At 37.1% G+C, this 60,948-nt stretch overlaps 5 protein-coding genes and 1 long non-coding RNA gene across 9 annotated transcripts; 3 read left to right on the top strand and 3 right to left on the bottom strand.

Annotated features, from left to right (window-relative positions):
- The first annotated feature begins 2,017 nt into the window (after window positions 1-2,017).
- On the top strand, window positions 2,018-12,503 carry LOC104424370 (MADS-box protein AGL42). Its single transcript, XM_039305592.1, is given in 8 exon segments — window positions 2,018-2,510; window positions 2,513-2,666; window positions 4,775-4,856; window positions 7,486-7,547; window positions 7,650-7,749; window positions 9,265-9,306; window positions 9,401-9,442; window positions 12,066-12,503. Coding segments are annotated over 8 exon segments (627 nt in total). The 5' UTR covers window positions 2,018-2,482; the 3' UTR covers window positions 12,183-12,503.
- A 2,496-nt stretch (window positions 12,504-14,999) lies between these two features.
- LOC120289372 lies at window positions 15,000-16,795 on the bottom strand. Its single transcript, XR_005547316.1, has 2 exons — window positions 16,735-16,795; window positions 15,000-15,200 (listed from the first exon to the last, which is right to left on the bottom strand). It is a non-coding gene; the product is annotated as an uncharacterized LOC120289372 (long non-coding RNA).
- A 3,877-nt stretch (window positions 16,796-20,672) lies between these two features.
- Window positions 20,673-30,748, top strand: LOC104424369 (MADS-box protein AGL42). 2 transcript variants are annotated; one of them, XM_039304453.1, is made up of 9 exons: window positions 20,673-21,043; window positions 21,154-21,268; window positions 21,366-21,562; window positions 23,631-23,712; window positions 26,331-26,392; window positions 26,495-26,594; window positions 27,966-28,067; window positions 28,165-28,206; window positions 30,292-30,748. In XM_039304453.1, the coding sequence occupies exons 3-9, from the start codon at window positions 21,378-21,380 to the stop codon at window positions 30,406-30,408; spliced, it is 690 nt and encodes a 229-aa protein (XP_039160387.1). In that variant the 5' UTR covers window positions 20,673-21,043; window positions 21,154-21,268; window positions 21,366-21,377; the 3' UTR covers window positions 30,409-30,748. The 2 variants fall into 2 exon arrangements, with proteins under 2 accessions (XP_039160387.1, XP_039160388.1); XM_039304454.1 differs by having other exon boundaries at window positions 20,677-21,043; window positions 21,152-21,268; window positions 28,026-28,067.
- A 4,497-nt stretch (window positions 30,749-35,245) lies between these two features.
- On the top strand, window positions 35,246-47,774 carry LOC104424368 (MADS-box protein AGL42). The gene is made up of 7 exons (XM_039304065.1): window positions 35,246-35,430; window positions 37,517-37,598; window positions 41,959-42,020; window positions 42,137-42,236; window positions 44,738-44,779; window positions 44,877-44,918; window positions 47,655-47,774. The coding sequence occupies exons 1-7, from the start codon at window positions 35,246-35,248 to the stop codon at window positions 47,772-47,774; spliced, it is 633 nt and encodes a 210-aa protein (XP_039159999.1).
- A 2,501-nt stretch (window positions 47,775-50,275) lies between these two features.
- Window positions 50,276-53,097, bottom strand: LOC104424367 (autophagy-related protein 23). The gene is made up of 7 exons (XM_010036761.3): window positions 52,815-53,097; window positions 52,642-52,673; window positions 52,197-52,294; window positions 51,985-52,067; window positions 51,495-51,572; window positions 51,319-51,417; window positions 50,276-50,713 (listed from the first exon to the last, which is right to left on the bottom strand). Exons 1-7 carry the CDS (start codon window positions 52,896-52,898, stop codon window positions 50,447-50,449), a joined length of 741 nt encoding a protein of 246 aa, XP_010035063.1. The 5' UTR covers window positions 52,899-53,097; the 3' UTR covers window positions 50,276-50,446.
- A 2,129-nt stretch (window positions 53,098-55,226) lies between these two features.
- LOC104424366 (probable fructokinase-7) lies at window positions 55,227-58,487 on the bottom strand. 3 transcript variants are annotated; one of them, XM_010036760.3, is made up of 8 exons: window positions 58,359-58,487; window positions 58,114-58,244; window positions 57,258-57,475; window positions 56,835-57,047; window positions 56,564-56,761; window positions 56,261-56,401; window positions 55,779-55,895; window positions 55,227-55,584 (listed from the first exon to the last, which is right to left on the bottom strand). In XM_010036760.3, the coding sequence occupies exons 1-8, from the start codon at window positions 58,466-58,468 to the stop codon at window positions 55,447-55,449; spliced, it is 1,266 nt and encodes a 421-aa protein (XP_010035062.2). In that variant the 5' UTR covers window positions 58,469-58,487; the 3' UTR covers window positions 55,227-55,446. The 3 variants fall into 3 exon arrangements, with proteins under 3 accessions (XP_010035062.2, XP_039160563.1, XP_039160564.1); XM_039304629.1 differs by lacking the exon at window positions 56,261-56,401; XM_039304630.1 differs by having other exon boundaries at window positions 58,114-58,481.
- Between the last annotated feature and the right edge of the window lie 2,461 nt (window positions 58,488-60,948).

The raw sequence follows: 60,948 nt of genomic DNA, 5'->3' as shown, positions 1-60,948 counted from the left end.
CACAATTTAAAACAAAAGCTCTTCCTACACTTGATCCAATAAGTGTTTCTAACATTTTTCTTTTTCTATGTAGCACCCAAATTTTTCACCTTAAACTCAACACTCAATTGCCTCTTCAACGCATCAATTTTAGACATAATCTCAATTTCTATCAACACGTTATCAACAAATAATAATAGATAAATAAACAATCCATCATTCACTCTCCTAAATTAAACATGATTGTTCAACCCATTTTTCGAATAGTCTTGACTAGCTAAAAAAGCATCAAAACGATTATACCACTGCTTGGGAGATTCTTGCAACCCATACAAAGATTTCTTTAATAAACAAATATGGTCTTCCTTACTCGAAATAATTGATCCCTTTGGCTGCCTCATGCACATCTACTCCGATAGAAATCTCTCTCATGTCTTAAATAGTAAAGAAAGATTTTCCAATCCTCTTAGGAATCAATTGAGGAACAACATTTATTGTTGTATTACTCCACGAGCTTTCTCTCTTTCTACGGCAAATGGTGCATCTCTTCCTTGCCCTTCTAACTCATTGTGAAAAACTATTATTTTCACATCCAACTGTTCCAGCTCAAGATCCTATGTAGCAATTAAGGCAAGAAATATTCAAATATAAGTATGTCTTACAATAGAAGAAGATACCTTGTTGTAACAAATGCCCTCTCGTTGTGTATATCCTTTTGCAACAAGTCTCACATTATACCTCGATGTCCTACTTCTATTTGTAGACCCACTTCTTTCCAATGATGTTATGGCTCTTGGATATTTTAACAAGCTCTCACGGTTAGTTTTAATGGAGTGATTTCATTTATTCACTCGTAGCCTTTGGTCATTGTAATGATTCAGCACTTACTACCGCCTTAGAGAAAGACGAAGGCTCATATAATTCTACCTTATCACTTTACAATCATTGCATAAGTAATATATATATATATGCATTCTCTATTTATCCATGACTATAAAGTGCTACTATTTTGTTGGTTGTTTGATATCACTGATTTCTGGAACTACGTTATCATCTACAATCTCAACCTCTGTCACTTCTAAGATTTCTAGAGTCTCAAAGCTCTACCTATACCATTATATGTTTACATTGCTAGTCTTCTATCAAATCATAGCAGTCTCGTCAAAAATTACACTTATACTAATTAGAAAATCAAGTGATTTGAGATTAGTACACCATGGTCAGTAGCTTTTGATCTCTTGTGTGCAAAACAAAACAAAAAAAACTGATATCTCAATCCAACTGTCAAACTTCCCAAATTCTTTTTCGGTTCAGGTATTTTTTATACCCCTAAGTAATGATAAATTATAAGATGAACATAAAGAAAAAGATAAGCTAAAGGAAACATCTGTATTTATTTTATCCATGAATTTCTCATGGTAATAATTTCGAGTTCCTCCGAATGCTCATAAACCCATTAAGAGAGGAACCGATTGAAGAAGAGCCCCGAGGCCGTTCCTATTTGGCCCAAGAAAAGGACAGAGTCTCCCTCTGAGTTTAGGTGAGAGGCAATTTTTCCCACTCGTCAACGTCCCAGTAGTTAGCTGTTCACGTCACGGTACGATGATGTCGACAATTCTCATATTTATCGAACCACCTTTTCTCCTCCTTTTCACCCGTTTCGTTTCTTACTGCTCTCTCTTTCGAGTGTCCCACAGGCCGCAACAGCTGAAGCTGAAACCCACTGGCAAAATATGCGTTTTTTTTCGAAGAAAACAAAAAAATTTCCCCCTCTCTATCTACTCTCTTTTTCTTAATTTTAGCAAAACAAGATAATCCATCTGCCTCTTGAATCTTCACCAAATTAGCCATGCCGTTTCGGTTGAACTTGAATGCTTTGCTTTGCTCCTTATTCCTTTCCTTTTTTGTTTGTTTTTCCTTTTATGGGTACATCACACCGTATTTGGCCCGGGTAGACGATCCTTGAGTTTGGAATAAGAGGCTTTTTCATGTCTTTTTTTACGTTTGTGGCCACAAAAAAAGAGGGATCCATCAACTGCCAAATATCCCTTGCGTTCATATTCCACTTTTTCTGTTTTTGTCTTCGCCCTCTCATCCCTCTTTAGGGTTTCTGAATTTATTGTGGTTCATTTTTCTTAGAGATGAGTATAGACGCTTCCCCTTTAATATGGTGGGTAAATCTATAATTCTCCGACCATTGATTGTGAAATCTTTATCCCATGGTTTTTTATCGTGTTCAAATGATGATATAGTTCATGTCTGTTTGGGAAAAAAAAGAGTGTGATTTGTCTTGCGGTGTTTTTAGCTTCTCAAGAACTTCAGCCTAAAGTCTAGACAATAAGAGGTGGAGAAAAAGATAAATCTTCAGCTGGTTGAAGCTGCACAAAGTCTCCGGTGAGTCGTTGTGTTTGATCGTTGTGGTATATTTGTTCTGTTCAACGCTATGTTTGAGTACTTGTCATTCTAGGGTTGATAACCATCATATATGTAGGGAAATTTAATCATGGTAAGAGGCAAAGTTCAGATGAGGCGAATGAGAACGCGACCAGCCGGCAAGTCACCTTCTCAAAGCGCCGGACTGGACTACTGAAGAAAGCTTATGAGCTCTCGGTCCTCTGCGATGCGGAAGTTGCCGTGATCATCTTTTCACAGAAAGGAAGGCTTTACAAGTTCTCGAGCAATTCTGAGTATGTTCGCATACTGAATTTATAATTTTTCGAGTAGCTTTTAGATGGGGAACATGATTGAGTCATGTTAACATTCTTATATCCAAAATGAGCGCATATGCACATATATATGCTGTGTGTCTGTAAAGTGTAAATAAGGGACAGCATCATGGCATGGGTTTTTTGTTATTCTCCTTTTCATTTCTGTCGTTTTTGGTTTTGGTCAAACGTTTAGTGCTTTTCTCCTTCGATCACGGACGGAACCCATTATGATGACTAATCTAGTTCTCATTTTCAGATAATTTTAAAAACAATATGACTTCTGTTCAGATATCCTAATCGATAGTAGCTGAGATAAAATCTAATGTTTTCACCTTTTTTTATAATTTTATAGTCAATGTACTGAGATGTACCCTAGTCAAATGGCTAGATACTGGGGATTTGATGAAGCATTCATTGTGTACGCTGTTGCATTGGAGTTGGACTCTCTCTCTTTTAGTCCTTCTGAGAAAACTAATTGTTGAATATCTTGCAAGTACTGATCTCCTCCAGCTACTTCACGAGTTAGGATAATTGGTACTTTGTCTTGGGTAATGAAAACATTATTTGATGTTAGTGAGACTAGGGACTGATATTGTTTGATCCTTCTGGTTTTGACAAGTAACAATTTGGCGTTCACCCTAATTCCACATTGATGAAATGAACATGCCGCTTAGTGCTACCTTTTGAAGTGTTATAGGTTTTAAGGCTGCTTCCAGGGATTGATCTCCATTAACTAGCTCGAGGCATGATGATAGTAAGCATACTCGTGGTTAGGTATTAATCTCTTCGAAGTAGACCTTTTTCCAAACAAATTTGATTGGTTGGAAAAATGTTGAAGAAAACCAAACTTAAATTGAAAAGAGCCTTCGAACCATACCTTGTTTGATTCAGCTTGTTAGAATTATACCACTTAGACAATAATTGGGACTATTTTTTGTGCCCTATCTGATAATGGTTATCTTGCAAATCATACAAATCCGTGTTTCAAGTTTATGACCATACCACGAGGCCAAAACTAGAAATTTCATATGGAACACATTATATTAGTTGGGAAATCGAATAACATGTTATCTATCTACTGCCATAGTCAAGAAGCATTTCAAATCGTGGTTCATTGAATCAAAACTTAAAGTATAGTTAATCTCTTTTTCTGAATCAAACAACTTGCAAAAGACTTTCAAATTGATTTTTTAATGGTACTTTAACCCTAAACTTGCCTGTGAAACAAGTCTTGACATCTTCAACTTTAGGAACTTTTAATTATATAGTGCTTTGAAGGGTGGATAAGATTATGGGCTTGACTAGATTTATGTAGTGGTGATTTTATGGGATCGAATACATTCACTAGTATAATAGATTAAGGCTGACATGAGACAACATACTGATCTCTTGGATTTCTTACTCATAGAGTATACATGTCAAAATGTGACTGCAATTGTACATGTTTGCCATTTTAGTTGCTCCACCGTGTAAGTACTCCCTGTTCTTCATTTACTGGGAAAAGAAGTACTTGAAGTCACAAGTTAGATGTAGGTGCAACTGCTTGCTCTTTTAATTTCTTCAAGAAGTGATAAGTCCTTGTACTGCTTCACAATGCAACTGATGATTTTATAAGCATCGTGTGCTGTTCTTCTTACTGACATGGAGTGGCATGTGGAATATTGAAGACTTTGGGCTTGGGCAAGATACATTGCAATAATTCACTCTTTGCTTGCATTTAAATTTATTGTGTGCACGTAATATACTCTTATAATGTAAACTTGAAGTTTTCATGCTAAAATTTGAAGAAAAACATTGCTGGCATGATTATTTACAAAGTATAAGGTGGCCATCCCAGACTTTTCTGAGCACTCCATATCGTTGCAAATAAGTTGCTTAGAGGCTAAAAGTTCTTGCAGAGGCTTATGCCTCATGCATGTTCTGTTTGTGAGTAATAGTGATACATATTCACTGGAAGTCATGTGATTCACAAAAATGATCATCAATTTGTTTAATGTTCGATTACTTTGGTTTTGACGATACCTGATTAATTTGGAGAAAGCATTCCCAGTGGCTGAGCTCATATGCCGTCTTTACAAATTTTTCAGAATCCGAAAGACAATTGATCGATATCGCAGATATACAAATGATGTGGATATGTACCAGGCTAAGATGGAACAATGTATTCTGGTCAGTGCTCTAACCTTTCCAAGATAATACATTAGGTGCATTCATAAGGAGTTCATGGATACATCTTTTGACTAAAGTTCAAATATCAACTTAGTAAATCCTTTTGTCTGCATCAACAGTATATCTCTATTGATGGGAACACTAACGCGGAAGGCACATTCATAGAAAAACACATTGCAATTTGGAAATTGAATTTTCTCAATGTTAGAATACATATACATGATGCATGTTCTTTGGCACATGAGAACTGCTTCATGGTTCTTAAGCATGAGAAATGCTCAGGATACTCTCTCAGCTGGTTTACTAAATGATGCAGCACTCTATAAGTGATTTCATTGCAAGAGATGAAAAGAAATTACCTCACTCGATGTCTTATTTTAACCTTCTGAATCAGTTTCTGCTTGAGATTGTTGTGATGAGTTCTATTATATTGAGGATAAATCATTAACTGTAGCCACTAATGAAGGCAACAAGATCAAACAAGCCTATGTTTTTACAAAGCTTTGATGAGGATGGTCGTTACTGGCTTGTGACACCTAGGATTTGGATTATTCTTTTAGTTGAATTTTATGGTAGTCTTCTCAATTAGGATTTGAGTACCATCGGGATTTTATTTAATTTTCCACTTATGTCACAAATGGGACATTGAGTTTCTTGTGTGGATGAATTCTATTTCAATTATATTTCTTGTATGGAGTCTTCTATCTGAATTAGGAGTATGATTAATCCTAGAAGGGTTTATAAGGATGATTGTAACTCTTTCTTGTGTGATGGAATGGTTCTCTGAAATGTGAAACTTTTAAAACCCTAGGTGAGATTCTTAGAAAGTGTAGATGTGATGCCAAAAGAAATTTACTCGTTTTGAATGGTTTATTCTCTTCAAGTTCTCTTTGAAGCTCACTATTCAGGACATATCGTCTCTGCATGACCCAAAATTGATATATAGGATGACATCTCCCAAAGCGGTGAGCTCAACTTAATAAGAACTTGAAGAGAACTTTCAATGGACGACAACTTAGAATGGGTAATTTTTTAAGGCAACAGACATAAAACCGCCTAAGCATCACAAATGGGTTTCTTAGGTATTACACGTAAGAGTATTATTGCATTGCGAATTCAAAGAAAAAATTTCTAATTTATTCTAGAAATTCTACTCTTACTTAATATGGGAGACTTCTAAAGAAACATGATTGAAATAGGAAACATCTATACAAGGAACACTATGTCCAACTATTGGAATAATGACCTTAATTAGATCTTAATGGTGCTCAAATCTTAATTGATAAGATCACTATTTCAAGTAGAAGAACAATCCTAATCATTTTCAACTCTTAGCTGAGTTGTCGATTTTCATTACATCCATCGTCACTAAAGCTTGGTAAAAGATCACTATTTCAAATATCAACTTAGTAAATCTTTTTGTCTGCATCAACAGTATATCACCATTAATGGGGACAGCAACTTGGAAGGCACATTCATAAATGCATCTTTTGTCTGAGTCATAGCAATAAACGTTTCACTTTCAAAGAATAAAAAAAGAGAAAATAAAAAATTGAACTTTTACGAGGTTAAATATGTGCGTGCGTGCGTGCGTGCGTGCGTGCGCGCGCACGCACGCACGCACGCACGTGTGCTTTGGTTTATAAAAGATGCTTCATGGTTCTTGAGCATGAGGAATGCTGGGGATACCTTCTACTTTGGTTGCTAAGCGATGTGGCATCGCATAAGTGTTATTTAAGTTTACTCATTTAGTACCTATCAGGAATCTACATCATCACTTAGTAAACAAATAATTCTTTTTGCTCATAAAGTAAACAAATTTAGAAGACAAGTCTTACCATGTCTAGAATTGTTCTTTAAGTATGCATTATTTCTCGTGTACCCAATTCTAAAAAACTCATCCAAATTTTATACTTTACAGCAAAAGTCAAGTATCTCAAAATGTTAGTCTCGTACAGATGGGAATAATTTGAGAGAGCCATCAAAGCTGCGCCATCAAAGTGCTGTTATGGTTTGACAAAGGACTCCTGATATTATTGCAAGCCTTACCACTCTTATTCATGTGGTTTGGCAATGGCTGGGAAGCAGAGAGGGGAAACTGCTGATATATATAGAGAGAGAGAGAGAGACCAATAGGTTTCAAGTTACTTAAAACATTAAAACTGCTATTTTGATCTTTGTACATGTCCTCAGGACACTAACTGGTCCCCTAAAGTGCTTTCAGCTTCTGAAATCCCACTCATCATCCACCACTTGATACCTCGAAAACAAGCCCTCCTTGGGCATTTACATCTTATTGTTTTCTTGGAGGAAGTTTTAAAATTGATTGTTGTTGTGGACCTATATGTTTGTATTTGCAGATTGTAATAATATGGAACCGTGTTCTTGATAAGAACCCTACTTTTGATCTCCAGAATTACTGAGGTGGTAAGCCATAGAATTGACTATGGTTTGTGTCCAGCTACAAATTTTGCAAGAACATTAGGGTTCTTGTAGTAGGAGACTTAGTTTTGTAGGATCCTGTGGTGTTACAGATCTGTTAACTATATCCATTACTAATTTCAAATTTGTTCAGTTTGTATTGTTCCGTTCAATGGATTCATAGATATCCAATCTCCATTATGCGCAGCATCTGAAGCAAGAAACCATGGATATGGAGAGGAAGATCGAGCTTCTTGAAGTTTCTCTACGGTCCACAAATTTTGAGACTTCTCTCTTATTTATTGTAAATTGAAATGGATACTTGATATGTAATTCTCTAAACTATGGTACTCCTTTTCTTTTTTTCATCAGGAAGCTATCTGGACAATGTGTTGAATCTTGCTCGATCGATGAAATTCAACAGATAGGGAATCAGCTCGAGCGAAGTTTGAGCAGCATTAGGGAAAGAAAGGTACATTTGTCTTTGGCATATTTGTCCTTTTCTCTGAGCCTAAAGATGTTTTGAGAACTTTCGTCGAGTAGCCGTTCTGTTTGGAGGCATGGATATGGTGAGAAGGGAAAGAAAACAAAGAGAAACAATTTCCCTCAAACGACTAAAAATAAGACTGACCATATGCATACAGGAGCCGAAACACCAATTTGAAAAGACTGTAATTGTATCGTAAGATTGAAACTGAATAGACTAAAATGGTTAAACTTGGCATCTAAAAGGAGAGAATCAATTTTTCTCCGAGTATACATGATGTTTTCTACCTTATCTGAGAGAATGAAAGCATATTTACAAATCGCCCTTTTTCTGCATTGTTGTTGACCTGTTCTCTTTTTCCAAAAAATAAGGAAAATATTATGGTTATTCTTCTAGAGTTATTTGGACGACTCTATTGTTCCCTTTTCCAAAAAAAGAAAAAAAAGATTTTTTTTTTCAGGCTGATGAACTTTTGAAAGAGTTGTACGTGGCAAAAAAATGCGATAAAAAAAATTCCCAATTACCTGATTTCTGACTTACTTATTAGCAACTGACCAACACTTTTATGAGATCGCAAATTCCTTTTAACAATGTGCAATTAACAATATTTCTCAATTTTTTATCAACTTTTATTTGTTTTGTATTTATATTTATATACATACCGATATTTATTTTAATAACTCTTAGATTTTTCTTCTCTCTTAATTTACTAACTCTTTTTGGGTTATCAACTTTCATGTGACTAACTTACCAAATGCTTATTTGGGGTTTCTTCGTGCATTTTTTCCTACTCTAACCTCCCTATGACTACTCTTGAGATAGAATGGAAACATTGTGTTACGTGTAGAGTGAGGTCTACTATTTCTCGTGTCTTACGTGCCCACAACTTCAGCAGATCTTTTTCTCTTTATTGCTTTCTTTGTCATAAAATAAATTTTGTTGGTAAAAATACTTTCTGACCTTCTCACCCTTCACTTATAAGACTCGTACACACATAAATATTTGCCTTACTTACGATCCCAACTAGAAATTACCAATCTTAATTATAGGAGTTACTAACTCTTCTTTGATTAAGTAACCGACTTATTCTATGTCACCAACTCTTATTTGATTAGTTGACAAGTTTATTTGGTTTGGTTAAATGACTGACTTTTCTTATCTCTAACAAAAAATAATCAGCGATCATTTTTTACCAATGGTTTCTCGACACTTATTGACACAAGTTGATACTTATTAAAAAAAAAAAAACTGTATTCTTTAGCATGAAATAATAGAATACTGTGAGTTTTTCATTATATTAACCTCATCAATTTCCGTGTACAACTTCTTACTTGAACTGTGTTTCTAAACAAGTTGCAAAGCATTGTACTATCATTTCTATCGTCCATCATCAACTTATTTTCTCAACTTTTTTTTTCTGTTGACCTTGTACTAAGAAAGGTATGGGGACGACATGCACGCACACGAAAGTTAAAATATTTCTGTGGATCTCTTTTACAGGCTCAATTATTCAATGATCAGATACAGCAGTTACAAGCAAAGGTAAGTGCACAGATATGATTAATGCATGTCCGATCTCATCCAGCATTAAGTTCCCGGTTATATAAATCTAGCAACTCTGCTTGGCGTAATTCAGGAGAGGTTTTTGAAAGAAGAGAATGCAAAGCTTCTTGCAAAGGTGTCGCCCTCTTTCACATCTGTGCTTTTATTGCCTTCCTATCACTTGTCATGCATGATCACTCTTCTGTGCATATATTGACCACTTTCCACAAACTTGTGAAACCTGCAATAGAATCTCTCAATGAATTTCATGTATGATCTAGCAGTGTAGTTTTATGATCTGCTAAGACCAGAGAGTGGTCTTCAATGATTAAGAATGTTCTTTTCCCTAATATTCTAATAGGCTTGTGTAGTGAAGAAGCTTGCTGCTTTTGTCCATCAAACCAATATTAGTAGATTGTGTGCTGTCCTGTTTATTGTACTGGTTAAATGTGCTGGTCATCAGTTTGTCTTACTCTCTATTAGTTCTGGTGTTAAAACCTTCTGTTAAAAATTTGGATGTGTGCGGAAGCATGATTTTAGATATGGTTGATAGTTTTTGATTAGTAATGTGCGCAAGTATATGATATAATTTGTAGTGGATGGACAAGGGACAAGATAGGATAATTCAAGGATAAAGAACATGAGATATAATTTATCTAATTGATGAAAATGGATGGTACAAGATATTTTGATAATGGAGGAGTATTTCATGACATAGAAATCATCATAACTCTACTTCTCCGCACACGGTGGAACTCTAAACCTCATACACCAAATGAATGAACTACAAGCCTACTTATAGGCAATTACAACCGACTTCAAGCATGACAATTTTGACTTTCATTCAAGTTTCTCTTCTTCACCGCCTCAGCCTCTCTTGGACTTCTTTTTTTCTTCTTCAATAAGTTCTTGACAGCTGGAGTTTGATGAAGAAACTTTGCTTCATGCTTTCCGCTGCTTGCTAATGAAGAAAACGTGTTTTCCATGCACGTAGACTTCTCTAGCTTGTTCTAGGATTTCTTCTTCAACTTGGCTTCTGCTTGCTTGCATTCCCACGTGAATCTTCTAGGTTCAGCTAGCAACCGCCATTCTCAACAATTCTAGACAATCTTCAACGTGGATGCTGCTACCAACGTTCTCGCCTTCATGATTAAGTTAATAGTTTCTAGACAGTTTTAGAGAAAATGGATCATAATTTCCAACACTATCTATTTATTGTAGTACAAAGGAAGGGGAGGAGCTTGCTTTTTGCTCTCTTGATACCACCACCTTTAAAGAGTACTGCAACATGATCAGTTCTTACGAAAAGGACAATGCATAATGAGAGATGCTTAATTTCTGGGTTAAATACCAGTATTTATATTGAACATTTCTATATCTGCGAGAAGTTTTGTTTATGATTGCATAAGTTAGAAGGAGCACTTAAAATGAACATCACCAAAGAATTCTATGATCATGAGACCGTATGATCTGCTTGAAACTTATTACTAGCATTAAGCTACTAATCCAAGTTGAGAAAATTACCACCCCACTGAGAAATTTGCTGTCACGAGATACAATTCTACTTTTCTTTTTTTTACATGGAACTGTAGACAAACTCAAATCTCTGTGTCCTTTTATGGTCCCGCGCTTGATCTGTTAAGAAAGTGATTTGACTCCATAATAGAAGTTAATAATGCAGAGTTACGAACACATGTTGGGAAAACAAATTTTAGGGAAGATCATGAGATACAATTATCTGTAGGAGACTGTAGGATTGTAGATGGACCTAAATCTGTGTGTCTTTCCATGATCCCGTTACCATTACTTGATATGCTTGGAAAGTTACTAACTTGAAAAGAAAAAGGTTACTGGCAGTAAGTTAGCGACCCACATTGTGAATATCAATACTTTGAGAAATTTGTTTCTTGAAAGATTATTTTGTGTTTTCCAACTGGGGACTAGATGGATCCAAAGTTCTTAGTGATCACATTCGGCATCCTCATCACTTTTGGAGCTTTTTTTTCTTTTGTTTTTCTTCATTTTTCTCTTTTTTGAGAATGGTAGAGAACCAATTCCGGAGTTGGTTGTTGGGAAATATTCAACTTTCCTAGTGAAAATATCATAAAGTTAGTAATTGCCGATATGATAATAAAAATTAGTAGCACAATGTTCATGAGTAATCAATGTTGAGACAACTACTACCCAACTTACTATCAGCCAGTACAATTCAATGTTTCTAACATGTGATTGTAGAAGGACTGAAAGTTCCCATGTCTTTTTATAATTTTGTAACCATTAGTTGACCTGTTTAGAAAATACTGACTTGATAACAAAAACTAACGGCCTTCAAATACGACCCATGTCGAAAAAAATCACAACATAGAGTTTATTACTATCATGAGATACTAGTCAATACTTTAGACATGGACTATAGGTGGAACCAAAGTTCGCAATCATGTCTGGTGCAGCTAACCACTTTTAGAATTTTTTTTTTGGGGCAACGTAGGAAAGCATCTTCTAGAGTCAGATGTTGGGAAAAATTGAAATTTCCCAGTGACTATTGCTAGATCTGGGTGCTTAGACATAGATGCTTGCATCACCTAATTTGGATCCAGTGGAAGGCCTGTTCAATGCGATTATATCTCAAGTTGTGCTTCAGCTTTTTGCCATTTTAATTCAGTGAAGGTTTCTAGGTCCCATCATTATTCAATTGCATTTATTGTTTCATATATTTAATAGAGCGTTTTGCGTCCTTTTTTGCTTTCTTCCAATTCCAGCGCTATGCAAATCCTTGGCAGTCAACGGCTCATCCAAGAGCAGCAGCAATACATAGCCGGAGCAGCCGGAGTACAGATGTTGAGACTGGGTTGTTCATTGGATTGCCGGAGAGTTAAAAGCTGGTTCGCCATCACCAGACACAAGTCTAATAATATCTGTTAAATAGAATAGTATACGAATTACAGCAATATCACTCGGTGACATCTTTACTCAGCTGGATTCTCCTTGGCACTATCGCAACAACATGTACATGAGATTCATGGTAGTCTTATTGAAAATGAATAGCGAAGGCAAAGAAAGATCAGATTAGAAATGAGCAATGACAAGGACATATACGAGAAAGATTCAGAAACAATGGACATAACTTGCGTGCAGCTTGGGCATTCACATTTGAATTACACATCAGTCGATTCCAAGAAAGAAACATCTGTTGAGCATATTTTTGGACTGCCTGCGTACATTTCAACATCTTAGGACACCTCTTTGAGGTTTTTAATTTATTTTATTTTTTGGTCGGACCTCTTAAAGGTTGGCTAAGCCAAAAAAATGTTCATCCGTCACCTCTATATTTTTCCTCAGCGTACACATATGCGGACATGAGGATCATGGAAATCTGAAATATTCTAGAATCAAAATTGTCATGTTGCAACGTGAGGCTACTCAGTAGACTTGCAACTCATCCCAAACAACGAGGTCTAACTTTTTTCGTCTGACAGAAGCTAGCTTGTATCTGAGCTCGTGAGCAATGACATGTTCCTACGACGATGCCTTGATTGGAAGGGGAGTGGAGGGACAGACATTTAAGGACACTTAGTGACACATGAGATGACAATGATCTATAGTGTATCGATCTTAGCAATTAATAAGAAGATACACAAATAAATAAGACAAAAGGAAATAAAACCTATGAATAAGCTTTCTATTTTTCCCTTTGTTTTCCTTTTTTGTGATTAAAAAATGGAAAAAGACCACCAAAAATTCAAAACTTTTCCCAAAGTGATTAATTTACCCCAAACTTTTTTGGTAATATGAAAAACCCAAAACTTCACAAATTATGACATATTTACCCCCACTAGGGGCATTTTCGTCTTTTTATGTTTTTTCTTTTTTTTTCTTTTTCTCTCTTCTCTCCATCGGCCATGGCAGAGGGAAGCCAGTATTGGGCGAGGGTAGCCCTCGGCTAGGTTAGGCGAGGACCTCCTTCACCAGGCCCTCACTAGATTCCCTTGCTTGAGTCCAATGAGGGGTAACCTTGCCAAATCTAGTGAGGGAAGCCCTTGCCCGACGCCAACGAGGGCACCCCTTTGCCAGACTCCCTCACCCAAGTTCAGCAAGGGGTGCCCTCGCCCAACACCGACAAGGGCTGCCCTCACTTGCGTCGGGCGAGGACAGCCCTCGCTAAATCTGCAAGGGCACCCCTTGCCCAACGCTGGTGAGGGCCTGGTGAGGGAGGCCTTCGCCCGACCCAACTAAGGGCCGTCCTCGCCTAACACCAACAAGGGCGGCCCTAGCTAGCCCAAGCAAGGGCGACCCTCACTAGCCCACGGCAAGGGCGACCCTTGCGCGACACTGGTGAGGGCAGCCCTCACCAAACGCCGGCTTCCCTCTGCCAACTCTGCCATGGCTGGCGGAGGGAAGAGAGAAGAAGAAGAAAAAAAAACCAAAATGCCATATAGTTTAGGGTAAATGTGTCACAGTTGGCAAAGTTCGGGATTTTTTATATCATAAAAAAAGTTTGGAGCAAATTTGTCACTTTGAGCAAAGTTTGGAGTTTTTAGTAGTCTTTTCCCTTAAAAAATCTATAGAAAAGCTTGAATTAGAAAGACCACGGGCCCTCTCCACGGTCACTTGTTGGGGATGAATTTGGGTTGGTCTACATCAAGACCATGGCCAGCTTTTCAGCTATAATCCAATACTAGTGTGATTTTTCTTTTATAAAACATCTCATTACAATAATTCCTTTCCTTAAAACGAGAACATTGTCTTGGATGAGTCAATCTCATGCCAAAAAAAGTACCTTAGTGTCCTCACAAATAAGAAAAAGGGATTTTGTGCGTTAAATAAGCCCATGAAAGTGACATGGGGAAGCAAATCAATATCGAGTGAGAGTACTTTTAAATGTAAATTTTGTTAGGATGAATCCCATTGATCAAAATGACAAGAATTCTTTTTGAATTTATTTTAAAGTAAAATTGGATTACTTGTTTATGCAAAATGCTATTGGCAATGAGTCATTCTTTTTCAATAATTTTAACCAAACTGCCAATATACCAAATGATGACTTTCCACAATACCCGTTTTATACACATCAGAATAATGACCCTTGGGTTGAATTATTTAATCAATCAACGATGTGTATAATATGCCAATGCATGATTTTGCATTAATTCTCCAATATTTAACCATTGCTTAATTTAGTCAAACACATACATACTTCTCTCAGTATCAACTACTATGTGTAGATATTGTGAGTAGTGGAAAGATCGGCATATGTATGATAGAGTTTCTAAACACACTCTATTTGTCAACTCAACTTAAGGTTGTTGGTTTGCTAAAGGAGAAAATATCTGCCATCTCAACTAACAAATATTTGTGTGATTCGTATGGTATTTAGATTTTTGAATCCGACTTAGGAGCCTTTTAGCTTTGTATAAGATTCATTGAGATTGTTATGGTTGCCTTTTGTTCGAGAAACTAAATTACCATTAGCAGTTGTGGAAGTTGGATTCCATCTTCGTTTTGAAGACATGCCACTATATTGAGTTTGCCAAGGGAAGATGTCACGCCCCGAACCCCGAGCGCGCGCACATCCCACTACGGTCGATCAAAAATGCGACATCCCAGGATATGTCGCCGACCCATTTATTTTATTACGCATGCGGAAGCGAAACAAATCCCCTGACAATAAACTACGGGATAGAAAAGCAGGAAGCAAAACCACAACATAACACTTAAACATAATTCAATAGAATTACAAACAGGGGTTTACGGCCAACAGTCTACAAAAGACTGGCTCTTAAAAAGAGGTTATCCTACGACCTACAAGTCGTACACGATCTCCAATCTTTATGACTTCACATCTCCAACTCCTCAAGGCCAACCAAAGCTATACGGCCGCTCCGTCCACCAGGGACCTGAAATGGTTATTCAATAACCACTGAGACAACGTCTCAGCAAGTTCAACCCCCTAAACCCCTATTAGAAAGAAAATACGCCCCGAGTGGCCTAGTCACATCACACGGAAGACTTACCTCGCCTCGGCCTTTATCTCGGTTAGCACAATTTATATAAACCAACCACGTGCAATTATGATAACCAAACAACCATGGCACAATCACATTATCAAACAATTCAACCACTTGGATCGTCTCAGCGATCAATCGACTCGGCCGATTACATGTCATTCTAGCAAATCAATCATTGCTCACAATCACGGCCCTACTAGGCAAAATTAGAATCAGTGGCATCACGGCCCCACTCGGTGCGACCTTTAACAGGTGGCATATCACGGCCCCATCGGGCGCGACCTTTAACAGGTGGCATATAACGGCCCCATCGGGCGCGACCTCTAGTAGGTGGCATATAACGGCCCCATCGGGCGCGACCTTTATCAGGTGGCATATAACGGCCCCATCGGGCGCGACCTTTATCAGGTGGCATATAACGGCCCCATCGGGCGCGACCTCTAGTAGGTGGCATATAACGGCCCCATCGGGCGCGACCTTTACAGGTGGCATATAACGGCCCCATCGGGCGCGACCTTTATCGTGGCATATAACGGCCCCATCGGGCGCGACCTTTATCGTGTGGCATATAACGGCCCCATCGGGCGCGACCTCTAATAGGTGGCATATAACGGCCCCATCGGGCGCGACCTTTACAGGTGGCATATAACGACCCCATCGGGCGCGACCTTTATCAGGTGGCATATAACGGCCCCATCGGGCGCGACCTTTATCAGGTGGCATATAACGGCCCCATCGGGCGCGACCTCTAATAGGTGGCATATAACGGCCAATCGCCCATCAATTTCCACAATTAGAATTTCATAAAGAACCCCTATAAATCACAATCACACTCAATTCATCACAACCAATCATCAATTTCAAATTCTAAATGCACAAAGAACGATCGGCACGAAATTCGAGTAAATAAGGTCCCAATGAAAATTTTCGAATTTAATAAATAATTAAATTTATTCCGAAAATAATTAAATAATAATATCCATAGTTTTCGAAATCCACACTCAATTTATAATATCCAATCATCAATTTCAAAATCCGAATGTACCGTAGCGACCGGCACGAAATTCTGAGAATTTAGGGTCCCGACCAAAATTTTCGGAATTTAATAAATAATTAAATTTATTCCGAAAATAATTAAATAATAATATTTTAATAATTTCGAATAATAATATATTATTCAATTATTTAATGATTTCGGGATATTTAAATAAATCAAAAGTAAATTCCTTTATGTCACATCAATGTTTATATTAATATAAACATCCACTTAACTTTAAATTAAACACAATTTAAGTTAATCAAGCACATTAATATAATCTACACTTAAATAAATTAAACTAACCACCTAATAACACTTAACATAAACTAAACACACCTAAAGCATCATTAACCCTCTAAGCGAGGTTTAGTGAGTTAAACTCACCGGATTAGCGAGCCGAGCGAACCAAAACGACGAGGACGACGCGAGGATCGACTTTCCTCAAGGCGGGCCGAGCATCGACTTTCCTCAAGGCGGGCCGAGCATCCGGGCTCGGGAAGGCGGCCAAAACGGCCAAACACCCGCCGCCATACCCATTTTCTGGGTTGCTGATCGGGGCCGAGAGGGAGCAGATCCGGCGCCGGTTCGGGCGGAGGAACGGCGGGGATGGGCGGCAGCGGCTCGGGCGGGCTCCGGCGGGGAGCACGGCGGCTCACGGCGGCTGATTCGCAGCCTTGGCTGGCCGAACAGGGCAAGGGCAGCGACGGTAGCTCAACCGGACGGGGCGGACGGCGTTCGAGCGAGCGAGAGGGAGACGGACGGCAGCACGGCGGTGAAGCGACACGGGCGAGGACGGCGATAGGTGGAGCTGCTGGTTTCGCTCGGCGTCCGACCAGATCCGAGATCTCGAGCAAAGAAACGGAGGCGGGCCGGGCGGAGCAGCTCGCGGGGCTGCGACGGTGAGCGGGCGGAGACGCGGGGGCGGCGGCGCGAGCGGCGACCGCGACGGCGACGATGGTGTGCCGGCGGGCGGCCGGCGAGCTGCTGGCCGAGCTCCTCCCTGCATCGCACGCCCGTCCCCCTTGCACGGTTCCAACGAAGAAGATGAAGATGAAGAGAGAGAGAGGGATGGGACCATTCCCTTTTTCTTTTCCTTTTTCTTTAACCCACAAAAATGGCCCACCACCATGACATCATCCATGATGTCATACTCCACTCACTCAAAACTCCCACAACCTTATTCCAATGGGTTTAATTCCATTTTCCGCCGGGTCCAATTCTTGTACACTCAATTTCCTAAATTCTCATCAATTCTCTTCTAATTGAATCAAATTGAAGTCCATAAAATTAATCCAATGTCACCACACTCTGATTCACATCTTCACTTGTCCATAGAACCAACTTAAGTCCCAAAAGCACGACCAAAGACGAGCCTACTATTTCTCGAGCCAAATTAGCCATTTTCGGATTTAATTTGCCAAAGAACTCTGATTGCATGAAAAATCTTCCAAAGATAAGTCAATGATCCTAAAATGATTTGTGACACACCCAGACTTCCAATTTCTGAATTCGATCTCAATTCCATGGTTAATTTCACTTTGGCACGATACTAGCGCGGCCCAACCTACCGGGTAGCCTTTAGAAATTTTCACGCATTTGACCTGTGGTTGATCATCTCAAGCCACAATGTACATCTTTGAAACATTGGCGACTTCCGGTTGTCGGAGTAATCTCAAGATTTCAAATACGAACACAGGGTACCCAATCGATAGAAAAGTCGGTCCAGTGCCGATCAACAAGAATTGTGCGATCCGGTGGAATCACCCACACTCGATCACATGCCTCTGTCGAGTCGACCTATCTCCGGTCTCTAATCGATTTTTATTTGTGTCGTAATGACCCTTGCAGATTAGCTCGGTCGAAAGGTCGCTTCTTGGCCAAATTCTCGAGTCTGATGCATTAGAATTTCTTAACAGCTTCACCCGATAGACTAGTTTCCACATGAGTGGCCGACTCAAGGAAAAGAACTATATGCGTGCCAACGAAATGCCCGTCTCAATTTATTGAAAATAGAAGTGGAAAAATCGGGATGTCACAGAAGATGCTCTCTAGCTATGTTGATGTCTGCACTATAAAATGTACTTAAGTATTGAAAAAAAATGGGGAATAGTTGAGAGGATCAAAATTATTGTGATGTAGGAACATGGTAAATGGGGCATATTGGTCACATGCGTAAGGTGTGTGCTTTGGCTTCATATATTAGTAAAGATATGCGATTGGCTTTATATATTAGTAAAGATATACGATTTAATTAAAGGTTTGTGTTATCAATATGTGATTTAATTAAAGGCGGGTGCTCTTTTGGTGTCCTCATGAATCCACATTACATTAGCTATGTCGTCCTCATCTTTTGTATTTTACAAGTGATATGGTGACTCGTCCATCAAAATATTTGTAAAATTAATGTGGAAAATATTGGATCTTGCAAATTAAATCAATGCAAAATCACCATAGAAATAAGTCAGGACCAAGAAAAAACATCAAGAATTTATGTTGTTTGGTCTATGTATCGGTAACTCACCAATGAGAAGAGCTAGCATTAAATAATCTACTAATAATTAGAGAATCAATAGAGCTAATAATAGTTTACATGCTCGATTGTTTCCCACACTTAATTTATACTTAAACCTACAGTATTTACAAATAAACAACTCCATTGTAAGTAATTCTTACAGCTCTTTTCAAAATAAAAGCTCTCTATACGATTAATCCAATAAGTGTTTTTGACATTTTTCTTCTTCTATGCAACACCCAAATCTTTCATCTCAAATTCAACACTCAGTTGCCTCTTCAACACATCAATTCAGACATAATCTTGATTGTTATCAACATATCATCGACAAATAATCATAGGTAAATCAAAAATCCATCCTCCAATCTCCTAAAGTAAACACAATTGTCCAATTGACTTTTCATATAGTCTTGACTGGCCAAAAATGCATCAAAACAATTATACCACTGCCCAACAAACTGTTCCAACCTATATAAAGATTTTTTTAATAAACAAACATAGTTTTCCTTACTCGGAATAATTAATCCCTTTGGCTTCCTCATGTATATCGGCTCCTCCAACTCATCATGAAAAACTGCTATTTTCACATCCAACTATTCTAGCTCGAGATTTTGTGTAGCAATTAAGGCAAGTAATATTCAAATATAAGTTTGTCTTACAATAGAAGAAGATATCTCGTTGTAACCATTGTCCTCTCGTCGTGTATACCCCTTCACAACAAGTCTCACCTTATCCCTCAATGCCCTATTTCTATTTGTAGACCCACTTGTTTCCAATAATGTTATGGCTCTTGGATATTTTAACAAGCTTCCATGTCTAGTTCCAATGGAATGATTCCATCTATTTACTCATAGTCTTTAGTCACTGTAATAGTCTAGCACTAGCTATTGTCTTAGAATAAGACAAAGGCTCATATATTTCTACCTTACCACTTTATAATTAATGTATAAGTAATATATGTATATTCATAATGAATCGGTAGCCAATTTGCCTTCTCTGTCTACTCACAACTATAGAATGCTACGATTTTGTTGGTTGTTCAATGTCACTAACTTTAGGAACTACGATATCATGTATAGTCTAAAGCTCCATTGTGTTTGAAATTTCTAGAGTCTCCAAGCTCTACCTACACCATGATATATTTGCTCTATTAGTTTTTTGTCAAAACATAGCACTCTCATCAAAGATTACATTTATGCTAATTAGAAAATCAAGTGATCTAGGATTAGTACATCATAGTCAGTAGCCTTTGATCTCCCATGTGCAAAAATAAAATAATAATAATAAATAAATTGATATCTGAACCAAACCGTCCGAATTCTTTTACTTATTACCTGAACCAAAAAGGTTTAGGTATTTTTTACACCCCTAAAAAATGATGAATTATAAGATGAACATAAAGAAAATATAAGCTAAAGGAAACATCTGTATTTATTTATCCATGAATTTCTCATAGTAATAATTTCGAGTTCTCCAAGTGCTCATAAACCCATTAAGAGAGGAACCGACTGAAGAAGAGTCCCGAGGCTGTTCCTATTTGGCACAATTTGGGTGAGAGGCAATTTTTCCCTCTCGTCAACGTCCCATTAGTTAGCTGTGCACGTCACGGTACGATGATGTCGACAATTCTCATATTTATCGAACCACCTTTTCTCCTCCTTTTCACCCGTTTCGTTTCTTACTGCTCTCTCTTTCGAGTGTCCCACAGGCCGCAACAGCTGAAGCTGAAACCCACTGGCAAAATATGCGTTTTTTTCGAAGAAAACAAAAAATTTCCCCCTCTCTATCTACTCTCTTTTTCTTAATTTTAGCAAAACAAGATAATCCATCTGCCTCTTGAATCTTCACCAAATTAGCCATGCCGTTTCGGTTGAACTTGAATGCTTTGCTTTGCTCCTTATTCCTTTCCTTTTTTGTTTGTTTTTCCTTTTTATGGGTACATCACACCGTATTTGGCCCGGGTAGACGATCCTTGAGTTTGGAATAAGAGGCTTTTTCATGTCTTTTTACGTTTGTGGCCACAAAAAAAAGAGAGGGATCCATCAACTGCCAAATATCCCTTGCGTTCATATTCCACTTTTTCTGTTTTTGTCTTCGCCCTCTCATCCCTCTTTAGGGTTTCTGAATTTATTGTGGTTCATTTTTCTTAGAGATGAGTATAGACGCTTCCCCTTTAATATGGTGGGTAAATCTATAATTCTCCGACCATTGATTGTGAAATCTTTATCCCATGGTTTTTTTATCGTGTTCAAATGATGATATAGTTCATGTCTGTTTGGGAAAAAAAAGAGTGTGATTTGTCTTGCAGTGTTTTTAGCTTCTCAAGAACTTCAGCCTAAAGTCTAGACAATAAGAGGTGGAGAAAAAGATAAATCTTCAGCTGGTTGAAGCTGCACAAAGTCTCCGGTGAGTCGTTGTGTTTGATCGTTGTGGTATATTTGTTCTGTTCAACGCTATGTTTGAGTACTTGTCATTCTAGGGTTGATAACCATCATATATGTAGGGAAATTTAATCATGGTAAGAGGCAAAGTTCAGATGAGGCGAATTGAGAACGCGACCAGCCGGCAAGTCACCTTCTCAAAGCGCCGGACTGGACTACTGAAGAAAGCTTATGAGCTCTCGGTCCTCTGCGATGCGGAAGTTGCCGTGATCATCTTTTCACAGAAAGGAAGGCTTTACAAGTTCTCGAGCAATTCTGAGTATGTTCGCGTACTGAATTTATAATTTTTCGAGTAGCTTTTAACATTCTTAAATAAAAAATGAGCGCATATGCACATATATATGCTGTGTGTCTGTAAAGTGTAAATAAGGGACAGCATCATGTGTTTTGGTCAAACGTTTAGTGCTTTTCCCCTTCGATCGTGGACTGAACCCATTATGATGACCAATCTAGTTCTCATTTTCAGACAATTTTAAAAACAATATGACGTCTGTTCAGATATCCTAATCCAAAATGGGTAAGATAAAATCTAATGTTCTCGCTTTTTTTATAATGGTATAGTCAATGTACTGAGACGTACCCTAGTCAAATGGCTAGATACTGGGGATTTGATGAAGCATTCATTGTGTATGCTGTTGCATTGGAGTTAGACTCTCTCTCTCTCTCTCTCTCTCTCTCTTAGTCCTTCTGAGAAAACTAATTGGTGAATAGCTTGCAAGTACTGATCTCCTCCAGCTACTTCACAAGTTAGGATAATTGGTAATTTGTCTTGGGTAATGAAAACATTATTTGATGTTAGTAAGACTAGGGACTGATATTGTTTGGTCCTTCTGGTTTTGACAAGTAACAATTCGGCGTTCACCCTAATTCCACATTGATGAAATGAACGTGCTGTTTAGTGTCACTTTTTGAAGTTAAAGGTTTTAAGGCTGCTTCCAGGGATTGATCTCCATTAACTAATGCTCGGGGCATGATGATAGTAAGCATACTCATGGTTAGGTATTAATCTCTTCGAAGTAGACCTTTTCCAAACAAATTTGATTGGTTGGAAAAATGTTGAAGAAAACCAAACTTAAATTGAAAAGAGCCTTCAAACCATGCCTTGTTTGATTCAGTTTTTTGTAATTGTACCACTTAGACAAGAATTGGGACTATTTTATGTGCCCTATCTGATAATGGTTATCTTGCAAATTATACGAATCCATGTTTCAAGTTTCTGACCATACCGCAAGGCAAAAACTAGAAATTTCATATGGAACACTTTATATTAGTTGGGAATTCGAATAACATGTTATCTATCTACTGCCATAATCAAGAAGCATTTCAAATCGTGGTTCATTGAATCGAAACTTAAAGCATAATTAATCTCTTTTTCTGAATCAAACAAAACCTGCAAAAGACTTTCTAGTTGATTTTGTAATGGTACTTTAAACCTAAACAAAAGCCTGTGAAACAAGTCTTGACATCTTCAACTTTAGGAACTTATAACTATATAGTGCTTTCAAAGTTGAATAATATCATGAGGTTGACTAGATTTGTGTAGTGGTGATTTTATGGGATCGAGTACATTCACTAGTATAATAGATTAAGGCTAACATGAAACAACACACTGATCTCTTGGATTTCTTACTCATAGAGTATATATGTCAAAATGTGACTGCAATTGTACATGTTTGCCATTTTACTTGTTCCACCGTGTAAGTACTCCCTGTTCTTCATTTACCGGGAAAAGAAGTACTTGAAGTCACAAGTTAGATGTAGGTGAAATTGCTTGCTCTTTTAATTTCTCCGAGAAGTGATAAGTCCTTGTATTGCTTCCCAATGCAACTGAAAATTTTATAAGCATAATGTGCTGTTCTTACTTCTTACTGACATGGAGTGGCATGTGGAATATTGAAGCCTTTGGGCTCAGGCAAAATACATTGCAATAATTCATTCTGTGCTCGAATTTAAATTTACTTCACGTGCGCACCTTATATACTTTTATAGTGTAAACTTGAACGTTTTCCTGCTAAAATTTGAAGAAAAATATTTTTGGCATGATTATTTACAAAGCATAATGTGGACATCCCAGACTTTTCCAAGTACTCCATGTCGTCGCAAATAAGTTACTTAGAAGCTAAAAGCTTCTTGCAGAGGCTTATATGCCTCATGCATGTTCTGTTTGTGGGTGAGTGATACATATTCACTAGAAGTCATGCTTGATTCACAAAAATGATCATTAATTTGTTTAATGTTCGATTACTTTAGTTTTGATGATAACTGATTAATTTGGAGAATGCACTTGCGGTGGCTGAGCTCATATGCTGTCTTTGCAAATTTTTCAGAATCCGAAAGACAATTGATCAATATCATAGATATACAAATGATGCGAATATGTACCATGCTAAGATGGAACAATATATTCTGGTCAGTACTCTAACCTTTCCAAGATAATACATTAGGTGCATTCGTAAGGAGTTCATGGATACATCTTTTGGCTAATGTTCAAATATCAACTCCGTAAATCCTTTTATCTGCATCAACAGTATATCTCTATTGATGGGAACACTAACGTGGAAGGCACATTCATGGATACATCTGTTGGCTAGGCTATAGAAAAACATGTTGCAATTTGGAAAATTGAACTTTCGCAATGTTAGAATACATATACATGATGCATGTGCTTTGGCACATGAGAACTGCTTCATGGTTCTTAAGCATGAGGAATGCTTGGGATACTTTCTGAGCTGGTTTACTAAATGATGCGGCACTCTATAAGTGTTATTTCATTGCAAGAGATGAAAAGAAATTACCTCACTCGATGTGTTATTTTAACCTTCTGAATCAGTTTCTGTTTGAGATTGTTGTGATGATTTCTATTACATTGAGGATAAATCATTGACTGTAGCCACTAATGAAGGCAGCAAGATCAAACAAGCCAATGTTTTTACAAAGCTTTGATGAGGATGGTCGTTACTGGCTTGTGACACCTAGGATTTGGATTATTCTTTTAGTTGAATTTTATGGTAGTCTTCTCAATTAGGATTTGAGTACCATCGGGATTTTATTAAATTTTCCACTTACGTCACAAATGGGACATTAAGTTTCTTGTGTAGATGAATTCTATTTCAATTCTATTTCTTGTTTGGAGTCTTCCTATCTGAATTAGGAGTATGATTAATCCTAGAAGGGTTTATAAGGATGATTGTAACTCTTTCTTGTGTGATAGAATGGTTCTCTAAAGTGTGAAACTTTTAAAACTCTAGGTGAGATGCTTAGACAGTGTAGATGTGATGCCAAAAGAAATTTACTCGTTTTGAATGGTTTATTCTCTTCAAGTTCTCTTTGAAGCTCATTATTCAGAACATATCGTCTCTACCATGACACAAAATTGATATGTAGGATGACATCTCCCAAAACAGTGAGCTCAACTTAATAAGAACCTGAAGAGAACTTTCAATGGACGACAACTTAGAATGGGCAATTTTTTAAGGCGTCAGACATAAAACTGCCTAAGCATCTCAAATGGGTTTCTTAGTCATTACACCTAAGAGTATTATTGCATCGCGATTTCAAAGAAAAAATTTATAAATTATTCTAGAAATTCTACCCTTACTTAACATGGGAGACTTCTAAAGAAACATGATGAAATAGGAAACATCTATACAAGAAACACTATGTCCTGCTACTGGAATAATGAACTTAATTAAATCTTAACGGTGCTCAAATCTTAATTGATAAGATCGCTATTTCAACAAGAAGAACAATCCTAATCATTTTTTACTCTTATTTGAGTCGTCGATTTCCATTACATCCATCGTCACCAAAGCTTGGTAAAAGATCACTATTTCAAATATCAACTTAGTAAATCTTTTTGTCTGCATCAACAGTATATCACAATTAATTGGGACAGCAACTTGGAAGGCACATTCATAAATACATCTTTTGTCTGAGTCATAGCAATAAACGTTTCACTTTGAAAGAATAAAACAAATAAAAAATAAAAAATTGAACGTTTACAAGGTTAAATATATATATGATACATATGCTTTGGTATATGAGAGATGCATCATGATTCTTAAGCATGAGGAATGCTGGGGATACCTTCTAAATTGGTTTGTTAAGCGATGTGGCATCGCATAAGTGTTATTTAAGTTTACTCATTTAAGTACCTATCAGGAATCTACATCATCACTTAGTAAACAAATTTTCTTTTGCTCATAAAGTAAACAAATTTAGAAGACAAGTCTTACCATGTCTAGAATTGGTCTTTAAGTATGCATTATCTCTCGTATACCCAATTCTAACTCATCCAAATTTTATACTTTACAGAAAAAAAATCAAGTATCTCAAAATGTTAGTCTGGCACAAGTGGGAATAATTTGAGAGAGCCATCAAAGCTGCACCATCAAAGTGCTGTTATGGTTAGATAAAGGACTTGTAATATTGTTTCAAGCCTTATCACTCTTATTTATGTGGTTTGGCAATGACTGGAAAGCAGAGAGGAGAAACTGCTGATATATATAGAGAGAGACAAATAGGTTTCAAGTTACTTAAAACATTAAAACTGCTATTTTGATCTTTGTACATGTCCTCAGGACATTAACTGGTCCCCTAAAATGCTTTAAGCTTCTGAAATCCCACTCATCATTCACCACTTGATATCTCGAAAACATGCCCTCCTTGGGCATTTACATCTTATTTTTTTCTTGAAGGAAGTTTTAAAATTGATTGTCGGTGTGGACCTATATGTTTGTTTTTGCAGATTGTAATAATATAGAACCGTGTTCTTGATGAGAACCCTACTTTTGATCTCAAGAATTGCTGAGGTGGTAAGCCATAGAATTGACTATGGTTTGTGTCCAGCTACAAATTTTGCAAGAACGTTATGGTTCTTGTAGTAGGAGTCTTAGTTTTGCTAGAGCCTGTGGTGTTACAGATTTGTTCACTATGATTGGTTTTATCCATTACTAATTTTACATTTGTTCAGTTTGTATTGTTCCGTTCACTGGATTCATAAATATCCAATCTCCATATATGTGCAGCATCTGAAGCAAGAAACCATGGATATGGAGAGGAAGATCGAGCTTCTTGAAGTTCCTCTACGGTCCACAAATTTTGAGACTTCTCTCTTATATATTGTGGATTGAAATGGATACTTGATATCTAATTCCCTAAACTATGGTACTCCTTTTCTTTTTTTCATCAGGAAGCTATCCGGACAATGTGTTGAATCTTGCTCGATCGATGAAATTCAACAGATAGGGAATCAGCTCGAGCGAAGTTTGAGCAGCATTAGGGAAAGAAAGGTACATGCATCTTTGGCATATTTGTCCTTTTCTTTGAGCCTATTGGTTATTCTTCTATCATTTTTTGTCATAGAGTTATTTGGACGACTCTATTGTTCCTTTTTCCAAAAAAAATTCGATTCTTTTTTTAGGCTGATAAACTTTTGAAAGAGTTATACATGACGAAAAACTGTGATAAAAAAAAGTTTCCAATTACCTGATTTCTGACTAACTTATTGGTAATTGACCAACACTTTTATGAGATCACCAATTCCTTTTAGCAATGTGCAATTAACAATACCTCTCAATTTTTTATGAACTTTTATTTTATTTTTTTTTCTTATTGCTCATATATATATATATACACACATACCAATATTTATTTGAATAACTCTCAAAATTTTTCCTTTTGCTTAATTTACTAACTCTTTTTGGGTTACCAACTTTTGTGTAACTAACTTGCCAAATGCTTATTTGGGGTTTCTTAGTGCATTTTTTCCTAATCTAACCCGTCCTATGACTACTCTTGAGATAGAATGGAAACATTGTATTGTGTTATGGTGGAGGGTGAGGTCTATCATTTCTCTTTCGTCTTACATGCCAACAACTTAAGCAGATCTTTTTTCTCTCTTTTTTTTTTTTTTTTTTTGGTGAAGGGTAAGAATATATTGAGCTTTAACCAATAATTACAAAAGATCCGGCGCCACAAAACTTGCACTCAACAATACAACAAGTCAGAGTGAGTGGAAGGAAGCCGAATACAAAAGAGGACCGCAAGAGCGGGCCTAAGGAAGCAAAACAGCCAAATAAGGCAAAAAAAGCAGCGGGAGGCCACGAAAGGCAGATCTTTTTTCTCTTTATTGCTTTCTTTGTCATAAAATAAATTTTGTTGATAAAAATACTTTCTCACCTCCTCAGCCTTCACTTATAAGACTCGTACACACATAAATGTTTGCCTTACTTACGAACCCATCCAGAAATTACCAAACTTAATTATAGGAGTTACTAACTCTTCTCTGATTAAGCAACCGACTAATTCTATGTCACCAACTCTTATTTGATTAGTTGACACGTTTATTTGGTTTGGTTAAATGACTGACTTTTCTTATCTCTAACAAAAAATAATCAGCAATCATTTTTTTACCAATGGTTTCTTGACACTGACACAAATTAATACTTATTAACACACACACACACAAAACTGTATTCTTTAGCATGAAATAATAGAATACTGTGAGTTTTTCATTATATTAACCTCATCAATTTCCGTGTACAACTTCTTACTTGAACTGTGTTTCTAAACAAGTTGCAAAGCATTGTACTATCATTTCTATCGTCCATCATTTCAACTTATTTTCTCATTTTTTTTCTGTTGACCTTGTACTAAGAAAGGTATGGGGACGACATGCACGCACACGAAAGTTAAAATATTTCTGCGGATCTCTTTTACAGGCTCAATTATTCAATGATCAGATACAGCAGTTACAAGCAAAGGTAAGTGCACAGATACGATTAATGCATGTCCGATCTCATCCAGTATTGTTAAGTTCCCGGTTATATAAATCTAGCGACTCTGCTTGGCGTAATTCAGGAGAGGTTTCTGAAAGAAGAGAATGCAAAGCTTCTTGCAAAGGTGTCGTCCTCTTTCACATTTGTGCTTTTATTGCTTCCTATCACTTGTCATGCATCATCACTCTTCTGTGCATATATTAACCGCTTTCCACAAACTTGTCAAACATGCAATAGAATCTCTCAATGAATTTCCTGTATGATCTAGCTGTGTAGTTTTATGATCTGCTAAGACCAGAGAGTGGTCTTCAATTATTAAGAATGTTCTTTGCCCTAATGTTCTAATAGGCTTGTGTAGTGAAGAAGCTTGCTGCTTTTGTCCATCAAACCAATATTAGTAGATTGTGTGCTGTCCTGTTTATTGTACTGGTTAAATGTGCTGGTCAACAGTTTGTCTTACTCTCTATTAGTTCTGGTGTTAAAACCTTTAAGGAGTATTGCAACATGATCAGTTTTATGAAAAGGACAATGCATAATGAGAGATGCGCGCATGATAAAATTTCTACTTCTCTATTTCTCTGTTTCTTTGTTCCCTAAATAGGTTTAGAACAGAAATCCGTTTGTAACGCAAATTTATTTTTCTATTTATGGAACAGATAGATTTGAAGAAGAAATCAGAAAATAAAATTTTTAACTTCTCAATTTCTAAAATAGAAATTAAGAAATCAATTTCTAGTCAGAAATCAATTTTTTCTTTCAGAAATTTTGTCATGCGCATCCTTACCCTTAATTTCCGAGTTAAATACCGGTATATATATCGAATATTTCTCTATCTATGAGAAGTTTTGTTTATGATTGCATAAGTTAGAAGGAGGACTTAAAATGAACATCACCGAAGAATTCTATGATCATGAGACTGCATGATCTGCTTGAAACTTATTACCAGCATTAAGCTACTAATCCAAGTTGAGAAAATTACCACCACACAGAAATTTACTGTCACGAGATACAATTCTACTTTTCTTTTTTTACATGGAACTGTAGACAAACTCAAATCTCTGTGTCCTTTTATGGTCCCGCCCTTGATCTGTTAAGAAAGTGATTGACTCCATAATAGAAGTTAATAATGCAGAGTTACAAACACATGTTGGTAAAACAAATTTTAGGGAAGATCATGAGATACAATTATCTGTAGGAGACTGTAGGATTGTAGATGGACCTAAATCTGTGTGTCTTTCCATGATCCCGTTACCATTACTTAATATGCTTGGAAAGTTACTAACTTGAAAAGAAAAAGGTTACTGGCAGTAAGTTAGCGACCCACATTGTGAATATCAATACTTTGAGAAATTTGTTTCTTGAAAGATTATTTTGTGTTTTACAACTGGGGACTATAGACGGATCCAAAGTTCTTAGTGATCATATTTGGCGTCCTCTTCACTTTTGGAGCTTTTTTTTCTTTTGTTTTTCTTCTTTTTTCTCTTTTTAAAGAATGGTAGAGAACCAATTCCGGAGTTGGTTGTTGGAAAATATTCAACTTTCCTAGTGAAAATATCATAAAGTTAGTAATTGCCGATATGATAATAAAAATTAGTAGCACAATGTTCATGAGTAATCAATGTTGAGACAACTACTACCCAACTTACTATCAGCCAGTACAATTCAATGTTTCTAACATGTGATTGTAGAAGGACTGAAAGTTCCCATGTCTTTTTATAATTTTGTAACCATTAGTTGACCTGTTTAGAAAATACTGACTTGATAACAAAAACTAACGGCCTTCAAATACGACCCATGTCGAAAAAAATCACAACATAGAGTTTATTACTATCATGAGATACTAGTCAATACTTTAGACATGGACTATAGGTGGAACCAAAGTTCGCAATCATGTCTGGTGCAGCTAACCACTTTTAGAATTTTTTTGGGGCAACGTAGGAAAGCATCTTCTAGAGTCAGATGTTGGGAAAATTGAAATTTCCCAGTGACTATTGCTAGATCTGGGTGCTTAGACATAGATGCTTGCATCACCTAATTTGGATCCAGTGGATGGCTTGTTCAATGCCATTAAATCTCAAGTTGCGCTTCAGCTTTTTGCCATTTTAATTCAGTGAAGGTTTCTAGGTCCCCATCATCATTCAATTGCATTTATTGTTTCATTTATTTAATAGAGCGTTTTGCGTCCTTTTTTGCTTTCTTCCATTTCCAGCGCTATGCAAATCCTTGGCAGTCAACGGCTCATCCAAGAGCAGCAGCAATACATAGCCAGAGCAGCCGGAGTACAGATGTTGAGACTGGGTTGTTCATCGGATTGCCGGAGAGTTAAACTGATTCGCCATCACCGGACACGAGTCTAATAATACCTGTTCAATAGAATAGTATAAGAGTTACAGCAATATCACTCGGTGACATCTTTACTCAGCTGGATTCTCCTTGGCACTATCCCGACAACATGTGCATGAGATTCATGGTAGTCATATTGAAAATGAATAGCGAAGGCAAAGAAAGATCATATTAGAAATGAGTAATGACAATGACATATATGAGAAAGATTCAGAAACAACAGATATAACTTGCCTGCACCTTGGGCTTTCTCATACGAATTACACTTCAGTCGATTCCAAGAAAGAGACGTCTCTGTTGAGCATATTTTCCGACTGCTTGCATACATTTCAACATCTTAGGACACCTCTTTGAGGTTTTTTTTTTTTGTTTTGGTCGGACCCTTTAAAGGTTGGCTAAGCCTATAAATGTTCATCCATCACCTCTATATTTTTCCTCAGCATAGACATATGCAGATATGAGGATCATGGAAGTCTGAAATATTCTGGAATCAAAATTGTCATGTTGCAACATGAGGCTACTCAGTGGACTTGTAACTCATAATTCATTCCAAACAACGAGGTCAAACTTTTTTAATTTGACAGAAGCTAGCTTATATCTAAGCTCGTGAGTAATGACATGTTCCTAAGACGATGCCTTAATCGGAAGGGGATTGGAGGGACAGACATTTAAGGATACTGCGTGACGTGAGATGACAATGATCTATGGTGCATCCAGTGTAGCAATTAATAAGATACACAAATAAATAAGACAAAGGAAATAAAACCTATGGATAAGCTTTCTATTTTTCCCTTTGTTTTCCTTTTTCATGATTAAAATATCTATAGACAAGCTTGGATTAGAAAATAATTCCAGAAAAAAAAAAAAAAAAAAAAGAGCTTGGATTAGAAAGACAATGGGCCACTCTCCCTGGTCACTTGTTGGGAATGAATTTGGGTTGGTCTACATCAAGGTCCATGGCCTGCTTGTCAGCTATAATCCAATACTAGTGTGATTTTTTTTATAAAACATCTTATTACAATAATTCCTTTACTTAAAACAAGAACATTGTCTTGGATGAGTCAATCCCATGCCAAGAAAAGTACCTTAGTGTCCTCATAAATAAGAAAAAAGGGATTTTGTGCATCAAATAAGCCCATGAAAGTGACATGGGAAAGCAAATCAATATCAAGTTAGAGTACTTTAAAATGTAAATTTTATTAGGATGAATCCCATTGTTTGAATTTATTAAAATTGGACTATCTATTTATGCAAAATGCTATTTGTAATGAGTAGTTCTTTTTCAATCATTTTGACCAAATTACCAATATACCAAATGATGACTTTCCACAATACCTGTTTTATGCACGTCAAAATAATGACCCTCAGGTTCAATTCTTTAATCAATCAATGATGTGTATACTATGCCAATGCATGATTTAGCATTAATTCTCCGATATTTAACCATTGCTTAATTTAGTCAAACACATACAAACTTCTCTGAGTATCAATTACTATGTGTAGATATTGAGTGCAATGGAAAGATCGGCAAATGTATGATAGAGTTTCTAAACACACTCTATTTGTCAACCTGACTTAAGGTTATTGGTTTGCTAAAGGAGAAAATATCTGCCATTTCAACTAATAAATATTTGTGTGATTCATTTGGTATTTAGATTTTTGAATTTGGTGTAGGAGCCTTTTAGCTTTGTATAAGGTTCATTGAGATTGTTATGGTTGCCTTTTGTCCAAGAAACTCAATTACTATTAGCAGTTGTGGAAGTTGGATTTCATCTTCATTTTGAAGACATGCCTCTATATTGAGTTTGCCAGGGGAAGATGCCTCTAGTTATGTTGATGTCTGCAATATGAAATGTATTTAAGTATTGAAAAAAAATGTGGAATAGTCGAGAGGATCGAAATTGTCGTGATGTAGGAACATGTAAATGGGGCATATTGGTCATCTGTGTATGGTGCGTTCTTTGGCTTTATATATTAGTAAAGATATGTGATTTAATTAAAGGTCTGTGTTATCGATAAGTGTTGATTAAAGGCCAATGCTATTTTGGTGTCCTCATGAATCCACGTTGTATTAGCTATGTCGTCCTCATCTTTTGTATTTTAACAATTGATATGGTGACTTGTCCATCAAAATTTTTGTAAAATTAATGTGGAAAATATTGAATTCTGCAAATTAAATCAATGCAAAATCACCATAGAAATAATTCAAGACCAAGAAAAAAAAATCAGTAATTTATGTTGTTTGGTTTATGTATCAATAACTCACTAACGAGAAAAGCTAGTAGCAAATAATCAACTAATAATTAGAGAATCAATAGAGCTAATAATAGTTTACATGCTTGATTGTTTTCCACACTTAAATTATACTTAAACCTACAATATTTACAAATAAACAACTCAATTGCAAGTAAAACTTACAACTCTATTCAAAATAAGGGTTTTCATACGGTTGATCCAATAAAGTGTTTTTGACATTTTTCTTCTTCTATGTTGCACCCCAATTTTTCATCTCAAATTCAACACTTTATTGCCTCTTCAACACATCAATTTCAAACATAATCTTAATTGCTATCAACATATCATCAACAAGTAATAATAGATAAATAAAAAATCCATCCTCCACTCTCCTAAAGTAAACAAATATTGTCCAATTGAGTTTTCTGATAGTCTTGATTGGCCAAAAAAACATCAAAACGATTATACCATTGCCTCAGAGACTGTTCCAACCTATATAAAGATTTTTTTAATAAACGAACATAGTTTTCCTAACTCGAAATAATTAATCCCTTTGGCTCCCTAATGTATATGCACTCCTCCAACTCATCATGAAAAACTGCCATTTTCACATCCTCTTTCAGCTCGAGATTCCGTGTACCAATTAAGGCAAGTAATATTCAAATATAAGTTTGCCTTACAATAAAAGAAGATACCTCGTTGTAATCAATGTCCTCTCGTTATGTATATCCCTTCGCAACAAGTCTCACCTTATCCCTCAATGCCCTACTTATATTTGGAGACCCACTTGTTTCTAGTAATGTTATGGCTCTTGGATATTTTAACAAGTTCTCATGTCTAGTTCCATTGGAGTGATTCCATCTATTCACTCGTAGTCTTTAGTCACTGTAACGGTTCAGCACCGGCTATTATCTTAGAGTAAGATGGAGGCCCTTATATTTCTACCTTACCACTTTACAATCAATGCATAAGTAATATATGCATAATCATAATGGATCGGCAGCCCAATTTGCCTTCTATGTCTACCCACGACTACAGAGTGCTACGATTTTGCTGGTTGTTCAATGTCACTGACTTTAGGAACTACGACATCATCTATAGTCTCAAGCTCCATCACCATTGAGGTTTTTAGAGTCTTCAAGCTCTACCCACACCATGATATATTTGCTCTGTTAGTTTTTTGCCAAAACATAGCAGTCTCGTCAAAGATTACATTTCTGCTAATTAGAAAATCAAGCAACCTAGGATTAGCACATCATAGTCAATAGCCTTTGATCTCCCATGTGCACAAAAAAAAAAAAAATTGATATCCGAACTAAACCCTCAAAGTTTCCGAATTTTTTTACTTATACCTGAACCAAAAAGGTTCAGGTATTTTTTACAGCCCTAAATAATGATGAATTACAAGATGAACATAAAGAAAACATAAGCTAAAGGAAACATCTGTATTTATTTTATCCATGAATTTCTCATGGTAATAATTTTGAGTTACTCATAGTGCTCATAAACCCATTAAGAGAGGAACCGATTGAAGAAGAGCCCTGAGGCTGTTCCTATTTGGCCCAGGAAAAGGACAGGGTCGAGTGGAGGCCCACTCAGTTTAAGTGAGAGATAATGTTTTCGCACTTGTCAACGTCCCATTGGTTAGCTTCGCACGTCATGGTACGATGATGTCGACGATTCTCATATTTATTGTACTACCTTTTCTCTTTCTTTTTATTCGTTTCGTTTCTTACTGCTCTCTCTTTCGCGTCCCACAGGCCAAAACAGCTGAAGCTGAAACCCACTGGCAAAGTATACTCTTTTTCGAAAAAAACAAAAAATCTTCTCTCTCTCTCTCTCTACTCTCTTTTTCTTAATTTTACCAAAACAAGATAATCCATCTGCCTCTTTAATCTTCATTACCAAATTAACCGTGCCGTTTCGGTTGAACTTGAATGCTTTGCTTTGCTCCTTATTTCTTTCCTTTTTTGTTTGTTTTTCCCTTTTATGGGTACATCACACCATAGTTGCCCTGAGTAGACGATCATTGAATTTGGAATAAGAGGCTTTTTCTTGTCTTTTTACGTTTGTGGCCACACAAAAAAAAAAAAAAAAAAAAAAAAGAGGGATCCATCAACTGCCAAATATCCCTTGCGTTCATTCCATATTTTCTGTTTTTGTCTTCGCCCTCTCATCGCTCTTTAGGGTTTCTGAATTTACTGTGGTTCATTTTTCTTAGAGTGAGTAGAGATGCTTCCCCTTTAATACGGTGGGCAAATCTATAATTCTCCGACCATTGATTGTGAAATCTTTATCCCGTGGTTTTTGATTGTGTTCAAATGATAATATAGTTCATGTCTGTTTGAAAAAGAAAAAAAGTGTGATTTGTCTTGCAGTGTTTTTAGCCTCTCAAGAACTTCAGTCTAAAGTCTAGACAATAGGAGGTGGATAAAAAGATAAATCTTCAGCTAGTTGAAGCTGCACAAAGTCTCCGGTGAGCAGTTGTGTTTGATTGTTGAGGTACATTTGTTATGTTCAACGCTATGTTTGAGTACTCATCATTCTAGGGTTGATAACCATCATATATGTAGGGAAATTTAATCATGGTAAGAGGCAAAGTTCAGATGAGGCGAATTGAGAACACGACGAGCCGGCAAGTCACCTTCTCGAAGCGCCGTACTGGACTACTGAAGAAAGCTCATGAGCTCTCAGTCCTCTGCGATGCCGAAGTTGCCGTGATCATCTTTTCACAGAAAGGAAGGCTTCACGAGTTCTCGAGCAATTCCGAGTACGTTCACATACTGATTTTATAATTTTTCGTGTTGATTTTTGATGGGGAACATGATTGAGCCATGTTAACATTCTCATATGAAAAATGAGGGCATATGCACATATATATCCGTGTTTGTAAAGTGTAAATAAGGGACAGCGTCGTGGCATGGGTTTTTTCTTATTCTCCTTTTTCTTTTCTATCAATTTGGGTTCTGGTCATACGCTTAGTGCTTTTCCCCTTCGATCATGGACTAAACTCATTATGATGACCAATCTAGTTCTCATTTTCAGGCAATTTTAAAAACATTATGACTTATGTTCAGGTATCCTAATCGAAAGTAGCTGAGATAAAATCTTTCTCGCTTTTTAAGTTGGATAGTCAATGTACTGAGATGTACCCTAATCAAATGGCTAGAAAGGGGGATTTTATGATCAAAGGCATTCATTGTGTACGCTGTTGAATTGGAGTTGGACTCTCTCCCTTGGTCCTTCTGAGAAAACTAATTGTTGAATGTCTTGCAAGTACTGATCTCCTCTAGCTACTTCACATTTTGGGATAATCAGTACTTTGTCTTTGGGAATAAAACATTATTTGGTGTTAGTGCGACTAGGGACTGATATTCTTTGGTCCTTCTGGTTTTGGTTTTGACAAGTTACAATTCAGCCTTCACTCCATTTCCACGTTGATATGAAATGAACATGCCCTTTAGTGTTACTTTTTGAAGTGTTATAGGTTTTAAGGGTGCTTCTAGGGATTGATCTCCATTAACTAATGCTTGGGGCATGATGATAGTAAGCGTATTTGTGGTTAGGTATTAATCTATTCGAAGCTTATCTCTTCCAAACAAATTTGATTGGATGGAAAAATGTTGAAGAAAGCCAAACTTAAAGTGAAAAGGGTGCAGCCTTCAAATCATACCTTGTTGATTCAGTTTGTTGTAATTGCACCACTTAAACTTGAATTAAGACTTTTTCGTGTACCCTATCTGATAATGGTTATCTTACAAATCATACAAATCCGTGTTTCAAGTTTATGACTATACCACAAGGCAGAAACTAGAAATTTCGTATGTAACACATTATATTAGTCAGGAAAGCAAATAATGTGTTATCTATCTACCACCATAATCAAGAAGCACTTCAAATTGTGGTTCATTTTAATCAAAACTTAACGCATTATTAATCTCTTTTCCAAATCAAACAAAACCTGCAAAAGATTTCCAAGTTAATTTTGGTACTTTGACCCTAAACAAAAGCCTGTAAAACCAGTCCTAGACATCTTCAACTTCATGTTATATGGTGCTTTGAAAGGTGAATGGGAGTATGGGCTTAACTAGAATTGTGTAGCGGTGATTTCATGGGATCAAGTGCATTCGATAGTATAATAGACTAAGGCTAACATGACACAGCACACTGATCTCTTGGATTTCTTATTAATAGAGTATTTATGTCAAAAAAAAGTGACTGCAATCGTACTATTTGCCATTTTAGTTGCTCCACCATCTAATACTCACTGTTCTTCATTTACCGGGAAAAAATAAATAAATACTTGAAGTCACGAGTTAAATGTATGCGCAACTGCTTCTTCTTACAATTTCTCTGAGAAGTGGTGAGTCCTTCTACTGCTCCACAACGCAACTGATGATTCACATGCATCATGTGCTGTTCTTACTTCTTACTGACATGGGATGACATGTGGCATTCTGAAGACTTAGAGCTTGCGCAAAAAACGTTGTATGAATTCTCTCTGCGCTCACATGCAAATAAACTTCACCAGCACACATAATATAATTTCATAGCGAGAACGTGGACATTTGCGCACTAAAATTTGGAGAAAAATATTGCTGGCATGGTTATTTACACATTATAAGGTGGCAGCCAAGACTTTTCTCAGTTCTTCATTTTATTGCAAGTTGCTTAGAGGCTAAAAGCTTCTTAAGGAGGCTTATGCCTCTTGCATATTCTATTTGCAAAGTCATGCATGATTCACAAAAATGATCATTAATTTACATAATGTGCAATTACGTTTTGATGATACCTGATTAATTTGGAGTGTGCATTCCCGGTGGCTGGGCTCATATGCTGTCTTTGCAATTTTCCAGAATCCGAAAGACTATTAATCGATACCATACGTCTACAAATGATGCGGAAAGGTACCAGGCTAAAATGGAACAGCATATTACGGTCAGTGTTCTAACCTTTCCATGATGCTACATTAGGTGCATTCTTAAGGAGTTCAGAGAGATTCTGATTTTAATTAAACAAGTTGCCAGATTTGTTAGGCACAAGAAGTCAATAATGTCAGGCTACTAATATTTCAAGCATTTATGCACAATTTGTAGAAGTTAAGCAAGTTGAACACTTCAATTTTTATTTATTTTGCTGTATAAAAGAAACCAACTTCCCGCTTTTTTGGGGATTAACTTATAACTTCACAGTTCTGACCAAAAAAAAAAAAAAAAAAAACATATAACTTCACAGTACATAATTTTTTTTTCCATAGGACTTACGAAAAAGTAGACTTATCTAACATATGAACACAAATGGAGGAAAATCTTATTTTCCCCAGTGATCTTTTAATATAGACATGCACGTATAACAATAGTTTCCTCATATGCAAAGGATCACGCATACATCTACATGTGTTCACGATTTATATGGATCAGTAGAACCACAAAGTAGGGATCATACTGATGATGATGATATAGTTGAAAAAAGAGGGATAGAGTGGAGTAACATTCAACTACCGAATAAATCTTTGAGATGGTAACTTTTCTCTCAATTAGAAGGCATACATTTCCAAGATAAGTGGCAGATTAACTTATGTTGTCCCAAATCAATTATTGCATTTCCTTTTGATCAATTTCAGAGAAACCGTACAATGATTTCATGAGAGTGACAGCTATGTCTTCACATACCGACTTACCTGTCAAATGTTCCATCTAAAACTATACTAGGCTCGATAGACTAATCCGATGAATGATTTTGCATCATTTTTTTTTCCTTCTTAGTGTCTTAAGAAATTACATCTCTTTACTTTATCATATATCTAATTCAATTAGCAACCTGCAAGGGACCGGTTTACAACATTTGTGCCACTAAACGTCTAAATAGATACAGAAAATTTTGGATCCTGAACCTTCCTATTTTGTGGGATCAAAGACTTTCTCTTTGAATCTCTTCAAAACTTCACTTCCATAATCCTCTTGTTTGATGAAGATGCTTCTTTGTTAGGATTCATCGGCATTGCAAGAGACAAAAAGATATTATCTCTATTCCCAATGTGTTATTTCAAACTTTGGAAGCAATCCCTTTTTGAGTTTGTTGTAATAATTTCTACTATATCGATGACAAATCATTCACGTATAGCCACTAATGCAGGCAACAAGATCAAACAAGTCGATATTTGTTCAAGTACTGATGTTTTTACAAACTTCGATGAGGATGATCGTTGCAGGCTTGCAACAACTAGGATTTGGATTCTTCTTTTAGTTCAATTAGGACTTGAGTACTTGTGGATTTTATCAGATTTTTCTACGTATGTCATAAATGTGACATTAAGTTTCTAGTGAAGATGGATTCTATTTCATTTATATTATATGTTTGGAGTCTTCCTATTTAGCAGCATGATTGATTCTAGAAAAGGTTTATATGGATGATTGTAACTCGTTCTAGTTGATTGGATTGATGAATGCTTTTAAAATTTAACGATTATTGCTATGAAATTTGTGATGGAATTGTTCTCTTAAGTATGAAACTTATGAAACCCTATGTGTGATGCTTAGAGAGTCTCAAAGCATCACGAATAGAGTTGCTTAAGCATCGTCACGAATTTAAGCAACGATTGCTAAAATTTAGTGATGTTTGTCGACTTGATTGATGGAAAGAATTAAAGTCACCTACACAAACTATTCTAGAAATTCTTTTTTTTTTTTTTTTTGGTAAAAGGTAAGAAATATATTAAGAAGAGCCAAATGTACAAAAAGATCTCGACACCAGTAACTATTCTAGAAATTCTACTCTTGCTTAAGATGAGAAACCTCTCAACAAGAATAATGATTGAAATAGGAATATTTTCAACAAAAAAAAAAGAAAAAGAAATAGGAAACATCTACCCAAGAAACACTATACCCAACCACTGGAATAAAAAACTTAATGAAATCCCATACAGTACTCAAATCTTAATTGATAAGATCGCTGATTCAACTAGAATAAGAAGCATAAATCTTTTTAGACTCTTATTTTAATTGTGGATTCTCACAAAAATCATCTTCGCCGAAGCTTGGTAAAAACATCAATATTTCCAACATCAACTTTGTAAATATTTTTGTCTGCATCAACGTTCTATCTCCATTGATGGGGACACTTACATGAAAGTCATACTCACGGGTACATATTTTGGCTAAGTTATAGCAGTACACATTGCACTTTGAAAAAATGAATTTTCCTTTTGTATATATGATTCATGTGCTTACGCACATGAAAGATGCTTCATGGTTTTTAAGCATGAGGGATGCTGGGGATACTTTCTAAATTGGTTTACGATTTAACATTGTCACTTCAATCTTTTGACTTAATTCCTTTTCGAGTTTGTTGTAATGATTTCTACTATATTGGGGATAAAAAAATCATGTAAAGCCACTAATGCAGACACTAAGATCAAACAAGTCGACACTTGTTCAAGTATTGACCTTTTTACAAAGCTTCAATGCGAATGGACATTGCAAAGCTGTGGCAATTAGGACTTGGATTCATTTTTGAGTTGAAATTTATGGTAATGTTATCAATTAGGATTTGAGTACCATTTAGATCTTATTAGTTTTTCTACTCATGTAATAAATGGGACATTAAGTTTCTTGTGTATATGAACCCTATCATATTTCTTGTTTCGAGTCTTCCAATTTCAATTAGGAGAATGATTAACTCTAGAAGAGGTTATACGGATGATTATAACTTGTTCTATTTGATTGATTTGATGAAAGCTATTGAATTTTAACAATTTTTGCTATGACGTGTGATGCAATTGTTCTCTATTTGATTGAATTGATGAAAGCTTTTGGATTTTAACAATTTTTGCTATGACTTGTGTGATGCAATTGTTCTCTTAATTGTGCGACTTATGAAATCCTAGGTGAGATGCATAGGAAGCTTAGAGCGATGCCTAAAGAAAGTTACTCAAATTTTGTCGTCCTTCATTGGAAATTCTCTCCAAGTCCTCTTTTAAATTGACCCTCACTACTTGGGACATGTTGTGATATTGCGATATAGGATGATATGTCTTGAAGTAGCGAGCTCATCTTAATAGGGAACTTGAAGGGAATTTTCACAACATACTCTATACCGAAGCTTGATAAAAACATCAATATTTCATATACCAACTGAGTAAATCTTTTTCCCTGCATCAACAGTATATGTTTCTATTGATGGGACACTAACACGGAGGGCACATTCATGGATACATCTTCTTGCTAAGTCAATAACAGTATACGTAGCACTTTTAGCAATTTGAAAAATTGAACTTTCAAAATGTTATATATACATATGATACATGTGCTTTGGCAGATGTTTCATGGTACTTTCTAAATTGGTTTTCTAAGCAATGTGGAATTCCGTTAGTGTTATTTTAAATTAGTAAAGTCATTTTAGTACTCATTAGGATTCTACGTAATCATTTAGTAAAATTTTAGGAGACAAGCTTACTATGTCTAGAATTATTCTTTAGTATTCATCTTCTCTTAAGGACTCAATTCTAGAAATCTCATGCACATTTTATCCTTTACGGCAAAAGTCAAGAATCTCGTTAGAATTGTTAGTATATTGAAGGAGGAAACAATTTGAGAGAGCCATCCAAGTTGTGCTATCAAAGTGCTGTTATGGTTAGACTTATTTTCTATGCTATAGCGGATGTAGTTGATTTGGGACCAAGACAAAGAAAGTGCTTATGTCGATAAAGGACATGCATATTTGAAAGCCAAACCACTCTTATTCAGGTGGTTTGGCAATTGAACTGGCAAGAAGAGAGATATAAATAGCGAGAGAAATAGGTTTCAAGTTAATTTAAACCTTAAATTTGCTATTTAGATCTCTTTATGTCCAATTGGACATTGGCTGGTCGTTTAAAATGCTTTAAGCTTCTGAAATCCCACTCATCATCCACCACTCGATACCTCGAAAACAATACCCTCCATAGGCATATACATCTCATGGTTTCCTTGAACGAAGTCTTAAAAGTGATTGTTGGTGTGAACCTCCATATATATGTATTTGCGGATTGTAACAATACAGCATTGTGCTCTTGATAAGAACCCTATTCTTAATCTCAAGAATTAATGAGGTGGGGGGCCGTATAATCAACTACGGTTTAGATTGTCCAGCTACAAATTCTGCAAGAAAATTAGGGTTCTTGTAATAGCAATTTTAGTTTAGCGGGATCTTGTGGTGTTACGTGATTTGCTCACTATGATTGGATTTATCCACTATATGTTCAGTTTGTATTTCTTGGTTCACTGGATACATAGTTATCACAATCTCCATAAATGTGCAGCGTTTGAAGCAAGAAACCATGGATATGGAGAGGAAGATTGAGCTTCTTGAAGTTTCTCTACGGTTTGCAAAATTTGAGATATCTGCATTAATAATTGGGGATTCAAATTGGTTCCTGATATCTAATTCCCTAAACTATGGCACTCCTTTTCTTTTCTTTTTTTCATTTTCCATCTCAGGAAGCTATCAGGAAAGTGTCTTGGATCTTGTCCAATCGATGAAATCCAAGAGATTGGGGATCAGCTCGAGCAAAGTTTGAACACCATCAGGGCAAGAAAGGTACATTCCTCTTTGGCATATTTTTCCATTTTCATTGTGTCATAGAGATTTTCGAAAACATTTCATCAAGTAGCTGCTGTGTTTGGAGGCATGGAGATGGTGAGAATGGAAAGAAAACAAAGAGTCCACATACGACTAACATGACTGATCTAATTAAAATAGGAACCAAAAAACCAATTTCAACTGTGACTGTAATTGCATTGCAAGATCTAAACTGAACCGACTGAACACATCAAGCTTGGAAAGTGAAAGAAGAGAATCAACATTTCTCCAAGCATACATGCCATTTTCTACCTTATATGAAGGAAAGAAAGCACATTCTTAGATCACCCTATTCCTTCAATGTTATTGACCTCTTCTCCTTTTCCAATAAAAAAATAAATGGCTTTTTTTTTTTGTTATCATTTATTTTTCCCAGAGTCATTGGACAAATCCACTGTTCCTTTTCTTGAAAAATTCAATTTTTTTCAGGCGGGTAAACTTCTGAAAGAACTGTTATGTGTAAAAAACAGTGATAAAAGTTAACGATTAACTGATTTCTAAATAATATATTGACAACTCATCAACACTCTTATGAAATCACCAATTTCTTTTGGCAGTTTGCAAAATAGTCAATCGTCTTTATTTTTATCGACTTTTCTTTGAATTTCTTGTTAGCCCTTTAAATATATTAATTCGCATATGAATTCACCAATATTATCTAAATAACCCACTGACTTTTTTTCAATTAAATTGTTAACACTTTTTTTATTAGCAACTCTTGTTTGAGTTATGTTCTAACTCCGGTTTTTCTTAATTTCATCAACTTTTGTTATCAGTTTCCAACTTTTTTGTCTTTCTTATAAACCCCTTTGAATCTATTGAACTTTTATATGAATTTCTCAATCTTTGTTTTCGTAATGTACCAGCCTTTCTCTTGTGGGGTTAACAATCGGTTTTGATTTACTGACTTACCAACATTTATTTTTAAAAACAAATTATAAATTTTTCTATTGAGTTACCAACTTTCATTTGCCTTATTTACAAACCTGCTACCAATCTTAATCACAGTAATTACTGATTTTTCTCCGATTAAGTTATTAACTAATTCTACGTAACTAGTTTATTTGGTTTTGTTAAATGACTAACTTCTCTTATCTCTACCCAAAAAAAAAAAAAAAAAAAAAACAACTTTTCTTATCTTTCACACACTTTTATATATTAAATTTACTGATTATTATATGAAAGAGGTAATAACACCACTAATCCTTGAACTTTTTTTTTTTTATAATGTTATCCTTTTAACTTTGGTGCAATGTGATCTTTCCATGAAACGGATGAGAAAAAATGCTGACATGGCACTTGAGGCAACCCCCCGTTAAGTATCCAAGTTGACATTTAATTTGTCAATTTAATGGTCCGGAAAAATTGATAAATCCCTTAAATTAAAGATGGTAATTTCATATTGGAGTTGGTAAGAAAGGACTTAATTGGACCAAATATATCAAGTTTTACAACTTCAATGCAGAATCAAAATTTTAAAACTTGATTGCACACATTGACAAGTTTTAGGACTTGCCTTATTATTATCCCAGGATAAGTAAACTTGGTAAGGAATCCAAAACTAATTGGTAATTTAATTGATGAAAGCTTGGGAGGTCATTTTAAGCAAGACTAGTAATTTCTAAAAAGAGTTGGTATCTATAAGGCGTTGCTAATAGTTGCAACTAAACATTTGTCAAAGATAAGAAAGTTGGCAAATTAAGAAAACCGAATAAGTATCATTAAATGATTTAGAGTCGGTTATTCAATAGTATGAGGTAATTTAATGGAAAAAAAAAAATTGGTAAATCACGCTACTTTAGGTAAAAAAATCTCAAAAGATAAGTGTTAACAAACATAAGGGGTTGCTAACCAAGGCAAAGTAAGTTGGTAGTTCAATCTAAAAGTTGGTAATTCAAGAAAAGTTAAACGTTGGTAAATAAGTGAAATGAAAGTTGATTACCAAAACTAGTTAGTAATTTAATTTGACAAAAGTTAGTAAGTCCGCTCTAATTTAAGTTGTTAATTTCAAATCAACTCAAAGTGTTAGTAAGTTATGAAATTAAAAGTTGGTAAATTAATACAGAATGTTATAGTTTGTAACCTATAAACGAACTGGTAATTCTATAGAAGCGTCTGTGATTTACCAATAATTTGCCTAGTAAAAAGTCACCATTCATTTATTTTTTAATAATGTTTTGACACTTATTAACACTTATTGAAATATTAGCACGACAAAAATCCATATCTTTGGGGCGGAACAATAGAATTCTACGATTTATTTTAGTTTATTAACCTTGCCGATTTTCCTCTACAACTCTTCCCTTAAAGTGTGTTTCCAAACATATCGCGAGGCATTCCCTTTCCATTCGTTAGTTCATCATCTCAACTGATTATCTCATTTTTCCCTTTTACTAAGAAAGGTATGTGGACATGCTCACGCATGAAAGTTACAATGTTTGTATGAATCCAATTTACAGGCTCAATTATTCCAAGAGCAGATAGAGCAGTTACAAGCAAAGGTAAGTTAAGGAATATGATAAATGCATGTCCGATCTCATCTGGCATTGTTAAATTCCTGATTATATTAATCTAGCAACTTTGCTTGGTGTAATTCAGGAGAAGTCTCTGAAAGAAGAGAATGAAAAGCTTTTTGCAAAGGTGAACCCTCTTTCTCATCTATGCTTTTATTGCCTATCCATTACTTGGCATGCATCATCCCTCTTCTGTGCATAAATTAACCACTTTCCACAAATTTGTGAAACCTACAATAGAATCTCTCAATGAATTCCATGTATGATCTAGCAGTGTAGTTTTATGATCTGCTAAGACCAGAGAGTGGTCTTCAATGATTAAAAATGTTTCTTCCTAATCTTTTAATAGGCTTGTGTAGTGAAGAAGCTCGTTGCTTTTGTCCATCAAACCGATGTTATAAGATTATGTGCTGCACAGTTTATGTACTGGTTAAATATGCTGGTCATCAGTTTGTCTTGCTCTCTATTAGTCCGGGTGTTAAATCCTTTAAAGAGCACTGCAACATGATCAGTTTTTATGAAGAGGACAATGCATAACTATAGATGCCTAATTTCAGGGTTCTGCACCGTTATTTATATTGAACCTTTCTTTATCCATGAGAAATTTTTATTTTTTGGATAGCATGAGTTAGAATGAGCATATACATTGAACATCTAGGGAAGAAGTACACCATCAGTGCTATAAGTTGTGTACGGCGCTCACTTGGTGCCAAAAGTTTCCGTTGGATTACTTAAGTGCCAAATTGGAGAAAAAACGATCACTTTAGTGCCACTAGCGAGAGATTATGGCCAGATTAATTATGTGACTTATATATTTATAAAATAAATAATAAAAAAAGTCACAGTGGCTTTAAAACAACATTGTCTTCCATCCTCCTTGAGAAACAACATCATTTTGCCGTTATACGTGGACATCCTCACAAAAACGACACTGTATAGCTCATGGGGATTGAAATTAGGATTTCTGCCGCTCGCTGCTCGGCCACCGTCGTTCGCCAGCCATCACTCGGCCACCATCGCTTCGCCACCATTGTAGTTGCTTGACCAAGTGAGCGAGGAGAGATTGAGATTGTTACTCAAGCAAGAAGTGGCAGGAAGAATAAAAAGCGAGAGCGGAGGAGGAGGAGGAAGAAGAGGGGTCAAAGGTGCCGCTGATGCGCTGCTGCTGCTAGTGGTGGTGTCGGTGCCGTTGCCGGTGCCGCTGCTGGTGTGCTGCTGGTGCTACTGCCGGTGCCATTGCTGGTGCCACTGCTAGTGTTGGTCTTCAAGGAAGAAGAAGATGACATTCCCTCTCTCTCTCTCTCTCTCTCTCTCTCTCTCTCTCTCTCTCAATTTGGGGATTTAGGGTTTTTAAGTTTGGGGAAGACACGAAACAACGTCGTTTTGTTGTGTGGATGGCTACTATCTGACAAGCCATGTTAGCTTCAAAAATTAATAAATAAAAAAAGTGCCACTTTGGATTTCCGACCAATTTTATCAATGTTGGCATTAAAATAATCGTTTTTCAAATTTGTTGACACTTAAATGATCCGACGGAAACTTTTGGCATAAAAATGAGTGCCGTACACAACTTATGGCACTGATGGTATACTTCTCCCAAACATCTAGAAAGAATTCTATGATTTTGAGATTGGTTGATCTGCTTAAAAAGGAATTTATAAGCGCTACTAAGCTACTAATCCGTTTGGAGAAAATTACCATCATATTGAGAAATTCACTGTCACGAGATATGATTCTACTTTTCTTTTCTACATGGAACTATAGACAAACTCAAATCTCTCTGTGTTCTTCTATGGCCCCATGCTTGATCTATTAAGAAAGTAACTGACTCAACAATAGAACTTACTAATACAAAGTTACTAACTCAAGTTGAGAAAATTACTGTTCGGAAACTATGATCATGGGATACAATTATGTGAATGGACTGAGGTACACAAATATCTGTGTGTTTCTTTGATCCCATGAGCATTACTTGATCTGCTTGGGAAGTTACTGACTTGATAAGAAAAGTTACTAGCACTAAGTTACTGATCCCCATTGTGAAATACCGCTAAGTTGAGAATATAATTTTACAGAAGTATATATCCTGTTCTCCAACTAGAGGCTGTAGATGGATCCAAAGTTCATAGTAATCACATTTGGTGCACCTAATCACTTTTTCGAGCTTCCTATTGTTTTTCTCTTGTCTTTTTTGAGAACGGAAGAGAGAACCACTTATGGAGTTACCTGTTGGGAAATATTGAAATTTCCCTATGAAAATATCGCAATGTTAGTATTTACCAATACGGTAGTACAATTAATAGCACTATCATCGGGTGCAACTCTATGCTTCTAACATGGGATTGTAGGACTGAAAGTTCCTACGTCTTTCTGTGATTTTGTAACCAGTAGTTGATCTGTTTAGAAAATAATAACTCGATAACAAAAACTACTAGCCTTGAAACACCAATCCATGTTGAAAAAAATTACAGCAACATAGAGGATATTGCTATCATGAGAAGTTTGTACTTTTAACATGGACTGTAGGTGGAACCAAAGTTGGTAGTCATGTCTAGTGTAGCTAACCACTTTTAGAGATTTTTTCGGCAATATACGAGAGAACCTTTTCCAGAGTTAAATATTGAGAAAATTTGAATTTCCAAGTGACTATTGATAGATCCGGGTGCATAGACAGATGCTTGCATCACCTAAGATAGATCCACTGAGAGGCTTGTTTAATCCAGTAAATCTGAAGTTGAGCTTCATCTTTCTTTTCCATTTTATTTCTGTGAAGGTTTCCAGGTCCCCTATCATCATTCAATTGCATTGTATTTCATTAATCTAATAGAGCGTCGTGTGTGCCTTTTTTTTTTTCCAATTTCAGTGCCATGCAAATTCTTGGCAGTCGTCAGCTCATCTGGAAGCAGCAGCAACACATAGCCGCAGCAGCCAAAGTTCAGATGTCGAGACAGAATTGTTCATTGGATTGCCCGAGTTAAACTGACTCGGCCATCACCCGACACGAGGCTAATAAATCCCTGCGCTATAGGATTAGTAAGAGTCACAGGGATACCACAAAGTGATATCTTTACTCAGCTGGATTCACCTCATGGTTCATGGGTTCCAATAAGTAATAGACAGTTACTTGAAACAGCTCAGTTGTCTTTACTCAGTGATACTTGTCCATTGTCAGCTCAGTAACCCGAGTGTATGGTACATATGGTTTCTCTTATTACCCTCCACCAAATCGGCTACTTTGTCCAGCTCCTGTCTTCCGAATCCCAGGAATTGGATTGACCCAGAACGAATATGATCCAAACATTTCCAGCGGGGACTTTTTCCAGGCATGAAAGATCTGCATAAATATTCCATGGACCAGGACTGATATGCAGCCCGATGTGGTGGCTCGAACAAAGCTAGTCAGTTATCAGAAACTACATTGCAGAAGCACTTCCATCCTGCTGGTCTTTAAAGAGTTGTCTAGTGTTCATGCTTGGATTCTATTGAGTATATTACGATCCAAAACTCTACCAAATAAAGGCAATGGACAAATGAATCATGAAACAAATCAAATCGGATGGTTTTTAACAGTGGAACTAAAGATATAGAGTTCCTAGTTCCACATTATTTATGGGAAATGTACTGAAAAAGTTCTAAACCTATTGAATTACTACAAATTCATTCTTAAGCCTTTTAGTTGGACCAATTTAGTCTTAAACTTTTTCACATTGGTATAAATTCAGCCCATCCAACCAATTTAGACAGGAAATTATTGATGTGAACGTTGGTCGAGTCAGCACTGACATTTCTAATAATTTTTTCTAATTTTTTTTTTCTTTTTTTTCCTTCCCTTTCTTTTTTCATTTTCTTTTTCCGGTGGCCATCACCAATGACCAGCCACTAGGGGTGAGCATGGTTCCATTATAGAATCTAGAACCTGAGAACCAGACTAATGAGAACCTATAGATTCTACGTTTCAAGATATGTAGGGTAGATTCTAGGTTTCAAAAAACGAAAAATCTGTTTCAACGAGTTGGTTACAGGCTCTTAGTTAGAGGAACCTTGAATTTGGAATTTGTAATCTAAAACCTAAAATAAGTTTTAATATTTTCCTTAGTTTATGTTTTCGTACAATCTTGCGATATTCCATCTTATTCAATAATAAGTATATAATCTGGAAATACTAATTTGAACTTCCATTTTATGACTAAAATTTTTACTTTATTGATGTTCATATATTTCTTGTCTTTATGGTCAATAAATTGCTACACCTTACCTAAGTGAGGGTTGGACTCATTAGCATCGCCTAGCAAGGCAAGGTTTGGCAAACCCCACCCAAGTAGACCAAGGCCCAACAAGGTGTGGTGAGGCCGCTCTGGCCTGGACAAGGTCGACCTCGCCAAATCTAGCAAAAGGGCCTTGCCTCGACCTAGCGAGGCCAACCCTCACCAACCATGGCTGTGTCGATAGCCAATGATGGCCATTAGGGAAAAAAAAGGGGGGTTCAAAAACTATTTAAAATTTTAATAAATTCAAAAAATATTATAATGTTATTAAATTTATCCACATCAACTCCAACCAACATCCACATTAGTAATTCCCGGCTTAAATTGGTCGAATGGACTGAATTGATACTAATGTGAAAAGATTTAGGACTAACTTGGTTCAATTAAAAGGTTTAAGATTGAATTGATATCAATGTAATAAGTTTATGACCTTTTTTATACCTTTCCCCATTCTTTATATTTATCATTTTAAAGGTGGATTATAATCACTAGTAGATTCACCATCTCCAGGACACACGCTTAGATAACGAGACCTTAGCAGTAAAATTGGACAATAGTAAAACAAATAGAAGTAGTTTTGTTAAATTTAAGTAATTCTAAGTGAAAATCTAAGAGATCAGTGATTCTTTTAGCGGCATTGAAACTTTGTCCAAATAAGGAATCATTTTAATTAATTTTGTTCCTAATGAATAGAATTGGAAAAGTAGACAAATCAAACAAAATCTCATTTTAAAAGTGCGCAAATTTTGTTAGAGTAGAAAAAGTTAGAAAGAAAGCATAGGTTAATTTTAATGCATCTATTTGATGATTTATGACAAAGAAATGGCTAGTTACCTAATTAGAATATATTTATCATCCATATCTTATAAGAGAATTTTTTCCAATTGTAATTAAATTCAGAAACGCATCTAGATCAAGTAATATAGAGGAATTATCGACTTACACTGAGTATGTTCTGTTAACCAAAAGAAATAAGTCATATCGTATTACGACAAAAGGCATGAAACGAAAATTGAGGGGTCAATTTGAACTAATCGAAATACATGAAAGAATATTTTATGTCACGAAAAAGAAAAATTAATCTATTTGTAATAAAGTGTCTTTGGTCGGATTTTAATAGGAATAGTAGTAGTAGTAGCCGCAGCAAATAGGCAATGCCCCGGGTGATAATAAAAGAGGACAAGACTTTCCAGTTATAAAAAGTTATCTAATTTATATTATTAAAAATAAACAAATATCACATATAGTTTTAACTCAATAATTCAATATCCACTTGGAAGTACAAAAGTAGGGCATTTGCATACCAAATGAGAATGCTCGGATGGTCACTGTGGCAACGGAATCTTCTGAGCGACAAAAAAGAATAACAAAGTTAAAAACTGGGCTTTTGTCAAGTTCTACCATCCACATCAAAGCCCGCCCCCGTCCAACCAGGACCGGGAGGCCCTCTACCCTTGGGAACTGCCCCGATTCCCTTCCCTCTTCCTTGAAACTGGACCTTCTTTCGCCCTCTTTCTTCCCCGTCAGCAGTCGGTTGTCGGCTCGGCCCGTTCCCGTTACTTCCTCGGTGGGTTGAGTTGTCGGCCGCCTGACCTGCTCCCGATGCGTGAGGAACTGAAGAAGCGGGAGCATCAGCACCTGTGCCACTCGGAGCAGCCTGCACACGTTCCCCCCGTCCCATACACCCGGAAGCAAAGCCTTTAATTACATGCCGTGTATGATATTATGCAAGTGCCTACATCTACGTATAAAAACCGAAGGAATTTCAAAGGAATTATGTAACCAATTGAATCCTAGATGCATCGCCTGTTTGATTGAATCACAACTTAAGCGTGTGATATAGCATTGCCACAAGAACGCTTTAATGCTCAGTCGGGCTCTCTCCCTTTCGGATTCTTGAGGACTCGACCTCCTTATTTTGCAACCGAAAACAGTGCGTAAAACCAAGCAAATGCAACAATCCCTGAGGTCAGAGCATTAATGTGGAATACCAGGTTTGGACAGATCATGGCTGCTAGTACCACGACATTCATAGATAAGATATCTACAGTATGAAAGAGCTAGAAGTTAGATGGGCTCCATATACACAAGATAGGAGATGGATGATTGCTAGTATGTGCTATCATCCTGCCATTATCTTTTGATCTAAGCATGCAATCCATCCCGATAGCAGTAACATTTACTATAGGTAAAGATTAAGAGACAATCTGCTACTATCTAGCGGATGAAACATGAACTTCAACGACAAAGGCAGATGTGTACCTGGGGACTAGATACTGACGTCCTGCCTGGGTTCAGAGCTCCAAGTCGTCTCTTCAGTTCCTCTAGTCTATTAAACTGAGAGGTGCTGCTTTCTTGGACCTATCAAAGTACAACGGCGTCTAAGACAACTGCATGCAACATGGCATTATAAGCACCCAATCAGTAGATATAGGTACCAGATTTGATAAGTCGTCACAAAGCTTCTGCTTCATTGCTTCCTCATCCTTCACGACCTTGGATGCCGCTTCCCATACCTGATATATATGATAGACAGCTATCATGCACAAGTCGAGAAAATCGGGCAAGACAGCTGAAAATCCTCTCACCCCCAAGTGAAAAGAGCAACATTAAACAGGACATCCCTCATGGTCGTCTTTTCACATCCTCATTCAGAATGGTCATGCCAGCCAAAATAAGCCTCTATCAATGGGGTAGATACATACTATGCCATGGAGTGCTTCTGATCGGGGCCAATTTATTCATGGCATATTAAGAATTAAGAATATCTTTCGGGTCTAATAGTGGAATAGTGTACATTGTAGGGAGGCAAGGCCAGAAGATGCTAGAAACAATCACAGCTGAGACAAGAAAGATGCCCAGAAGCATGGAAAGGCCTGGGAACTGGCAAAAACATCATCAGAGATTATAACCAAAAGAGCAACAAACCTTGCGTGCTTCTTCTTCCTTCAGCTTCGCGACTCGAATTCTCTCGGTCGACGCTTCAATTTTCTTCCTCAGATGTTCGAGTGCTTAACATATGCACAAAAGCCGGCAACTGTACGCATCAGTGAAACACAGAGAGGCCGCAAAACCAAAAGATAGAAACACACGAATGGCAACATGATCGCCCCAGCATATATGATGATACCACTATTCACCTGCTTTCTTTGGTCCAGCAGTGAGCTTCATCTCCATTGAAAGATTCGCTAGCTCCCGCTCGACATCGCGAATCTTAGAGTAGTTTTCTTCTATGTATCTAAAGCACAGAAAAAGTCAACGAGCATCATCAGATCCGGGATGCGGACTGTCATAACACTGAGGAGAAGCCAGATCGACGTCAGCTCAAGTGAGTACTGTCGGATTTCGAGAACCATCAGTTCACGAGGATCAGGCGCTTCAATCGCACATCAATTGAGAGCGCCAATCACTACATCGATGCAGCCAGCATTATCATCCAGATTCAAATGACCGAAAAAATCGAGCCAATGCATGACCTAGGAGCGAGCGGATTACTGATGCGAATCGGCAATGCACGAAAGGAAAGGCGGAAGCAAACATAAATCCATTAGACCATTAGAGAGAGAGAGAGAGAGAGGGAGTTACTTCTTCAATTGAAGCTGTTCTTCCGCGATTATCTGCCAAGAGGACGAAGAAGGGAGAAGGAACAATCGAATCAACGTCCATTGCCGGTTCAAAGATCGAAGAGAGAGAGAGAGAGAAGCGAAAAACGCAGTGAGATTGAGCGAGCGAGCGAGCGAGCGAGAGAGAGAGAGAACCTTCTCGGTGTAGGCGATGACGGGAGCTTCCCTCGCGAGGCCATCGGGTCCGATCTCGGGCAGCAGAGAAGGATTCGTCGCCATTGCAGTTTGCAGAGCAGCACCAGCGGTCCTCCTTCTCCGATCCCAACGGACGGCGAGCCGAATCAAGCGCGCGCCCTGCGAATCCGACCGCCGCCGCCGCCGCAAGCGTCGTCGTCGTCGTCGGCGGCGTCGAAGGAGAAGCGCGGAATAATCCGAAATCTGGAGGCGAATGTCGTAATCATTCCGATCTCATCTCCCTTCAATCTTCCATGGATGCCCAGAAAACCGCGGGTCTTTCGGGGGAACCGGCGGGTTCTCGCCGGTTCTCCGTTTTCGCCCGGTTCGACGTGCCAGACTCGACCGGCAGTTGAAGGTTGAGATCACGTGCGCCCCCCACGTTGGGTCCCACCTGATCCGACGGTTGTGATTGTCCGAGCAAGAGTTTCTCATAGCACTAGATTTTTTTTTTTTTGGGGGGGGTCGGCCATGGCATTAGGTTCACTCTCTCCGTAGGTCGAGCATGGAAATTGAACTGGCACTTAACTCGATTCCCAATTGCTTGAATTGATTCAGCGCTTTCAAATGTGACATCGCAATATTGAACAGACAAATCAATTAAAGCGAGACATTTTCAAAATTCAAATGTAGAGTCAAATATGATATCATGCGAGTAATACAAATCAATACAGCATATAGTTCAATAAGAAAAACGTAATTATCAAATAAAAATACTACCTTTTTCAGTGTACCTTGGAACCATTTTACATACGCTGCATTGTTGTCTTCGAGCTTGTGATTTAACTAAATTCCTTAAGAATTCTTGTTAGCGTATCACTTCTCACAAAAGAAAGAAGGAAAAAAAATGAAAGATATTATTATATTCTAAGGAAAAAAGGGGTGAGGTCTAGCAAATTAGTTCAGTCAAACGGTGCCCGTCACGTTGTGAAGTGATTTTTCAAATAAAGTTTTTATTTTTTGGGGCCTCATATATAAAGGAATAATTACACAAAAAGTTCATGATTTTTGGTTCAATATGTAAGATTATCCCTAAACTATTGAAAGAAATATCCAATGCAGTCCTTTCATTTGCATCATTTTCACTTAATCTATAGACTACATAATTTTCACATGTCTAAGGATTACATTACACATTTATTAATAGTTCAGTGATTATATTAAACAAATTAAAAGTTGAGGAACATCATTGTATATTAAATCAAAGTTCAAAAAACATGGTAGGGCTGCTGGACTCCACGCTGGAGATCTCAGTTTCGAAGCCCTTGCGAAGCAGGGAAGCTGAAGCGCTGCGTGATGTCTTGCCCGGGGTGCGTGGGTGGTGGTTTCTTGCGTGCCTCCCCAGGGTTTACTCCCCGGCTGCCGGCCGTGCGGTGGATTCCCTGAGTCGCCCAAAAAAAAAAAAAAACATTTGTAACATTTATCCTTAAATTCAATATTATGCCGCCTAGATATTAGTGAAGCGCACATGAGAGAAGCATGTGGGATTGGAGAAAGCAACGCCGACAAATTTGCTCCAAGCATTTGCATTGCTTGATAGGGTGGTCTGCTTTTCCCATTGAGGCAGCCCTGCGCTACGCACGCACTAGGCGAAGGCGGTATGAAGACGCAAAATGAGCTTCTTATTATGCTCTCTATTCCTGACCGAGAGCTCTCCACTAGAAGTCTAGAAAGCCAGCAATTCCGGCTTCTCCTCCCAAAATTTCATACTTAACACGACAAATTTATCGTTCTTTGCCTTAATCTATACAAGTGTTTCTCAGTTTTCAAATCTGGCTGAAAAATGGGGGATGTACATGTACAGTGCAGATGAGAACTCTTTTTCCAATTCCAATCTTTTGATTGTCTTTGCTTCCTAGTTTCACTAGTGAACCGGGGAACAACGATCGAGCCAAGAAGTTGCAAGTTAGGGATAAACTAGAGGAGCTGGGGCGGCGCACGGCTTTGGTCATGATACAACGAGAAGGATGGCATATGTCCCCAGTTAGGGATCAGTCCCACAGATGCCATAACCAAATTGATCGAATGAGCCGTCATGTTCAAACAACATCAGAACCAACGCCCGTAGCTAAAACACACTGCTTAAAGCATGACCCCAAGAACAAGTTATCTACCGTTCCGATTTATTCTATTGCACTGAATTCTGATTGCTGGAATCTTCCCTGTTACAGTACATTTTTTAATTCGTGGGTTGGCCTTTGCCCCACCATTGTTCATGCAAACAGTGTCCAAACTGCAAGTTCATTCAGATAATCTGCTAAAAGAATTTCAAAGTAAACTGTCTTCATCCACTCCAGCAACCTGTTGAGGGTGAAGATTTCCTGCTAAGTACCTAGACAAGCATCCCTTGCCACAAAAAGTTGGATCTAAGAATATTCAATACAGCAATGATCGATTTCAAAAAAGATATGAATGACCGATTAGCAAGGCTAAGTACTTCAATTCTAGAACCCAGTGGAAAAGAAAAGGAAAACCAGAAATCAGAGAAATGAAATGCGCGACGGGATTTCACCTCAAAGAGTAAACTTGAAAACACAAGCTTGGAACGAGATTTGGAAACTATAAGCAAGTTCAACTTTTATATCCACGTTCATCATGAAGCACCTTTAGCTTGTTGGAATTCCAAAACAGCCTCTTTCGTGGGTAGTGCAGGGATTGCTCCTCTTTTTGTCACTGCGATAGCACCACAGACATTTGCAAAGTATAGAGCTTCTCTCAATCTCTTCTCATCCTGCCAAGAACCAGAACAAGGGAATTAGAGGCTGAGCTGAAGTTAAAGCGAGTACAGCTAAACCTTGTCATGCAGGAAAGCCTATTGCTAGAGTGGTGTAAGTCCCTGATGAAGCAGTAGAATTCTTATGTTTTCAAACACTTGAGACAACACGCAAAGAAACAATATTCTCTCAGAAGTAAGCACTGCAATACCTTGTACAGGTTGAGGTCGGAAGCTAAGCAGTACAGGATTCCACCTACAAATGCATCTCCTGCACCAGTTGTGTCCACAGGGTTAACCGTGACACCACCCACTCTGCCTTTGAAGTCCTGCCAGACCATAATTGTGTTGAATTTCCTTGTCAGTGAGCTATACAACCAATGAGCAATAAGCTAGAGTGCCAGAGAAGAAGAACATGCAAATCAATCAGTATTCAGCAATCTGCAAATCACTTTCTAGAAGCACTGGTTACTGCCCCTGACGCTGGACAGACTTCGTCTCAACTGCCTCTGGCTTAAAACTTACCAAAAAAAACTACGATTAAAGTTTGTGAAGCGCACTAAGGATATTGAGTTCTGCTTCTGAATAAAATTAAGAAATGAATGAGTAACCGAGAATCCGATGCTTCTGCTTCTCATGATACACTTGAGGGACAAACAAGAACATGAATGGTTAAGCATTTTCGGAAGCTTGCCTTAGTGAAATATCTGCAGCCCCGAGAGCCTTCAGTTACCATAAGTAGCTTAAGATTAGGATGAAAGAGCTTCTCTAACACCACATTATCATCATTATGATCATCACTGTCTGTCAGGAATGTAATTTCTTCTTCGCTTATCTGCCAGTCATTTCATAAATCAACATGAGCACCATACATGGGAAGCATGATTAGCTCTACTCTCCCAGACAGTGCTCTACAAAACTGGCCCATTGTGCTTGAAATCTGAAGTAGAAATACATAAACATACAGACATTTTTGTATTTTAGATCAAGGGTGCACCTTAATTACGTCAGCTTGATCCCATATGCTCATTATTTCCGTCCGAGCAACCTCCGCTGATGGCCACAGGGGCAATCTCAAATTTGGATCATAAGAGAGTAGGCTACCGGACCTTTTGGCAATTTCCATTGCAGCAATATGAGTTGATCGGCATGGCTCCTCGATCAAACTAATAGAACCATAGTGAAATATTGCTGCCTGTAACCACCCACTTTAGGATGGACAAGTCTTCTGACTACATTTAGCAAGAAGTAAAAAGAGATAGAGGTACCTTCTCAATGAGGCTTCCGTCGAGTTCTGATTCACGGAAAAGCATATCAGCACTTGGATGACGGTAAAACAAGAATTCACGCTCTCCGTCTTCTCTCAATGTTACAAAAGCCAATGCAGTTTTTGCATTTTGGTCAAAGCGCATTCCAGAATTGTCAACGTTATTTTGCTTCAAGATGTTAACCAGCATGTGCCCAAACTCATCATCGCCCACCTGATACACAAACATCAACTCAGATATATTGTGGTTGCTACCAGAAGGCATAGTTGAAACTTAAAGCTCGTGCTGTTGAATAAAAAGCCAGTCTGTAACACAGCAGTCAGGCCCACTCAAAGAATATCCTACTCAGAGATAAATCAAAGTGCCGAATGCTAATAAATTTTATGATCCGAAAAGAACAAGAATAGAAATGTTAAACTGCACCTTTCCGATAAAAGCTGAAGAGCCTCCCAGCTTTGATATCCCAACAGCCACATTAGCTGGAGCACCGCCAGGAGCTTTCTCAAATGCAGGTGCATCAGCTAGGGAAACTTTGCCAACAGTTGGAATGAAGTCAATCAACATTTCACCAAAGCATAGGACAAGCAAATTGTTATCTCTAGACTCTTTGTTTGCATGGAAGGATTCATTGTGATCATCACCTACAATAATTTTGCCGCTTGAGATCAATAAAAGCAGAATTGAAAGGATGTCATGGGCAGTGATAATTCTGAAAGGAAAATCCTTATATGCAAGTTGTAATATGTTGCAATCAGGAAAGACATTAGAGGGTTTGGATATGATTTCATAGAATCCAAGCTAGGTTGGCGGATTTATCATTCATTAAGGCCACAATGCAACTAGCAATAATAGCCATCCTCTGCCTGCCAAAAGGTTTGAACTGTCTAATTTAGCATTTTCACAATATGAACAATCCAACTATGAGACTGCACTTGTCCAAATTTTCCGATCACTGGGCTTCCTAAAATGGTTTCACCTGGGATCAATCCACTCCACCCAACCTCTGTGCATTTTCCTTATATCATGAGAAGCCCTTGAGCTGATACTTCCATGATGACCGTTTAGTTAGCTCGAAACCAGATATAGATCAGTGACCCAACACAGGCACAAGTCACCGGTAGGTGTAACCATGATGTGGGTTGTTGAGAAAGAAACTGAATACTCAATACCGAAGAGAAATTCCACCGAAAAGATAGCAATCACTGGTGATCTTCACAACAGAACACGTCCCAAAAACGATGAGACAATGAAGAAAACTGCACGGAAAAGCATGACATACCAGCGAAGCCCAAGAACTCAGTGCAGCAACGAAACAAATTTGAGCTCCGACCCGTGTTCATTGACGCGATATCAAGAAGCAACTGAAATCGATCTCCGTGGCTGGACGAAGAAATCAGGACGCTTGCGTGCCTAACAAAGCAGAGACGTGGACATGATGGGTGAGAGCACGACTAACCAGAAGGCCATTTCGTGGCCATCTCTCAGGCGTTGTCGGAAGAAGAAAAGATGGGGATGAGAGAAAACGGGCGGTTCCGATGTTGAAGGATCGATCCGAGTTTGACGATGAATCGAATGGACTGAAGGAGCGGTGCTGTCGAAGCTCGGAGCAGCAAGGCGCGCGAAGTCTCATGCATACGAGCCAAGTGTCCTCGCCATTTTTTTCCATCACTTGGGAGTGCTCGTTTACACTGGAAAAACACTATTTTTAACTTTTCCGTCAAAATTCAAAATAAATAAAAATATGAAAAATCATATTGATTTATATATCTCTTAACTTTTCAATTAGTGCATTATCTCCTCACAACCTATAGAATAATGGCTAACGAAGGTTTTTTTTTCTTTTTCCTAAATTAATCATGACAAGTGCACATGCCAATGTTCTGTATAGAGGTTTAGGCTATTGCTTATTAATTTAAGCGTTCTTGCTATAGTAATAATCTTCAATCTTCCATATGCATTCTATATGTGCCGCCATTACCAAAATCATAAATTTATCCTTTGGTTGATCTCTAAGAGTAGTTGCACATCATGTAATTGTCGATATTGAAGATGGAATCTCTCCCTTGGTATAGTAATGAATGTGGCTGGCATTTGTCTCTCTTATTGGTTCCCTGTCAATATTTTCATCCATGTTCAACTGCGTAGTGTATGGATTGACATCTTCCTATCTCAAAAATGATAAAACAATCGAATCCACCCACTTCTGCCAGTTGAATTGATATGCTGGACCAAATCAATTGCAGCAAATATATACATCCACATTCTTTTACTTGAGGTTGAATGTAAATCGGGTGACCTATCGCGATTCTTTAGAATTAGGGAGATACATATGCAAAAATGAAACCTTTCCTCTGTAAAAGAATAAGAGAAAAAAAATTGAACCATTTTTCTTGTTCAATTACAAAAGAAGAAAAGAAAAAGCGAAATTACATTAAATCCATGATAAGTTGGAAAACAAATCACCTTTTCGGAATTACAAAGAAAAAAGACAGGAAAAAAGGGAATTATCTGAAAAAAATATGAAGTGCTTGAGCATGGGACATATAAATAAATCCATATAATCCGGAAGAAAAGTGGGCAAAATCCTTTCTCTTTGGCCGATGCAAGTCCCATGACTTGCCACTAATTTCTTAACCTGAGTTTGGTTTCTGTTCCTCTTTTCCATCCTTTTGTTGTTCATATTCGAATGATTAGTTTTTTTTTTAAAGGCACTTTTTTTCTAAAAAAAATTAACCAAAAATGTACCACTTCAATGTCCTATTTGAAATTAACAGAATTAAAAATGTACCGCTCAATTAAAAAATTTACCACTTCAAGATCCGCTCTGTGTTGATCAGCTTAAAGAGGCACTCATATATTTTTGGGAATCATTGAGAGAGTAGTAAAAAGGGAATCCGAGGAAAAAGGAAAAGGAGAAGGAAAAATAAAAATAAAACAGATAGGAAAGAAGACAGAAAAAGGAAAAGAAAGAAAATACATAAAACAACATATCTGGATGAAAATACCCCTGTTATCAAAATATTAATTTGGAATAAAGTCCACTTTAGAAAAGTTTCTTTAGAAAACGGCCCACTTCAGGACCTATTTAAAAATTTCCCTAATTTCAACAATTGTCTGGCGAAGAGAATATTGACCTTTTAAAAATGGTACATGATTTTCCTTGACTCCATTTAAAAAAATAAAAGAACATTTCGTGTCAATTTAAAAGGGATTCCAAGGATTTACCTTGACAAACAGATCCATAGACATAAGTCCACTAAAAATTAATAAAATCTAATTGAGATCAGCACACCTAATCACTTTTTTATTGCGTCATACTAATTACTTATATAATGAAAATGAGGATGTGTTTGTTTAGGGAAAACTTATATATATATATATATATATATATATATATATATATATATATATATATATATTCCACAAAAATATTTTTCAGAAAAATAATTAGTTTTTATTTATTTGGCAATATGTGAATAAAAATATTTTTTAATGTTTGGATTTCATTTGAAAAATGATTTCAATCTCATAACTTTAACTTTAACATTTTTTTGTTAATGATTTGTTATTTTTCTTTTTCTTTCTTTTCTTTCTTTTTCCTTCTCTTTTTGCCAATTGTCAGGCCTCGATGACAGCCGGTGACGGGCCACAGGCACAAGTCAACGAGCCTTGACCATGACGGCTTTAGGTGGGCTTAGCCTCATCGAGATATGTATATGTCACGATTACGAGATTCTTACAACCAAGAGACTGTGCATGATTAAAAAAGACCTCCCAAGATCGCCCAAGGCTTCCTCAAGAGCTTTCGGAACGTTCTAGGGATGGGCGAGACAGTAATTGCGTTAAAAATCTAGAACTCTCTTAGCATAAATGTCAGTACTTGGTAGGTTATGAGGCACAATCTCATTTGCTGATCAAAAAATAATTAATAGTTGTAATCCAAGGGCCACTAGTATAAGAAGAGATGCCCTCCCTAACTATCAAATCATTTCATAATCAAAGTTCCATTCTAGTTCTCTCTCTAGAAACTTTCTCTCTCAACAATCCAAGTTAGTGAGCAAACTAAGCGAGCAAGCGAGCGATCGACCCAAGAAAGGCTTAGCTTAGGCACTGC

The sequence above is a fragment of the Eucalyptus grandis genome, chromosome 11 (genome assembly GCF_016545825.1).
Source record: "Eucalyptus grandis isolate ANBG69807.140 chromosome 11, ASM1654582v1, whole genome shotgun sequence".
NCBI classification, from domain to species: Eukaryota; Viridiplantae; Streptophyta; class Magnoliopsida; order Myrtales; family Myrtaceae; genus Eucalyptus; species Eucalyptus grandis.
The sequence above is the reverse complement of the archived record's forward strand: the minus strand, read 5'-3'. Positions and strand labels throughout refer to the sequence as shown.

Coding starts and splice junctions, on each gene's coding strand:
- LOC104424369 (XM_039304453.1), top strand. CDS start 21,378: ATGGTAAGAGGCAAAGTTCAGATGAGGCGAATTGAGAACGCGACCAGC. Junction 26,393..26,494: donor CTTCTTGAAGTTCCTCTACG/GTCCACAAATTT, acceptor TTTTTTCATCAG/GAAGCTATCCGGACAATGTG. Junction 26,595..27,965: donor GCAGCATTAGGGAAAGAAAG/GTACATGCATCT, acceptor GTACTAAGAAAG/GTATGGGGACGACATGCACG.
- LOC104424368 (XM_039304065.1), top strand. CDS start 35,246: ATGGTAAGAGGCAAAGTTCAGATGAGGCGAATTGAGAACACGACGAGC. Junction 37,599..41,958: donor AAATGGAACAGCATATTACG/GTCAGTGTTCTA, acceptor ATAAATGTGCAG/CGTTTGAAGCAAGAAACCAT. Junction 44,780..44,876: donor TAGAGCAGTTACAAGCAAAG/GTAAGTTAAGGA, acceptor GGTGTAATTCAG/GAGAAGTCTCTGAAAGAAGA.
- LOC104424367 (XM_010036761.3), bottom strand. CDS start 52,898: ATGGCGACGAATCCTTCTCTGCTGCCCGAGATCGGACCCGATGGCCTC. Junction 52,674..52,814: donor TCATCGCCTACACCGAGAAG/GTTCTCTCTCTC, acceptor TCCTCTTGGCAG/ATAATCGCGGAAGAACAGCT. Junction 52,068..52,196: donor TGCTGGACCAAAGAAAGCAG/GTGAATAGTGGT, acceptor GCATATGTTAAG/CACTCGAACATCTGAGGAAG.
- LOC104424366 (XM_010036760.3), bottom strand. CDS start 58,468: ATGCATGAGACTTCGCGCGCCTTGCTGCTCCGAGCTTCGACAGCACCG. Junction 56,402..56,563: donor ATCAAGCTGACGTAATTAAG/GTGCACCCTTGA, acceptor AATGACTGGCAG/ATAAGCGAAGAAGAAATTAC. Junction 55,585..55,778: donor CCGACCTCAACCTGTACAAG/GTATTGCAGTGC, acceptor GGTTCTTGGCAG/GATGAGAAGAGATTGAGAGA.